Genomic DNA, 72,089 nt, shown 5'->3' with positions numbered 1-72,089 from the left:
GGTCGTGAACTCGGCAATGACATGTCGAGTCTCTTTCTTATTCCTCCCTTCTTCCCCACTCGGCTGCCCGTACCCTCTTCTCTTTTTTCCTTCTTTTGTCTTTTCTGTAGCTAAGGTGGAGCTCGGTACAACTGACACCACTCCCCTCGGCTTTATATAAGATTATGACATATGGATACCATTAATTCTCTTTTTTAATCCATTTTATTGATTTTGACATTTGTCTTGATATAGTGAGTAGGAGGATTAATACGAAGAAAATGCAGGAAGATATTAAATATTTGAAATTTACATAAATTGTCATCCGATAGCTTATGAATATATGTTCTTGTAAGTGGTTCTTTCAATTTAAGAAATATCTAAAATATAGTATCAACCATATTCTAAAAATGACGTTTCAGGTTCCCTCAAACATTTCAGTCTGGTGATACGATGTATAGATTCATAGTCAGAAAAAATTACAGTAAACTGCGTCATTTCTACATTATTAATCCGATGCTTTATAGTTAAAAAACAACGTCTGGAATGATATCCCCAAGTTCGAAATGAGATGAACATTTTCGAAGGTTCTTTTTTTTTTAATTAAAATAGGTGTTTCGTATGTCTTTTTTGTAGTATATAGTTTATAAGAATCGTGGTTGATTTTGTAATGAGGTTGAATATCATAAAAAGCAATGCATGAAATGTAAACCTCACTCCAAAATCCAAAAATATTTTTGAAATTGTTCAATTGTTTGGTATTTGATATGTCGCTAAAAAAACGATTGCGCAAATAAGGATATATATGCTCTGTTAATGAATTATCGTAATTAACTATGTTAAAACTACTAGATATGTTATATTCATTTACTATCTCTAGTATTAACGGCCTCTTAGGTGTTGTTTGGTTCGCAGAATGTTGCTGAAAGAATTGCAATTGGAATTGGAAAATGAATATGTCAGGAATTTGAATCCAATTCCATATCATGTTTGGTTGGCAGGAAATAGAATTGGAATTAATTCCAAATCCTGTTTGTGTAACAACCCAAATTTCCAATAAAATTTTTTCATTTTAATAACAAAATCATTTTCATAAAGTATAGCATTCCAAACACATTTGTTTCCAAAAACCCATGACATCAGATAAATTATTCAAAACATCAGAGTGTCCAAACTAAAATGTCGGAGAGTGCACGCCACGCCATCATGTCGGGTCCTTGCCCTTAGATCCTGAAGTACCTAAAACAACCAACAAATTGTAAGCTAATTCTTAGTGAGTTCCCCATAGCATACCCCACATAACTACATAATCACATAACCATATAATCACATATATACTACATAAGCCATGCATATAACATGTAAGGATGTCGTAGACTCCCTACAGGGTCTTACTCCAGGATGTCGTGGGCTCCCCCAAGGTCTTATACATATGTGTCATGAGCTCCCCACATGGTCTTTAACTGGAATGTCATGGGCTCCCCCACATGGTCGGATATCCAGCTGTCACGGGCTCCCCCGGGGTCTTCGCATATCTAACCAATAAGGTACTAACACATTCACATGCACACATGCTAGACATATCCATAATGATTCCATAATGATCATCACAACAAATTGAATGGGCCGACCTTGGTGCCTTCGATCCAATGGTATGGTGAGTAGACTCACCTCTCAAGAAATGTTGAACCGGTAAAAGTCAAATCTCAACTCACAACTCCGAACTCAACCGCTAACAACCACCATGTGACTAACTTCATCAAAATCCCGAAATGCTAAAGATACCCTTAAAGTCAAACTTGGTCAACCATGGTCAAATTCAAGGTCAACAGTCAGGGTCAATAATCCATGTTGACCCAACTCGTCGACTGCATCTAGCAACTCGTCGAGTTCCTTCAGTGTTCAGCAAACTGGGAAAAACCCTAGCCAACTCGTCGAGTTATATTATCAACTCTCCGAGTTCGCTCTATATTCAGAAGGCGGGAAAACCCAATCCAACTCATTGAGTTGTCAGGGAAACTCGTCGAGTTTTCCCTGTCTTAACATATTCGGCCCCTTCCAGTCGAATCTAAAGCCCCAAACTACAGATCCAGTCCCCTATGGTTAAGATATCACATAAAGTTGCTAACTTTACATCCATGCAAGGCATCAAAAGAGCTAAAACACTCGAACAAAGCTTATCAAGGGACTTAGAGCATGAAAGAGGGCCAACACTTGATAAAGTTGGCAACTTTAAGTCTACAAGGCCCTGAGATGTACAGATCTGAAGCTATATCTTCATAACATGCTTAAATCTAAGAATGGTCCCCAAACTAGGCTAATAATGGCCATATGTAACACCCAGTTTTTGAAGTACTCGGTTGTGGTCTCGGAGGCCAAAGGGTAGGGGCGATTTGGTATTTTATGGGTCTAGGGTTTATTCGGAAGGTTTTAGGCTTGGGAGTATGACTAAGAGCATAGGGTTTCCCGCCACCTTTTCGCAGATATAAAGTTCGTCGGAAACGGACTTAGAACGAAGAAGTTATAATATTTGAAGTTGTTGGCAAAAGTGGTCCCTGAATGGAAAAAGCTTGCATTTCAGCCCATGCATGCAAGGTGGCAACTAGGTGAGTACGCCCAACGTACACTTAGGTGCTGTTTGTTTTTTCTGAGGCAAAATGTCTGCAGTCTGCGGACCACATCTGTAGACCTCTGCAGTAGAAGATGTGGATCAAACGTCTGCAGTCTGAAGAAAGAAGACTGTTTGTTTTTTTAACATCTGCGGGCTACTAAAATAAACTGAAATCTAAATAAACTTATTTTTTTAAACTTCAAAGTGATTTTTTAATATTTTTATGACTTTGTTATAAATAATTAATGAATCTAGATCAACTTTTATGTATTATTGTATAAAAAATAAAAATAAAAATTGTATGAATTAACATATATATTTGATAAAAATCAACAACTTTGGTTGCAAAGTTATAACTAAACATTATAATTAGTGATAAAAGAATTTCATACATAAATGGATGGAAATAAACTTCGATTTTTTCAATTAAATCCATTAAAAACGTACCATAAATATTTTCTCGAGAAATTGATGATACTGTATTAAATAATGTTTTACAAAAGTTGGCAAAAAAAATATAAGAATATATTATGATTTTTTTTCATATTTATATAAACAACTACAACGACTATTATTGTAATAAATCTTTATTTATAAATTTGTTTAAAATATCATGTTTGTATCGTCGAACGTTTTTTTTTAAGTTTTCTAATTTTTTTTTCAAATTGTTTATCATTAATAAAGTTGGAAAAAATATAAATTAAAAAAAAAACTTAAAAAAAATAAAGATATATATGTTTTTTTAGGCTAGAAGATGTCTGAAGACTCTGGTCCACATCTGCGCCAAGAAGAGGGCGCGCAGACATTTTAGGTCTGCAGTCTTCAAAAAAACAAACAGTCTGCGAAAGCTAATGTCTGCGCGTGGTCTGCGCGGCGCAGACAAAAGAGGCCACGCAGATCTGCAGACAAAAAACAAACACTACCTTAGAGATCCTAAACCCTAATTTTGGGGGCTAAGCACTATATAAAGAACATAATGCCCTAGATATCAGCCTCCCTCTCATCCTTAGACATCCATCACGAAACCCTAACCCTTCCTTGATTGTTCTTGGAGCTTAGGAGGCCATTAGAGAGCATTTTGGTGTTGTGAAGCCATTTTCAAAGCAAGAGAAGAGCATAGCAAGGTGGTGGATCAAAGAAGAAGCAGTAGATCCAAGATTGTGGTTCCATTTTAGATCACCTTGAGGTATAAATCCATAAAATTTCCTAATGTATGCTTAGATCTAGTGTAGTTAGGTTTTGGACCATTTTGGGTCCCCAAGTATAGAGCTTTATGGTTCAAATCTGATTCCTAGACTTAGAGTTGCCACTCTCAGTTCTAAATGAGTCCCTAAGGCAGAAAGTTGCCATCTTGAAGGTCTTAATGGATTCATGCAAGAGTTATGGCCATTTTCATGGAAGTAGATTGTTATACTTTGAGTTTAGGTTCATGTGGGTCATATAAAGTCACCAAGTCAATGACTTTATGGATTAAGACGTTGAAGAAAACTTGGATCTGTAATTATAGCCTTTAGAATAGGGTATTAAGTGCTTAATGGTGGTAGTGTCTTAACAGAGCAGTATGTTGCGCATACAAGCACGTACGCGCAGCGTACAAGCCATACAGCCTGTACGCTTATCGTACAGAGGAGTACACCCCGCGTACTCATCAGATGTGGGCTTTGCGTGTTTTGGGCCATACATTGGACTCATTTTCTTTGGGCCTTAGTGGGCCATCAGGAGTCAGATATTTTGGGCTAAGAATATATTTGGGCTTTAGGGTAAGGCCCATTAGAGGGGTTGGGCCCAATTTAGAAAATTAGGCCATTAGTGGGCCACTAATGGGCTCGGGAAGTCCACCTAGTATTGGGCCTTTCATATTATGGTTTTGGGCCTTAGATATGGACCAAGTTGAATTAGGGTAAAATGGTCATTTTACCCTAAGGAGGATTATTAGTTTCTGGACTAAGTGTCATTTTGTTACTAATAGCTCGGGGAACAGAAAGAGCAGCAGTTCGGTGAATTGACAGTAAGCAGCCAGAGGAGTATCAGCTTGACTTCAGTAGTGCGAGGTGAGTCTCCTCACTGTGTGCATGGGTCTACGACCATAATGTCGGCCCATTATGTTTGTGTATAGTAGGAAGACCCGGGCGTTAGCCCTAGGCATTTTTATGATATATGTTCTGGATTACGATCCGATTCCGGGCGAGGCCCGAGGAATGTTAGTATGCTAGAGGTCTTTGTGATTCTTGCATGTGTCGGTAGTATGTTTCCGGACTAGGGTCCGATGACTGGGTAAGCCCGAGGAATGTTATATGTTACATAGTAGATTATACTTGTTGTCTTTGTGATACATGTATGTGATGGGTTTTTAGCATTCTAACACTCCTATGGTGTACATGCAACCCTATAAACCTTGGATCTATTTTTTCTCTATTATACATGCAAATATTCAATATTCCAAGGTTTTATCCTAACTAGCATAATATGAAGTATATACAATACAAAAATCTAGTAGAATGACATACCTCTTTGTTGTAGCTTGATTCCATGGAGCTTAAGAGCCTAATGCCCCAAGTGTGACACCTCAAATGGCTCACACAACACCACCAACAACTTGGAATAACTTGAGAGAAAAGTTCTTATGCTCAAAATCGGCTAGCCCTCTCATTTGAATCCTTTTGGGCCGATTTCTTGAGCTATGGGGTCTTTATATATTGTGGATATTAGGGTTACACCATGTAACTCATAACTTTCCATATTACTCATGATCCATGGGTTTTAACCTCCATGGAGTATCCATGGGTTACCCTGTGCGTTTAGCCCAACATGAAGAACTATGGATCATAAGCCCACACATATAAGAATGAATGATTTACATAATCAATCCCCATATATTTAGTAAGTCTCTTTTGATCACATAATTAATTCCAAATTAATTCTTGATCAATACTAATTAAATAATATGATTTCATATTAATATATTAGAACTTATAATATATTAATAAAACATAAATATCCTTTTCTCACAAAAGTCTATCCAAATTGTTCTGATGCCATGTAACCCAAATGGACCATGCCAAATCGGGTCAAGTACATACCAATTATAGTTATGGACTTAGACACTAATCCAACAGTCTCCCACTTGGATAAGTCTATTAACTATTATTGCAAGTATGACTCTGCAACCTGACTAGCAATCGTAGCTCTTAAAAGGCGTTGTCGAATTCTGAACAAATCAATGACGCGTCCATTAGATAAGGGATCATATATTTCTCCATTCTAGATATCATATGGACTGAGACATGGATTATAATCATTCTCTCTATCCATCTGTTGTTTCCCGATTTCTGATTTATGCGACTAATTGAACAAATCAAATCAGTCCAGGCCCAGCCGAGCACTTACGTTTGTCATCACTAAATCATCGAGGGGCCCACAGATATCGTTTTTATCCCTCCAAGGGTAAAAGGAATGGATAAACTTCGACCTAAATGCTTGCTTGCACTTACTTATCAAATCACACACAACAATATGTTTTATAACACCGAGTTACCAGAGTGTTTTCATATTATCAATGTGCAACCGACTTGCAGTTACAACTTACATGTCTAGGTTTCAAGAATATAGGATATTATCGTCTCATTAATCACCCGTGATAAAATCCATGAAGTGATTAGATAAGCGTGGGTTGAATCCAATACTCGAATCTCATTCCAAGAGCACTCATGAACATTGCAGCTATGTCTATAAACAAACTACAGACCCATTCATGACAGTCTAGCCTCAATACCTACTTCCAAAGTATGATCAACTGTGGACGGTTTGAATAACCTAGTTATTCGGGAAGTCAAAACATGCAAAGTGAAACACAAGAATAATACTAATCCTATATGGCCCCAATGCTAGTGAGAGTAAATAAAACACCTTTTATTTAATCACCGTATTGATTACTTATTATTCATTGTATAATGTTTCGAATAATAAACTTAATGCTTGAACTGAAACAATAGTCATGCCATGCTCCAAGCATGCACACTATGTTTGTCCAAGCAATAATTATGCCATACTCCAAGTATTCACACTATGTTTGTCTATGATCCTTACTTTGTGAAATAGATCAATTGAACATGATTCCAATGATGCTCAATTCACAATCCCAAATCCTTACCGCAAATGTAAGAATACAAGATTCTTTGCCATTTACTGAAATCTGTTAGATTCTAAACTTATATGCATTGATCCTCTTGTAATAACTATGCACAAAAGTCACAAAGGTTTGGCAACAGACATTTACAAAGTATTCCAATGGAAAGCAATTCCATGGAAACGAAGTCTCACATTCAAAGTACATTCTTTTGAACATCCTTCTTGCATTAAGTTTCCTAATCTTACATAGATTTAAAGAATAACTTCCACTTATGGACACATTTCCATATTCCCATTTTTAACTATCACTTCTAAACAAGAGTTGCCTCTTTTCAGAATATGTCAATAAGGTCCTTCCAAAATTAACACTATACTTCCAACTGTCCATGAGCAACCAATCTTTGGTAAACCTCAGATTGTCCTTCACAATTGCTTAATCATTTTAGTCATATCCAGTTCTATTCCTTTTTCCCTCTTAATGCCCTAGGCATTTGGAAAATTTAGAACGGATAAATATTATAGCACATAAAATCGATCCTATATCCGAAGCATATGGGACACGATTCATGATGTCTCACATAAAGACATGATACTAGACCAGTCTTTCGCTATAATATTTTTCTATTTGCCATGTTCTCATAATTCGAATTATGAAAAGGGATGCCGTAATCATAATCGAATTTTAGAACGCAATTAATGTTCTCATATATAGAATTTCTTTATGTTGAACCATTCCAACATAACATTCATATATATACTTGACTAAATTTGATTAAAATCTCAATCTAAGCTTTTAGAATTGGGATGAAGTAGAATTTCCTCACCCTTAATTATAGCAAAATAACTTTCCAAACCCTGCAAAGTACATTTTGCAAATTGAAACTTTTGTTTTCTATAATTAACATTGCTAACTTGCAACACCTAACATAATAATCATGCTCCCACTAACATGATAATTATTAGCATAACACTTATGCTCCCACTAGCTTTGACATGTATCCAGAAATCAGCTGGACTTCTAGAAATCAATACTTTATTGACTTTCTTACCAAAGTTCAGATTTATGATACGAGATGCTTTGATAAGACTTTATCAATATCATACACCTTTCCTTAGATAGCTCACATGTGTATCTAAACAATTTTTAGAACTATGAAAATGGATGCCGTAATCATAGTCTCAATTGTTTAGACCTTTGCCATTTCTCACAAGTCCATGTTGGTGTGCCGGTTAACCACACACGCTCCACTAACGACTTTGAGAATGAAAATATCACAATTACTTACTTAAAATCTACTTAGTGAAAGCGTTTCCTCACCATCATTTTCATGAATCGGAGAGAAACCTTATGACACTTAGATTTTTATGGTGTATGTGTTCCTATCCATGTAAATTTGTCATAACCATAATCACAAGACAATGTTAGTGACAAATCCAAACTCATATGGACTGAAATTGTTTAATCTTAGTTTTCTTGCCACCCGGCAGCACAAGGGCCTACCATTGCTTCCAGGTTGTTATGCAAACAATTGAGAACTCACATGCATAGTCAACTTTAATTGGAATGGGCACAGAAACAAGAATATGTCAACACGATAGGTTATAAACCTGAAGTTGTGTACTAGTGATTAACAGCAGGTTTTTATTCTTGATTAGTTCTTGAAACTTTTCCAAGATCTTTAAGACTCCCACTGACCTCTTGACATATAAGATTCTCTTGTCAAGAACCATTCCTTGACAAAACAAATATTCAAGAGTTAGTGCGGATACTTATCAAGATAAACACTTCACACAATTGGCCTTAGTTGGTCTTTGTTTTATCCAAAACATCACAACATACCAATTTCAAATGTACAAGAGTAAGAAACATTTTACTCTACATTTGACAAGTGTTATAAACCTTCTTAAGATTATGTCACTCGAGTTACAATCTTGGAGTATTACTCTAAGACTCAATTTTGGAATGAAGTATGATTCATCTTTTTGATTTAACCATTCCAACAATTCGCGATTCCTCTTCTTAGTCATACGAATGCACTAAGATGTCCTTAGATGATCAAATGTAATATGGTTTCATAATCACTAAGATAATCACAAAATACGATACTAAAGTACTCTCCCATCTTTTCAGATTGGAGAAACTTTTATCTTTCTGCCTAATTTGATTCTTTTTATTTGTTCTGACTTACATTGAAACTTTTCCAATGTTTCAGAATTATACTCAACCTTGTAAGCACAACCACATTTACTAAACTTTAGTAAATCATGACGAATAGCCTTATAGCTCTTTGTGGTGGACCTGACCAGCACATAACCAAGTGTACCCGATCTCCTAGTCCTTCACTTGACTCACATATACATGTGAACAAGGATTTAGTCTTAATTTTCCAAAGATGAAAAATTCTCATTCATCATACAATACAAGTTGCATGATTCCAAGTTTCTATCCAACTGAAACTTGGGTGATGAGAATCTTTCCTTATTTGGTAAATTATGACACTACCACAAACGAAAGAATCAAATCCATTTTCCAATATTGCTAGCAATGGAATCATATAAACAATAATTTTTCACAAATGCCATTGTAAGGATATTTAAAAATAAATAAAATTAAAACATTTTCTTATATTTTAAAACTTGCGGAAAAACTTATCCTTACAATGCAAATCCATATGAAAACTATGTTGTTATCTATTCCTAAGCAATATATCATAACTCTTAAGTAGCATCTCAAGATTCTGATCTTCAGATCATGCGATTTAAATCCATCTCTTCACGATCAGAATTAGCTTACTCTTCCTTTAAGCTTCCTTTCTTCGATTCTACAAAACATCAAAATGTGACCTAGTCACATCATGTAATAAGAATCTCCAAATAGGAACTTAATAGAGTTAGATAGTGGACTTACCTGAAGTAGAGTCATACATTCTGACTTTACAATCCTTATGATTCTTCAGGTAAATGGGCAGCTTCGTAACCAATACCCCTTCTTATGGCATATGGACTCTTTAGTAATGGTACATGGGACTATCTCAGACTTATCCTTTCTCTTTACCATTTGGTCAACCGGGTTGACTATGGCCGATCCCTTTCCATTGGGAAGAGAAGACTTTTTTGGACTTCCAATGTTTCCATTGTCAATGTCCATGAAGGTTGGGAAGTAGATCTTCCAATCAAATTTGCTTTACCAGTGCCCTAAATCATTGCTGATTCCGCAGCATCAAGCAAATAGGTAAGATCATTAAGGGTCATGTCATGGTCTGTCATATAGTAGTCCCAAAGGAACTCACTATGTGACTTAGGAAGTGATTGAAGAACCTAGTCAAAAACCAACTTCCTCAAGACTTTGACACCCAACTCTCCCGGCCTGTCTATATATGACTTCATCTCCAAGATGTGAGCACACACAGGCTTTGCTTGCCAATAGGGCTTGAGTGACCTTGAACTTGTGGGTTAGGGAGAATAATTGGAGGAGGTGGAGGAAGAGAAGTATGATTTCCGTGATCCAATCGCGAGACATCATCTTCATTAGGAAAGCTTGTTCCAAGAGATTTGGGAAGATCATAGTTGTCTGAACCAGACATCTACAATGGGAGAAATTCAAGTTAGTTGATTTAAGTCCTTAATATAACACCTAATATGAGATATTAAGGCTAGGACCCAACACAATATTTTATAATTTGGAAGACGGATGCCGTAATCCAAGCTATAAAATATTTGAAGGTAGGTGAATGACGATTCACCAATTTCCACCATGAAAACCTAATAGGGTATTGGGTTTTAATTGGATTGAAACTCCTAGATCTTTTGAGATTCATTGAACTTTTCAATGGCATGTTTAAATCTCGGTTGTGCCCTCTCAAGTTTGCGACTGGGATGCCGAGGATCACAAACAAGGTGTGAATAACCATGCAAATTAACTTGGTACCCTTACCTTTATCACCCAATCGAAGTGCCGGTTAACCACACGCGCTCCACCGATCTATGCTAAACATTAAGTTACCCTTTGCCACACTTACTAGTCCATGTTAGCGTGTCGGTTAACCACACACGGTTTAGCACCAAATTCACATTTTCCTAAGTAACTAAGATTGGGAATTTATAAGGTTTAGTTACTTTATATTTATCATTATACTTTTAATGAAAATTATAGTCCTTTTCCTACCCGTTTGGCTAACGACCCTCCACCAGTCAAGGAAGCGGTGGGTGAGAGTGGACACCCATTAAACTGTCATTTTATAGGCAGTAACCTTATACCCCCCTTATAAACCGGCTTCGTGAATGAGGCCTACTAACGGTAAGACTGACTTACTCTTATACATATATATAAATATTAAACCTATAATATTATAATAGTATAAGGGTTGAATTTTAAACTATTAAAATTCTAAGGGTCTAACTTTGAATTAAAGTATTCATGGGGGGGGGGAACTTTACAAATTGCAAAAGTTGAGGGCAAGTTTTGAACAATTCAAAAACTTTTGGTTTCTATAACATATGAGTTTAATATAGGTTTAAAGAAAAGACTTTTGACATTCCATAACTTGAGGACAAGTTATGGAGTTCATAAAACCATTTATGGGAAAAGACTCTTCAAGTATCTATAACCTATGACTTTAATAACTCTTTTAAAGAAAAACTTTTGGTTTTCCAAAACTTGAGGACAAGTTATGGAATCCATTAAAAAAACACCAAGATCATCAATTCAACTAACAAGCATGTCAAGAAAAACTATGATCCAGATTAAAATCATATGAACAAGACAATTCAAATCAAACAATTTTCATGTAATTAGCCTAACCATCAAACTAATACAAAACATGAAACTTTTGACAATTATCTTTTGAATTGGATTAGAATGATCATTACCACACCAAAAACAGGTTTATAAGTTCAAAAACAGCTTAGGGTAATGATTCTAGTCCAATTCCAGCCTTAAAAGTCGAAAAACTGTACTTAGGGCCTCCTACTCGCCGAGTGTATGAACCTACTCGATGAGAAGGATGATTTTGTTCATGGACTCGGTGTGTCCCTCAGTGGACTCGGTGAGTCCACAGTCCAGACAGCCCGAAAATCGATTTTTTCAGCAATTTGCATCAAGTATAATTGAAAACAAGCCTTGGCTCTGATACCACTGATGGGTTTTTAGCATTCTAACACTCCTATGGTGTACATGCAACCCTATAAACCTTGGATCTATGTTTTCTCTTTATACATGCAAATATTCAATATTCCAAGGTTTTATCCTAACTAGCATAATATGAAGTATATACAATACAAGAATCTAGTAGAATGCCATACCTCTTTGTTGTAGCTTGATTCCATGGAGCTTAAGAGCCTAGTGCCCCAAGTGTGACACCTCAAATGGCTCACACAACACCACCAACAACTTGGAATAACTTGAGAGAAAGTTCTTATGCTCAAAATCAGCTAGCCCTCTCATATGAATCCTTTTGGGCCGATTTCTTGAGCTATGGGGTCTTTATATATTGTGGCTATTAGGGTTACACCATGTTACTCATGACTTTCCATATTCCTCATGATTCATGGGTTTTAACCTCCATGGAGTATCCACGGGTTACCGCATGGGTTTAGCCCAACATGAAGAACTATGGATCATAAGCCCACATATATAAGAATGAATGATTTACATAATCAATCCCCATATATTTAGTAAGTCTCTTTTAATCACATAATGAATTCCAAATTAATTCTTTATCAATACTAACTAAATAGTATGATTTCATATTAATATATTAGAACTTATAATATATTAATAAATCATAAATATCCTTTTCTCACAAAAGTCTATCCAAATTGTTCCGATGCCAAATCGGGTCAAGTACATATCAATTATAGTTATGGACTTAGACACTAATCCAACAGTATGTGCCTGGTAGGGAGGTGAGTGTGGGCGAGGTCCCGTATCTCATCACTAGCCGAGTGTAGACGGGGTTCAATATCTCATCATTTAGCAGAGTAGGGGCGAGGCTCGTGATAGGAGGGAAATAAGTGTGGGCGGGGGCCCGTATCTCACTATCAGCAGGAGTGTGGACGGGGTTCCACGACTCATCAGTAGCAGGACAGGGGCGAGACCCAAGTTACGCGAGGCCTTAGCACAGGAATACATTAGAGTGTGCTTCTTTATGTGCTAGTATGTCATATGATTGTATGTGTTTAGCGGGCGGGGCCTAGAGACAGGCGGGGCCTAAGAGAAACAGATATGTATACCGATCGGGGCTCGATGCCAGGTGGGGCCCAATGCCGGAGCGAGTCTAATGTCGGGTAAGTCTCGATACAGCGGGCGGGGGCCCAGTATGTGATTATGTGTATGGTATGTGGTAGATTGGGGAACTCACTAAGCTTCATGCTTACGGTTTTCAGTTTTGATTTCAGGTACTTCCAGTAGTGGAGGGAAGAGCTCGGGATGACTGCATCACACACACCATGATGTTTTAGCCTGGGATGTTTTACTCTGATAAAATGAACAAGTGTTTTGAAATGATACTCTGATTTGATACAATGATTTGTGTTTTAGTTAAATGGAATTGATAATTATGGTTTATTAATGATTTAAAAACAAAAATTTTGGTCATGATTTTTGGGATGTTTCACCATAAACTTTCATAGGAGAAAATCTAAGTAATAAAAGGCCAAGGTATCAACTTTATTCCTTAGAATGGTTGCCTCAGCAGAGTAAACACCAGATCTACAGTCTTTTCTCTAGACAAACTAGGGTTTCTATAGACAAAGGGGAGAACAAGTACAAACTAGGGTTTCTCTAGACAAAGGGGCGGTAAGGGAGGCTAACAATGAGGCTTAAGGCCTTTAAATAGGGTGCAAACCCTAAAAATTAGGGTCTTCCTTTCCAGCTTCAACTCGTCGAGTTGGGGCCTTCCAAATCGTCGAGTAGACCCTTAATCCCGCGTCCAAAACGATCCCTACTCGACGAGTCAAAGCTCCCTAACTCGTCGAGTTCCAGTCCAAAACCCTAAAATGTTGAGAAATAACTGATACCTGAATCAAGCGTCACAGTTTGGTTTGCAGGAATTGAAATTGGAATCCATGTAAAATGACAGAATTTCCCTTTTGTCTATTTTACTTAATTTTACTTTGTTTTTTTAACATATATGTAAAGATGCATTATATAAATCATAAAAATAGTAAAATTTATATAAGGGATTGTTAGGTTCGATTTCAATATCAAGATGGTATAATTTGATTACAACATATTTCTGAAATATACTTCTATAATGAGCAACAAGTATTTTCACATAAGCAAAATGGAAAACGTTTACCACAACAACTTTTATGTTCTATCACAGCAGCGATTTAAGAGAAAGAAAATGATTTTTTCTAGATTCTCATAACAGCAACGATGTCACAGTAGCAAGATTGATAGCAACGATTTTAGAAAAATGTTATTAGCATCGATTGAAGAAAAAGAAAGGTTTTTTTTTTTAGATTCTCAGCAGCAACGATTGTCACAATAGCCCTGTTTGCGGTCGACTTCCAGGGGCTGTTTGGTTCGATTAAAGAGAGAGAGAGAGAGAGAGAGAGAGAGAAATCACCTGCGATGAAGGTTGTCGGACGTCCCCTGTGACGAAGTGGGGAAGATGCCCAAAAGAGGTTGACGGTTGAATGAATGAGAAGAATACGATGTTAGGTTTACTGATGAAACATTGAAGCGTATGGTTTACTGATGAAGTGAGGGCAATATCGTAATCTGCTACTTTCCATGTTGTGAAGGAATTAATTCCATTGAGATTGTGAAGGAATGAACTTTCCTTCATTTGAAGGAAAAATATTTTATTTAGGATTCCTTTTCCTTCCCTTAAAGGTGAACCAAACACAGGAATTTGAGGGAATTGGAATCCTTTTCCCTCAAAATCCATTCCATTCTCGCCAAACAAACAGCCCCTTATTATATTATAATAACTATCTTTTTATTTACAAGGAGAAATAACGATTGTGGAAAAACACAACAAAATCCATAACTACCAAAGGCAAAGTTGTAATTAAGGAAGTGAGAGATGGTGCTAAAACTCAAAATGAAAGTAGATAGAATCATGAAGACAGGTTTTTGTAAACATCAAAAAGGCTATTATTTTATATTAGCATAGTGTAATGTTCAATGTATAGAACTCCATGAACTACGAATTACCTATTTAACACTTAAAAATTAATTTTTTTTAATCAAAATGGTTACTTTTGTTGAGTTAAAATTGGAATTTTAACCCTATATTGGTTAAAGTTGTAGTTGTTTTTTATAGTCACAATTGTTGCGATATAGTGTCCAGTGCCCACAGGCACAACCAATTGATAATATTACATTATTACTATTAATGGCAGTGTCCTTTTGGGTTACACGCAATAACAAATATAACTTCCCAATTTTCATAATAACTTTTTTAATTTTTAAATAAGATAAAAAACCATTTTCATAAAATCAAACATCAATAAAACCATTTGTTCCATAAGTCATAATCCCCAAAAATCATACTATTATAAAACAACATGGAATCTCAAACAAGAAAGTTGTTGATGAGTGTGTATAGTGAGTGTGTATAGTAATGCCTTCTGTAACACCCGGTTCCTGAATTTAGTATTTGACTGATGCGCTTACCGAATTGTTTATTGGAAGGTTTCATGTTTTGGGGGGTTTTAATTGTAATACCCGAGGCTGGATGATGTTTTCCCATGACCATATTGGGAGTTTTATAGTCCATAAGAAAGTAGAAGGATGAGGTGAAATAGGAAGCCATTATCGCATTTGCTGAAAAATCTGAAACTCTCGAATTAACCGCAAGAAGCATGGGGAGCCTCTTAATGGACGCGACGCGCCTCTGGCCCAGTGGGCTGTCCGTGTTATTAGGGATATTGAGTATTTAAGGGTCATTAACCCCTAGGGTTTGACCATTTTTATCCTCCAACTGTAACACCCGGTTACCTAAGGTACTAAATTATTCTTTCATTTTGCATATTGAGGGTCTTCACGACGTGAAGTCTTTGGAATCACGTCGTACTGACCGTTAACATGTTGACCCGCGTTTCTAGGAACTCACGACGTGAGGCATGGGTCTCACGACGTGGGATCGGCTTAATGACCCAAAACCCTAATTTTTCGGGTATTTAAGTAAATGAGAGGCTTGGGTTGTCCATCCTCAGCATCTCTCACCCTCTAAGCCTCTGGAAAACCCTAATCTCGACTCTCTTGAAGTATATTATCATTTTTGAGATCCTTGAAGCATTCTTGGGTGGTTTTTGGTTACTTGAAGTGGAAGAAGATCTTGGTTGAGCAACTTCTTGGCGTTTTGGCTTTCATATTGCAATCTCCTGGAGCTTTTGGACCATTGTAAGTCATAAAGCTTGGACCTTTCCATCTATTTCTTTATAGATCTAAGTTATGAGCTCCTTTTTGCATGTTTGGTGGGATTTCTTGCATGGGGCCCATAAAGTTGGCAACTTTATGGATAAGTGGCATATTCTCTTCATTATTGTCTTTAGATCTGAGTTTTGGTGAAGTTTGGGACTCCAAGTTTGAGTCTAGATGAAACATCCCAAAAATACATACCAAAAATTTCGTTTTAAAATCATTTAAGAAAAACCACAATTCATCAAACATCACAATAAAGATCATAAACCATGTATCTCAAGTAATCTTAACAAAATATTGTATCAAAATCATGTGTCAAAATATCAGAGTGAAAACATCCCAGGCTAAACGAATGGTGTGTGCACTGCAATCATCTCGAGCTCCTCTTTTGAAAACCAAGGTACCTGAAATCAAAACTGAAAACTGTAAGCATGAAGCTTAGTGAGTCTCCCCAATCTACCACATACCATACACATGTCACACAAACACATCGTGGGCCCCGCCCGGAATCGAGCGAAGCTCGGTATACACATGATTAGTCAACAATTACATAAACATAATCACATAATCAGAAACATATAAACATCACATTGGGCCTCGCCCTCTACATCGGGCCCCGCCCGGCATCGGCTTGCCCGACATCGTCCCCACCCGGCATCCGTTCGCATCGGGCATCGGGCCCCGCCCGAAATCGAACCAAAGTCCAGTATACATATAACATATCATCAAGCATATAACATACACGTAACATAAACATAACTTGGGCCTAACCCACTACATCGGGCCCCGCCCGACATCGAATCGAAGTCCGGCATCGGGCCCCGCCCGGCATCGAGCAAAGCTCGGTATACATAAGCATATCAACATATACATATAAACATAAACACATAACATAAACATATAAACATTCCTCGGGCCCCGCCCAGCATCGGACCGAAGTCCAAAAACATACAACAAACACATGCAAGAATCACGAAGAAATCAAGCATACAAACATTCATCGGGCTTAATCCGGCATTGGATCGAAAGCCGGAAAAGCATATGAACCTGCATCGGTCCCGCCCGTCATCGGACCGTAGTCCGGAACTACTACTAACTAAATGGGCCGGCCTTGGTGCCTTAGACTCGTTCCTACTGGAAGAGGACTAACCTCGCACTGTTGAAGTCCCGCAGACAAAACCCTAGCTGTTGGATGACAGATTCCTGAATCTGTCAACATCAAAATAACACCCAATTTATAATTGGGTCCCCGACACATATCCATAAATCAATGCTTGGGATAAAAGACTACTTTACCCCTAACTTAGCTCGACTCAATCCCAAGGCCCAATCCAAAGGCCTAAAAGTTTAATAATGAACCAAGGCCCAACTATGGCCCAATTTTCCAAATTGGGCCCAAACTCTACATGGTCTTGCCCTAAGGCCCAACCATTTATTCTTGGTCCAACACTTGACATTCTGATGGCCTAATATCTCATAATCATCAAGGCCTAGACTATGGCCCATCTATGGCCCAATTTTCCAAATTGGGCCAAAACCTTTCCAATGGGCCTTATCCTAAAGCCCAATTCAAATATTCTAGTCCATTTACTTGTTAATAGTTGGCCCATCAAGAGTCCAGACATCTAGGCCCAACTCTAAACCCAACACAATTAGGGTTTTCACATGAAATGACAACTAGGGTTAAGTGTTTCCCACTTAAACCATTAAGGACTTAATCCATTAAGTCCTTCACTCTACGAGGTCAACATACAATATGGTCGGGATTAATTCATGATTCCAATCCAATGGTCCAAACTCGTGGGTCCCGACAAATTCCAAATTAACATATACATAATTAGGGTTTTCTAAACCCTAATTTGGGTTTCCAATCCCATCACATCCCAATTAGTCCATTTGTGAAGCTTCTAGATTAATTAACTATTAATTAATCGGGCACCACCCACTACCACCTCGGGCAGTGGTGGTCGGCGGCGGCCCATGGCGGCAGCCACCACCTCACGGTGGTGGTGGTTACGATTTTTAGGCCAAAACAATGAAAAATATTCCAAACACACGTCCAAACACACCCACATATACACACAGCCACCAAAAGTGGCAGCTGGTGGAGGTAAAACGGCAGCATGATGTGGCAGCCACCACCTCACGGTGGTGGTGGGGGTTTTCTTCAGTTTTTTCCGGGCTAACAATACCCACACACGCCGATATACACTGAAACACGTACACCAATCGTGTAGAATCACACACACACACAACGCAGCCACCCATTCACGGTGGCATGCGACTGTCGGACGTGAGTGGTGATGGGATAGCCGTCGGAGCGGCGACAGCAACTGGTGTGGGGGGTAGAAATGGCAGAAACGAAGAGGGAAGAAGAATGGCGGGTTGCGTCGCTACCGGAGGGAGGCGGCGACGTTCACAGCTTCAACTCATTGGCGACTCATTGGCGGCCCTCCGGCGATCCATGTGACTTTTCAACGTTGCTCCCAACGTCCAGCAACCGTGGTGGCGTTCCGATGGCGAGTTAGCGGCAGCAGCGGGCTCGGTAGTGCAGCGGCGACTAGGGAGCTCCTTGAGGGTGGTGGCTGCAATAAGATATTTAGGGTTAGGGTTTCATGTCTCCAAAGAGATGGGAGGGAGGGGTGACGGGTTAAAGTCCCGATTCCATCAACTTTTGCACCATTAACAAGATTGGTCCCGCCCCATTGGATCTTTCCCAAATTATGCCCAATATTTACCATTTAAACCCCACCTTCTGAAATCCCTTACAAATCAAGTCCTTATGTTACCAAATGGCCCCTCCTCTACAAAAACCTTTTCAAGTTAGGTCCAGAATTTACTCTTTAGCCCTTGCCTTCAAAAATCCTTTCATAATAAGCCCTATACTTACCAAACACCCCCTGTCTTCTAAAAATATTTACAAATTAATATCGGAACTTACACTTTTAACCCCCAACTTCTAAAAATGTCAATTAACTCCTCGAAACCAACACCTTGCTAAATTATTATTGATTTTAGGGCTACTATTCATTCATTAATTTGTTTATTTATTTATTTAATAAACGGGGTGTTACACTAGATCTCATTTTCCCCACTTTTGGTCTAATAAGAGTTTGAGTCATGCATTGGACATGCATGACTGAAAAGATTTGATTTTTATCATCTTTTGGGTAAACGAAGACCCCCTGGAAAGGTCCAAGTTATGACTGAATGGATTAAGAGCTTAGTGTCTTAAGTTGATCTGTTTAGATCTCACGACGTGGGATTTGGACCTTCACGTTGTGAGGATGTTGGTCGCCCCGTCTGTTTTGTTCGGTCTTGGTCACAACGTGACTCAAGGTTGGGTCACGACGTAAAGGAGTCTGGAATATTCGATGGATTGAGTTGACTCGCTGAGTCGGGTCTGGGTCGAGTTGGCCCACACGACGTGACCATGGCCTGGTCACGACGTGAGAACCCGTTGTTGGAGTTTGGACCTTAGATTTTGGACCATAATAGGCTTTGGGATTATATGTTGGGCTAATTGTGATTATTGGACTTTTGGTTGAGGGCTCTTGAAGGAAATTGGAGCAAAATTTGGAAAATTGGGCCATATTTGGGCTTGAGTAATCATTGAGGACTTGGGCCTTCTAGTGTAGTTAGTTGGACCTTGGTCTTGGACCAAGCTAGATAAAAGGGTAAATGGTCTTTTTACCTTATTGATGGTTATAAGTTGGACTCCAATTATTAATTGGATGATATTTCATTGATAGCGCGGGGATTTCAGCGGATCAGCAGCTTGAGTTTTATCTGTGAGGTTCAACAGTCTGAGGTGAGTTTCCTCACTGGGTTTAGCGAGTCGAAAACACCAATGTCGGCCCATGGTTTATATGTTGGGATGCTAGATGCTGATGGGTTTTATGTAAAACAAATAAACTAGAAAACAATTCCTAAGTTCACATGCAACCTACTTTGGATCTATGTTTTAACTATTGAACATACAACTTTGAATTGCAAAATAAGAACCCTAGAGGAGAGAGGCTAATTTCGAAATTAACAAACTAGGGTTTAGGAGTTACATACCTTTCAATTGTTATAGCAAACAATTGATAATCCTCTTGATCTTGATCTTGATCTTCTTGGAAGCTTAGCACCACAAATGTAATGCCTCTAATGGAATCACACCCAAGAACTAGCAAGAAGGAAACTTGGAGGAGAGAGGATGGAGAGAGTATGCAATTTCGGCCTTAGGGTTTCTTCCAAAGAAATCAGTGTCCTCAAACGTGAGCCAGGAGGCTCCTTAAATAGCTGAGGGATCTAGGGTTTAGGGAAAACCCTAGGTATCCTTTGCTTAGGGCCTAAGCAAGACCCAAGGCCTTATCTTGGACCCCTTGGACGAATTCTCTAGGGTTTCCCCTAGGGTTTTCGTCCACCCCCTTCCAAGGGAGTTCTGGATCCTTCCATTCAACTATCAGTTAATTGCAAACTAGTCCCTGCACTTTATAATTAATTCTTTTAACCCCAAAATCAATTCTGATTAATTTCTGGCTAACAATTAATTAAACATAATGATTTCTAATTAATATATTAATCTTTTAACATATTAATAAATCATTTATATTAATTTATTAATCTTATAAATCAATATCTCTCCTTTCATAATTTCCTTGTCCAGTTGCTAGGTTGAGGGCAACCCAAAAGGACTGTGCTGCTATCAATTCAAGTACATACCAATTATAGTTATGGGCTTAGACACCTAATCCAACAGTCTCCCACTTGGATAAGTCTGTAACTATAATTGCTAGTATGCCTTCTAAATTTGACCAGCAAATTGTAGCTTCCAAAAGCTGCTGCCGAACTCTGACCCAGTCAGTTACGTGTCCTAAGATAAGTGATCATATAATCCTTCGTTCTGCTAGATATCCCTAGACATAAGACATGGAATGTAATCAATCTCTTTGTCCAGAATCTATGTTTCCCGATTCCTGATTTGTGATGATGTAGGATTTCTAATTGAACACATCAATTTAGTCCTGGCTGGGCCCAGCACATAAGTCAACACCAAATCATCGAGGGGCCCACAGATATCGCTTTTCCGGTTAGGGCAAAAGGAACGTATAAACGTTGACTCATATGCTTGTATCTTTTACTCATCAAATTATACATGACAATACGTTTTATAACACCAAGTTACTGATGCGTTTTCGTATCACCAATGTATAACCGACTTTGTAAATTACAACTCATATATCTTCGTTTCAAGATTATAAGATGTTATCATCTCAGTATTACTCGTGATGAATTCCATGAAGTGATACTCTGAGCGAAGGTTTATCCAATACTCAAATCTCAATTTCTGAGTACTCATGAACATTGCAGCAATTCTATTGCCATGTCTATCCTCAGACAATCTACAATCTAGTTCATGACAGTCTTAATTCACTACTTACTTCCAAAAGTACGAGCGACTGTGGAGTTTGAATAATCTTATTATTCGGGAAGTAAAACATGCAAAAATGAAACACAATAATAAACAATTGACAAAAGGCAGAAACCAAACTTATAAATAATACTTTATTATTTAATCACCAAAAGTCAATTACATTTACTTTGTTACAAGTTTCAGAATAAAACTAATCTAACTACTAAAACTAATATCATCTTTCAGTCCTATGCTCCGAGCATGCTGAATATGCTTAGCCCTACTCAGACCCTTTGTGAGGGGATCTGCTGGGTTATCTTCAGATGACACCCTCTTTACTATAAGATGGCCTTCTTCAACTCTATGTCTGATGAAATGGTACTTTCTGTCGATATGTCTGGTCATACCATGATCTCTCGGTTCCTTTGTCAAGGCAACCGCTCCTTCATTATCGCAGAACAGTTCCATAGGCTCCTGGATGGTTGGAACAACTCTGAGATCCCCGATGAAGTTCCTCAACCAAGCTGCTTCTTTCGACGCTTCACTTGCTGCTATGTACTCTGATTCACAAGTAGAATCAGCCACCGTATTTTGCTTGGAACTCTTCCAAGTAACTGCTCCTCCATTCAGTAAAAACACCCAGCCCGACTGAGAACGGAAGTTATCTCTATCCGTCTGAAAGCTGGCATCACTGTAACCATCTACTCTCAAAGTATCACTGCCACCAAGCACAAGGACCCAGTCCTTTGTCCTTCGCAAATACTTGAGTATATTCTTAACTGCTATCCAATGAGCTCTACCTGGGTTTCCCTGATAGCGACTGACCATGCTCAAAGCAAATGCCACATCAGGACGAGTACATGTCATAGCGTACATGATCGATCCGACAGCGGAAGCATAAGGTACACGACTCATGTCATCTATTTCAACATCTGTACTCGGGCATTGAGTCTTACTCAATTTGGTATTGCTATGGATAGGTAGCTCTCCCTTCTTGGAATTTTCCATACTAAACCTCTTTAGTACCTTATCCAAGTATGTGCTCTGACTAAGTCCAATTAGTCTCTTCTTTCTATCTCTCAATATTCTAATCCCAAGAATATAGGCAGCTTCTCCAAGGTCTTTCATGGCAAAACACTTTCCAAGCCAAGACTTAACTTCTTTCAAGGTTGGAACGTCGTTACCAATGAGTAATATGTCATCGACATACAACACCAGAAAAGTTACTATACTCCCACTAGCCTTGATATACACACAGAACTCATCTTCACTTCTAGAGAAACCAAACTCTTTGACTTTCTCATGGAAGCAAAGTTTCCAACTGCGAGATGCTTGTTTCAATCCATAAATGGATTTCTCAAGCTTGCACACTCTATTGGGGAACTTTGCATCAACAAAACCCTCTGGCTGACTCATGTAAACATCTTCAGCCAACTTCCCATTAAGGAAAGCAGTTTTGACATCCATCTGCCAGATTTCATAATCATGAAAGGCAGCTATGGCGAGCAATATCCTAATAGATTTAATCTTAGCTACTGGTGAGAAGGTCTCATCATAGTCAACCCCTGGGGTTTGAGTGAAACCTTTTGCAACCAGTCGAGCCTTGAATGTGTGCACATTTCCATCCATGTCTGTCTTCTTCTTGAAGATCCATTTGCACCCAACTGTCTTACGACCTGGTGCACTATCAACCAAATTCCAAACTTGGTTGTCATACATGGACTTAATCTCGCTGTCCATTGCCTCTTTCCACTTGGAAGCCTCTGGGCCTGCCATTGCTTCCTTATAAGTGACTGGTTCATCTAAGTTTACCAGTGTTCTGTCACTTATGAATGTGTCACCATCTGAAGTAATATGAAAACCATACAACTCAGGTGGCACACTCACCCTAGTGGATCTTCTAAGAGGTAATGAGTTATCAATTGGTTCAACAGGAACTGTTTCCTCTGGTTGAGTGCTAGTGTCATCTAAGGTTCCTTCATTGGCTGACTCTTGAATTTCTTCAAGGTCAATAATGCTCCCACTGTCCTCTTTGAATATGAGCTCTCTTTCAAGAAAGACTCCTCTTCGTGCTACAAAGACCACGTTCTCACTAGGCCTGTAGAACAAATATCCAAAAGACTGCTTTGGGTAACCAATAAAAACACATTTCTCACTTCTAGCTGCTAGCTTGTCGTGAGTCTCTCGTCTTACGAAAGCTTCACAACCCCAGACTTTAATATGTGCTAACGAGGGAACTTTCCCTGTCCACATTTCGTGAGGTGTTTTGGCAACCTTCTTTGTAGGGACAAGATTGAGGATGTGGGCGGCTGTCTCTAAGGCATACCCCCAGAAGTGAATAGGAAGAGAAGCCCGACTCATCATAGAACGAACCATGTCTAACAAGGTTTGATTGCGCCTCTCAGCTACACCATTTAACTGTGGTGTCCTAGGAGGAGTCAATTGTGAGACTATCCCACATTCTTTCAGATAGTCGTTAAACTCGATACTAAGATACTCCCCGCCTCTATCGGATCTAAGTATCTTTATCTTTCTGCCCAATTGATTTTCAACTTCATGCTTAAACTCTTTGAACTTTCAAAAGTTTCTGACTTATGCTTGATCAAGTAGATATATCCATATCTGCTATAATCGTCAGTGAAAGTCACATAGAATCGATTAGCATCTCTTGTAGTTGATCTGAAGGGCCCACACACATATGTGTGTATGAGATCCAACAGACCTTCACCTCTTTCACAAGACCCTGTGAATGGTGATTTTGTCATCTTTCCCAAAAGACAAGATTCACACATATCATCTGATTTTAGGTCCAATGATTCCAATACTCCATCCTTTTGGAGTTGGGCTATGCGTTTCTTGTTAATGTGTCCAAGACGACAATGCCACAAGCATGCCTTTTCTACACTATTAGACAAGTCAATATTAAGTACACTATTTCCTAGGCTATCAACACAAGTCACTGTTTCATACACACCATTACAAGGCAAAGCTTCAAACATAAAAACACCATTCTTATAAACAGAAATTGAACCATTCAAATCATTAAAAGAATATGTAAAACCTTGTCTGAACAATGCATGAAATGAAATAATGTTTCTCGTCATCTCAGACGAATAGCAACAATTTATTAAATCTAATATAACATCATTACTAAGCAGAAGCTGATAAACTCCGATCTTGGTTACTGGTGAAGACTTTCTGTTTCCCATGATCAGGTTTATCCTTCCTCGCTCTATCTCCTCACTTTCCTTTAGACCCCACGAACGAGAAGATAATGAGTTATTAGCAGAAATAGTGTAAATACCTGCCGAAGATGGCTTCACTTTGCCATCCTTGATATCTTGCAGATATTGTGGGCAAGATCTCTTCCAATGCCCCTTTTGGTTGCAGTAAAAGCAAACTGCCTCTTTTGGATCAGAAACATGGGGAGTGGAACCATTGGGCTTAGCCTTTGGGCCATTACTAGATGACCCAGCTTGAGCATTGCTCTTCCAGTTTTGTTTGGGAGGACCTTTCCTCTTTTTCCCCTTTCCCTGTCCAATAGCCAAAACAGGGGCACTCGTAGGTGTGGAGGGTATACTTTTACCCTTCATCCCTGCCTCAGCTGTCTGCAACAAGTTGTGCAATTGGGCCAAGGTCTGCTCAGTATTGTTCAAATGGTAAGTTAGAATAAACTGACCATAACATTCAGGAAGTGAGTTCAAGACCATGTCAATGGCCAATTCCTCATCAAAGTGAATATTGAGCTTGACCAAACGCTCTATGTAGCGTTGCATTCTTTGCACATGTGACACAACCGACTCCCCATCTTTCATCTTGCAAGCCATGAGTGACTTGACTACTTCGAACTTTTCTTGACGAGCTCGCTTATGGTACTTTTCCATAAGGTCCTTGTTCATCTCGAAAGGCCAGTAGTCCTCATAGTACCTCTGCAGTTCTGGGGACATAGTTGCCACCATGATGCATGCCACTTTGGTAGCATCATCGTAATGTTTCTTGTAGGCAGCAAGATCTTCAGGAGTAGCTTCATTCTCATCAAGCTCTTTGAGCTCCTTTTCAAGAACATATTCTTTGTTCTCGAAACGAAGAGCCATCTTGATGTTGCGCATCCAATCGTTATAGTTTGAGCCATCCATAACGACTTTGGAGCATATATTGAGCAAAGAGAAGTTTTGGTTGGAGGAGGACGAAGCAGAAGTGTTTCCAGGAGTAGACATCTGAAAAGAAAGAAAGTTTTAGTTAGATTTCAAGATACCTTAATAGAATAACCCAAAGATATAATATCAAGGTTAGGATCCAACTATGAAGATTCACAGCTTAGAAATAGGATGCCGAGATCCAAGTGCAAATTTCATAAAGGTAGGTGAATGACGATTCACCAATTCCACCATTAGACGAAACAAACGAAGTGAAATTCCTAATTCTTTTGAGATACATTGAAACTATTCAATGGCATGTTTTAATCTCAAATTATGCTCTTCTATTTGTGACTGGGATGCCGAGGATCACAAACAAGATGTGAATAACCATGCAAATGTGCTTGGTAACCTCATTGTCTTTATCATTAACTATTGATGTGATGGTAAACCACACACGCTCCATCAAAATGACAATTATGAGATACCCATTACTACTCTTTATTAGTGCCTTTTAGTGTGCTGGTTAACCACACACGCTCCACTAACGACCAATAAAGCATAATGTGCAATTTCATGGATTAGCATACTTTTCACATTTTTCCTAAAGTAACTAGAGTTGGGATTTTGAAAATAATGTTCTAGTACTTTCTTTAATATCATTATACTTTTAATGAGAAGTAGTTGTCCTATCAAATCCGTTCTGCTAACGACCCTCCATTAATCAAGGAAGCGGTGGGTGAGAGTGGACACCCATTCAACTACCATTTTATAGGCAGTTTCCTTATATCCCCCTTATAGATTAGCTTCGTGAATGAGGCATACTAGCGATTTGACTGACCATATTCTTATACATATATAATATTAAACTTTTAATCATAATATATATATAAGGTGTGTTTTAAAACATTTTAAAACTTCAAGGGTTTATAAATTTCGAAATTTAAGCTATTAAATTTAAATTTAAATAAACCAATTAACTAGATTTAATATTTATCTTTTAATTAACTATTAATCAAATTATTAAATCTTGTAAGGATTATCTAATTAAATTAATCAATTAATTTAATCCTAATCCTTATCCCTCTAAATTTCGAAAAATAGGGTAAGGATAATTATCCAATTAATCTAATTAAGTAACAATTATCCAAAACAAGAAACCCTAGTTATCCTCTAGCATATTTCGAAATTCACAAGGGAGTAGGCTAGGGTTTTCAAAACCCTAACCCTAATTTCGATTAGGGTTCTTTGGAGGCTAGGGTTTTCGAAAAAACCTTTGATCCAAAACCCTAGAAATCGCAAATTATGGCCTTTAGGGTTTAATAGCTATAAACCCTAATTTGCAATTCAACAGTTGTAGCAATTCAATTTAAAACAACAATGGCTCTGATACCAGTGATGGGTTTTATGTAAAACAAATAAACTAGAAAACAATTCCTAAGTTCACATGCAACCTACTTTGGATCTATGTTTTAACTATTGAACATACAACTTTGAATTGCAAAATAAGAACCCTAGAGGAGAGAGGCTAATTTCGAAATTAACAAACTAGGGTTTAGGAGTTACATACCTTTCAATTGTTATAGCAAACAATTGATAATCCTCTTGATCTTGATCTTGATCTTCTTGGAAGCTTAGCACCACAAATGTAATGCCTCTAATGGAATCACACCCAAGAACTAGCAAGAAGGAAACTTGGAGGAGAGAGGATGGAGAGAGTATGCAATTTCGGCCTTAGGGTTTCTTCCAAAGAAATCAGTGTCCTCAAATGTGAGCCAGGAGGCTCCTTAAATAGCTGAGGGATCTAGGGTTTAGGGAAAACCCTAGGTATCCTTTGCTTAGGGCCTAAGCAAGACCCAAGGCCTTATCTTGGACCCCTTGGACGAATTCTCTAGGGTTTCCCCTAGGTTTTTCGTCCACCCCCTTCCAAGGGAGTTCTGGATCCTTCCATTCAACTATCAGTTAATTGCAAACTAGTCCCTGCACTTTGTAATTAATTCTTTTAACCCCAAAATCAATTCTGATTAATTTCTGGCTAACAATTAATTAAACATAATGATTTCTAATTAATATATTAATCTTTTAACATATTAATAAATCATTTATATTAATTTATTAATCTTATAAATTAATATCTCTCCTTTCATAATTTCCTTGTCCAGTTGCTAGGTTGAGGGCAACCCAAAAGGACTGTGCTGCTATCAATTCAAGTACATACCAATTATAGTTATGGGCTTAGACACCTAATCCAACAGATGCCTACATGACTCTTGCATGTGTTGGTATGCTTATCGGGCAAGGACTGATGCCAGGCGGGGCTTGATGAGTAGATTGTATGCTAGTCATTAGTATCTGTTTATGCTTACCGGGCGAGGCCCGATGTCGGGCAGGGCTCGATGTATGTATGGTATGATATAGTCTTTGTGATTATTGCATGTGCTAGTAAAGTTATATGTTTATTTTAGTATGTGGTTATATGATTATGAGTGTATCGGGCGGGGCCCAATGTCAAGCGGGGGCTGATGATGGACAGATTTGTAATCTGAGCGGGGCTCGATGTCGGGTGGGACTCGATACCGTGCGAGGCCTGATGGAGGGCGGGGGCCCAGTATTGATTTACGTATGACTGGTATGTGGTATCTTGGGGAACTCACTGAGCTTTGTGCTTACGGTTTTCAGTTTATGTTTCAGGTACTTGGGTTTTCAAATGGAAGAACTTTGGAGGATTGCAGGGCACACACCACATGTTTCCGCGTTCTGTGAATTACTTTGATTTGATGATATTTTGCTAAATCTTGTCTACCTTGGTTGTATGGGAAAAATATGTATTAGCGATTTATTAATCTAAAAACAAAAATTTTATGTCATTAAGTTTGGGACGTTACACCAACACCCATTAGATCATTCCTTAAGTGAAATTCTATCCTCCTTTGAGTAAAGTAAGCTTATCCTCTCTCTCATTGAACCATTTTTCGGTGGTGATTTGGTGAAGATTAAATATCAATAAAGTTTATTTGGTTGCAATGAACGTTGTTTTAATTTTGGATCCAGTAAATTCACTCAATTTCTAGACTATTGTGAGTATAAAGTTCATATCTTGCTCTTTAGTTCTTTAGATCTAGTCATTTGTGGTTTTTTCTACTTTTGGCCATTTTTTGGGTGATCTTGGAGTTGAGAGGACCCCAACACCTTTTTATTAGTCTGGAATGCTTCTTGAACCTCATGAAACAGGAAACTTATGATCTTTTATTTTTCCTTTAAGCCATGAAAGTTATGTTGGTCCTTTAGGTCATTTTGGTGTATTAAAGTTTAGATCTTGATGGGTTGGAGTGTCTTAATGGATAAAGTTGTAAACTTTATCCATTAGTACAATGTTAAGGACTAGATCTAAAAGTTTGGGGGATTAACTTGATGGAATAAGTCATTTCACCTTATGAATGTGGCCTGGACGCGACGCGTCTTTCCCACGCGTGGCGTTCTTTTGAAGAAATCCTAAATCGCGCCTGTTTAGCCTTGAAAGCCCAAATTTTTTGTCCTGTAATGGGCGTGGGGCGCCCATGAGAAGGCATGGTGCTTCTGGTTGACCAAGGGTTGAGTTTTAATCGTTGACTTTGACTATTGGTAGTTGACTTCTTGACCAATTTGACTTTTGGGTCAAACTTGAGGGTTTTGAACTATAGACTATGAACTTCGTATAGTTGATTCATTGGACTTCACGTAGTGGATTTCAACTTTTTGATCAAGTGAGTCTTCTCACTATACTGTAGGACACTATGTGTCAGGATATGTTGTTTTTCTTCGTGGCTTGAATGGAAGACCATGATTTGGCCCATGTAACTTGTATGAAAGACCATGTTTTGTCTCATGACACTTGTATGAAATACTATGTTTTGGCGTATAGCAGGAAAGACCGTGTTTGGACCATGACAAAAGTAATTATAAGACTATGATCTGGCTCATAGCATTCACAAGAGTTAAAACATGCCCATTACGGTTATGTATTGTTGTAGTATGATATGTGGTATATTTGGGAACTCACTAAACTTTGTACTTATGGTTTTAAGTTTAAATTATTTTAGGTTTTCTGGTAACAAAGGAAGGGCACGACTTGATTGTATCGCATCCATTGAAGATTTATGCACTTAATAACTTTTATGTTTACATTCCGATTATTGTTTTGAAACAAATTGTTTTATTTTGATGTTTGAAGTTGGGATTGGAACAAATGCTTTTAATAATAAATGAAAAAATTGTTGTGAAATTTGGGACGCTACACCTTCACATTCCCACAATCATTTGAAGTACCTGAAACATTTAATCACAACTGTAAGCCAAAGCTTAGTCAGTTCCCCAAAATACCATATACAATAATACACATACAAGCATACAATTAAGGCTCTCGACACCAAGATGTTGGAAATAGGTGTCAAATGTCATAACTAATTGGTGTAACTTTGAGAATAATAGCAAAATCCTGTTTGGGTTGCCCTCAAGAGCAGTAATAGTTAGAAATAGTTTTAAGAGATTGAGAAAATAGTTTATTAATATATTATATGATTAATAAATTAATTAGAAACTAGCTAAAATTAATTAGAATTAATTTGGGATTAATTTGGAGTGCATAGACTGAATGTTAATTGTTCAATAGTTGAACAAAATGAACACATTCGGGAACACCATAGGTGGTGGATGGTTTTGGAGCTTCCTTGGAGGGTTCCTGAATTAATCCAGGTAACAGATAAAGCAGTGATTTGAATCAGGATTAAATATGATTATTTAATTATTGGCATCTTATAAATTATGATTTTGATCATTTATTACATTTTAAAGTTACGCTTTTGGTCACTTACATAATTTGTTTTTATAGCTTTCATTTATAATAATATTACTTTTTATTATAATAATTTTTTTAAATAAGCATAATTTGTATATTGTACGAATCAAGATATACTTTCAAACCTTATTGTTGTCTGTCTCTTTTATACATAATTGTTTGGATCGAAACTTTATTTTATACGTTTGTGGTCGACTAGTTTTGTTATAAGAAGCAAAAAAAAGTAAAAAAATAAAAATAAAAATAAGTATGTTGTTATTATGAGAAAAAATAATTATGTTGCATATAATAGTAACGAAAATAAAATACATTGTTCCTCCTAATGGTTTATCTTATAAAGATATTAACAATTCTAACCACTATTGAAGTATTGATATCTTGTATTAGTTGATATAAAAACTAAAACGAAAAACATTATAAAAAAATCGATTCCTAGCCGTCCACTACAACTCACTACTTTTGCAATGGTCGGGGAAAGGGCTCGCCTTTTTGGAGGATATGCTAAGAAACTGAAATATGTCGCATACTCTCTTTTGACCAACTCCTAAATGAAACCCTAAGACTTATCCGATAGGCCTCTAGGTAGTTGGTTAAAATACGAAAATGTTATGTTTCATACAACTGTGAAGGTGTAAGAATATGATTTATGTGTATTGTATTATACCTCCACCCTTATTAGTTAAAAAAAATGTTATATTCTTTAAAAAAAGTGTAATAATTTCTTTCTAGTAAAAATGTAATTTAAATTCAAGTTTTATACTTCTAACTAGATTATGACCCGCGTAAAACGCAAGGAACATATGAAAATGTACATATAAAGGTATAAAAAAATTGGCACTATAAAAAAATAAAGTAACAATCCTATCAATGAATATTTTTGAAACTACGATGCTATTAATGAAATTTTTTGCAAAGTTTAATGTTATTAATGAATTTTTTTTTCCAGAAAACAATCCTTTAAATGATCTTCAATATACAAAAAATATAACTTTCCATATCACTAAAAATAATCCAAAAAAGTCATTTTTTTAAGAGTACGATGCTATATATGAACTTTTTTTTCTTTCAAAGTTCAATACTAAAATCAATTTTTTTCAGAAAATGTCTTAATATAAGGTTAAAAGAGCATATTGTAAAATACTTATCGATCTACATGAGCAAGAATTAAACATTTCCATCAATACCCAATAAGGCATATAAATCATGCATCATTCTGTAATGAATTCCAACGCCCCACAATGTGGAATCCTCTCAGTGACAACATTCCAGAAGTCAGACCACATTGGATAATCAATATGAAGAGAATCTGCAATAAAAAATAATAATTGTCACCATCTTATACAAATATTATAGATTATTGGGGTGTTAGATATCGTAATAATTTGCCAACAAAAAAAAAATACCAACACCCTGTAGACATTACCTGTACAACATTTAATAAAAATACAAAAAACGTTATAAAAAATAAACTATACTTATGATATCTCTTCTAAGGTACATATGATTATTGAAATTAATGTCAACAAAAATCTTAAATATTTAAGTGGCTCTAAATACAACTACCCTCTAGTTTTAGGGCCCTTGACTTCACCCCACTCTCAAGTAGAAACGGTCCTTCAAATACTCTAAAAACCTGAAAGATTAAAATATAAACACAAAAAGATGAAAATGGTAAAATGAACTTTCAAATATAACAACAATATTTTATAGACAATACTACAAACAAGCTAGAAACATGCAAATAGAGATGAAAGAACATCATAATTAGATTAACACCATACACTCATTTAGTCTTATCTTTCTTCTTCCTTTATAGGAGTTTATAAAACATTTTCTATTGTATGATGGATTTCTGAATTACTTTTTTGAGATATGTGAGGTTGCAAAGAATGGAACAACAAAGAAATGGAATGGATCGGTAATCGTAAAAGCAAGATAATAAAATAAGTAATTCCATTCCAGAAACATGTTTGTGAGGCATGGAATGGAACATAATGAAAATTTCATATGATTTTTTATGTTATATATTGCAATTTAAATTATAAAGATAATCATTCACATATCTTTGTTTAGTTATTATTATGTAATTAAAAATGATTTATATTGCAACTTTTATACTAATATCTTCTCTTATTGCTGAGAAAACCTTGATACTCACAATGTTCCCAACCCTATTTTCAAGAGTGTATGGTGTACTCATTTATCCTTGAGAAAGTAAACTCAATAAGAAGATTCAAACCAGTTAAACTAAAGAATAAGGTTGTGAAAGGTTCTTACTATGCTTCTCGACATGCCCAGACAACGCAAGTTAACTAAAAAAACCCTGCTAATTAACCAAAATTAATCAATCCCAAACATTTTCCAATAAGATTTATCGATGTAATCTATTTACATGGTATACTAAAACTTTATCTTTTCTTTGTTATTGAGTCGAAAAGATGTTTTTTTGTAATATTAAAAAAGGATAGGTGAATAACTTATTTCTGAGAGCTCAATTTGTATCTTTAAAAGATGTTTTTACAATAAATCAAAACACATATCACCACTGGGTTTTGCTGAGTTGTAGAAATGTGGATCACTCACTGGTATAAGGGTTTAAATTCCATCTCCAAATCCAGGAAGGGATTGAATGGGTAAAGCATTATAGATATTGACTCGAGTATTTATTCCATTCGTGACTTGGTAAGCCACAAAAAAATCATTGACTAAATGCATATACAAAAATGAAAAAATAAAAAAGATAATCGACATATACAAATTCACTACCTAGTGGACATATCTTCCAAATCGAAACAATGGATGAGAGGTAGCGGTGCTGCTGTGTCCATCCTTTTGCTCTCCAGATATCTATAACTTAAAAAATCAAAATCAACAATACAGATCATAAGAACAAAAATCGAAGCAGATTCAGAAAATGTAACCATTATGGATTTAAACTTAAATCGAAAGGTTTTATAGATTGGAACTTCGTAGTTGAAACAGACTAAAAGAAACATAATTTAAAACGTACCCAAAATCGATCTAAACTACGATCAAATTAAAGTAGAATCCAAAGAAATTTATCTCTATATCATTCCTCCTTCTTTCATGATGATCGAACACAAGACTGATCTGCACAAATCGAAGCCCACATATATTTTATTTCTTCTTTCCCCCATTTTCTTTCCCACTACAAAACTTAGGTTATATAAATTATGTAAAGAAAAAAAGGAGAGAGGGTAGGGGTACTGGAAATGAGGATGGGGCGGGACATTTTTTCATTTTATTTTTTATGAGATTCAATTGTCATTAATAAAATTCATAATTTAATTCATTTTATTTTTGGTGAGATTTAATTGTCATTAATAGAATTACTAATTTAATTCATTTTATTTTTGGTAAGATTTAATTGTCATTAATAGACTTCCTAATTTAAAACATAATATATGTTTTATAAAAATTATGGACAAAAATAAAGGGGTTGATAAAGATGATGTCAGCAAACAATCCAATGGTAGAAAATATAGAATTGAAATGCAATCAATGGCCCTGATTTCTTCAATTTAGAATTAAATTTTCTCTTTTAATAATATTTAGAGATTTGTAGTTCATGTAAAGGACAATTTACGATGAGCTTCCAAGATCTTTTACTTTGTTTCTTGCAATAAATGTTTTTGATCATTGAATAACGCATAAATTAAATACATCCATTTTAAAAGTAAAGAATATGTTTTTACTCTTTAGTTTAAAACCCCCAAAATAATATCATATCTAAGAAGACCAAAACTTTGCCACGTGCATTTGGGATGTGGTTCAAATTAAAACTTGAACTTTTGTTAACAAGAATTTTTAACCACGTAAACACGTTTAGTTATAGTCTTGATATCACATGTGTAGGCCAAAAACTGCCAAATTATAACTAACAAACAACAATGACAAGGATTGCATACATTACGTTAAGAATTAATTCCTTTATGCACTTTCAAAACTCAACAGAATGCATGAAAATTGTATCTCATGTACATTGTAAATATATTAAAACATTAATAACTACAACTTTAGTGTAAAAAAATGTTAGGACTCTACTCTTTTACTGTAATTCGGGTTATAACTTGCGTATTTCAAGAATTATAAACCAAAAAAAATTAAAACAACTGGAAAAACAAAGTCGTGGATCCATCCCCATATGAACGTATTTCTGCTGGTTTCACCACAGCTCTGCATAAAGGGCATGTTCTTTCTCTATCAAACCTGAGAAAAATAACAGTAATTCAAATTAGTCAAATACCTAAAATACCCCTGATAACCGTATTTGAGAGGGAATTAATTATTAATCTAACCATTCTGAAACACAATCTTCACAGAAAATGTGTTTACAACGTAATAAAACTGGAGCTTGCATCTTTTCCTGACAAATAGCACACATGTCCCCTGCTTCAATTACCTGAAAAACAAGATTAATATAAGTATTTGAATACTGATGAAATGACTAAAATAACCCTGAGCAAATTGCGACATTATACCTGGTCTGGTGTCGCGTAGGATCCATAATGGACTTCTTTTCTTGACAACGCCTTCAATGCAGTCCAGAAGGATCCAACCTGTGAGCAAGAGTGTGTACACTAGTTAACTCCTGATTAATATAAATTTAAAAGAAAAAAAAAAGGATAAATGCAAGAAATAACAATATTGATGATACCTTCTCAACTATTGATGTAAGCTTGAAAGTTAGATATAAGCCTGTTGTCAAAGAGGAAAAGAGGCTTCCATATTCTTTGTTTAAAAAGAATCGATACCAAACTGGAGCAGGTAAAAATGCACGGTATAACAGCAGTGCATACTCAATCACAGTCAGCATTTGACCCTATAATATCAAATTTCACTAAAGTTATAAAAAATTGAGGAATAATTTGTTGTGTATGTATTCTTTCTTTTTGGTGATTAATGTCACATTACCTGTCTACGAAAGTTATGACCCTTGCCATTTTTATAGTACATAAGCAATACAAGCTTAAAAGCCATTGCTGTCTGCCTCACCATTGTATCTGTACACAATAGATAAAACTTGTTAAAAAAAAATGTAATACTTTCTTTAATAACGTGTGAAATTTATATATATATAAAAAGAAATTTCATACCATTCACAAGGATGGTGAATATAGCATGCCAGAATGGTGGAATTGCTCTTGGTGGAACCATGAACAACGGATAACAAAGATCATCGTTTTGGTACCACCAGTATACTCCAATTACATGAAGGATAAAAACTATAAAATAACCACCAAGAACAGAGAGTCTTCTCTCCCCCTGCAAAATTTGTTGATTGTTAAGATTTAAGAGAAGATGATTAAGTGTGTTTAGAGTTACAAAGGTGATTTAAGAAGAAGATTATATAGTAGAAGTGGGATTGGGATTGGACCTTTAAAGCTGTCTGCTTTCGAAGAATATCATTAGACTTGTACATGAAAGCAGTTACATAGACTGTGACAAAGAAACCTACAGATATAGATGAAGTAAAGCAATTACTACAAGAAATTCCATTTGAAATGGTTTGAAAGGAGAAAAAGGTCAAATCTTGAGTACCTTGCAAATGCTGACGAATGAACACGATCAACAATAGCAAAGAAAATGGAAGAATCTGTTCAATCCACCTCGAAACCTGTTGCATATCATACCGCTGTTGATAAGATGAATCACTATGACTCCCACTCCTGCCATTTTCACCATCTACGTCGGTGGAATCAGCCATCTCTCTCTCTCCTCCATCATTATCGCCGCCATTCAAGGCCACCGGTTCTCCACCCTCCCCACCATGTTGTTCTTCTGGATCTACCGCACCGATTATCCGTATAGAAACCTCCCCATTATCGCCATTACTGCTCGTAGCCGTATCTGAATCACTCGAACTACGGGCATCATGATGATGATGATGATCATGAATCAAACTCTCCGATTCATGGTAATCGTTGTTTGACCTAGGTCGAAGAACACCAGAATATTCAAGTACAGTAGTTACAGGCGCTTGTAGAAATCGAATTACAGAAAACGAAGAAGACGGCAACATCCTCCTGGAAGAACTACTACGACTCGTAATCCTCGGTGTTAAAGAGTTTGATGAAGCTAAATTATCAGTCTCATACGCATCAGAATTGGTGGTATCAACGCTCAAACCTGTTGTTTCCATTAAAATTGGTGTAGAAAACACCTTTAATCCAGAAAAATCTCTGAAACCCTTGAAATGTTATGAAATTGAGAGAGAAAAACAGAAGGAAAATAAAGTCAAAGCAATGAGAGATAATGAAAGATTAGGTAGCGATATAGACGTTTGTGTGTGTATGAATGTGTGTATATGATATGCGTATATTGAATCAGTGATTCGAAGATTGTGGTGATGAGAATTTGGGGATGAATTATAGGGTTTGCGTAGTTGAAGGATTCAATTCAAATTTGGGATAGGCAATGAAAACACAATAAAGAATTGAATTGAATATGAAGAAGCGTGTAATGGCTGCAAAGTGGAGAAGATTGAAAGAAATTATTATAAAAGAAAATGGAAAACGGAAAATGGGGTGGATCTAGAACAAGTAGTCCAGTGGGGGCCGTGTCTCCAAGGGCGAATGCTAAACGACCAACCATGCCTTCCAAATTTATTTTTGGCAGAATTTCGTATATGCCCTTGCTAAACAACTAAATATCATATTTACTGAGCCTAAACTCTAAATATCGTATTTGTCATTTTTAATGTATTTTAATATCATATATACCCAAATCTATTTTTTTGTTAAATTTTATTGATTTATAATTGTTTTTCATAATCTAAAATCACCATAATTAAGAAAAACATTGTAAATTGACAATAATGTCCTTAGTCTAAATTCCAATACAACACGTTTTTTGCATCTTTTTCTTCCTTCCGATTGCATATACTTATTCGCCTATGTTCAACGCCGATCAACGTCGTATGCTACATCGATCGATTACCAGTTTTTATTCGAAGCTGCATATTATATCCGAGATTCAGGTATTCATCAGAAGGCATGCGAATTCCGTTTTTAGGGTTCCTAGTTTCAATTTTTCAAATTCTGTTATAGTTGCGATCAAGATGAATTAACATGAATATAGATTCAATTGTTCAACTTCTTTCATGTCTCTCTGGCGTATACTATCCCTAAATTTAATCACTAGTTTATTTCATTATGATTTTGTTCAAAGATATACATGCTTGAAATCGAAAGAACCAGGCCTTCAAAAAATTTCTCAACGAGCTGCAAGTGGACTAAATTAGAATATATGATATGTGAATTGAACTCCATGGGTTTTAGGGTGGAATTGGATTCCAATTCCGACCATTTTCCATGGTATCCGACTCACACTGTTCGACATATGATTTTCCTCCAAAAATTAGTGAAAAGCTTAATTTTAAATGGAGTTCTGACTAGAGAGTTTTATGATTCTATTTCTATATCTAAAAGAGACTTTCAGTTGTTGCATCTAAAGAAGTTTACCACTGATACCATTGTTGACTTTAACATCAAGTTGAGTTTTATTGTTTTAGTTTTTTTTACCTGAAGAAGATCAAACCTGCTGATGAAAGTATCCATTTCTTCAATAGCTCTTTCTTTAGAAAGCTGGCAGATTTTGATGAAAATCAACTACAAATGTTTGAGGCTAAGGAATCTTTTGAACGAGTTCGGAAATGGACAAAGAAGGTGAACATTTTTCAAAAGGATTATATTTTTATTCACACTTTAGGTGAGTGTTTATTATTCAAAAGGATTACATGATCATGCTTTCTTATTTGTCCTATATTTGGTATGTGGCAGGTTGCATTGGAGTTTGATTATTGTATTGCAATTTAGAACTGCGATCGTGAGGAATTACATGAATTAAATTTGTTTGAATTTGAAAGCCAATGAATTAAACGTGTGATTTGTAAAGGAAGGGCAATATTGTCCATTCGATTGTTGTTTTTAGTTTTAGTGATTTTAAAATGGTAAAAAAGGATTATAAATCAATAAAAATTAACAAAAAAATATATTTGGGTATATATGATATTATAAAACATTAAGAATGGCAAATACGATATTTGGAATTTAGGCTGGGTAAATATGATATTTAGTTGTTTAGCAATGGCATATACGAAATTTTGCCTTTATTTTTTGTCCATATCTATAAAAGGTTTTGTGTTATATACTCTATATGATTAATTTCTTTAAAATAATAATAATAATAATAATTGAATGTATTTTGTATTCTTGTTGTTTATTTTAAAACTAATATGAATGTACAAATATATATTTATCACGTTAGAATTCATATGTATATTATATGACATAAGAATCTTCATAATTCTTGAAGAACATTTGATTATCTTGAGTGTGTTCTTAATTTTCATTCTCGCAACCAACAAATGCACACCTGTTTGTATTTTATACATCATTTGGTATGAGAACCAATTGAGATGTTCAACACTTGAAGATCCCATGCATTGGTCATAGTGATAACTTGGTTAATATATGGGGCCAACATGGTATCAAACTTGAGAGACGATGTATCTAGATCAAGATGCAAGGTATGGAGATGGAGATGCGACTATAATAGGTCTTAACTCAAGATCCAACTATGGAGATTGGTTTTGATCCAAAATCTTCAATGTGATTAGTTTACAATTGTATCGATCGTACAATGATCTTTATCAGCTAGCACTAAAGTTTGAGAAACTATAAATGACTAAGGAAATATATGTTGTAATAGGGACCAACTTATTTACACCTTCTCAAGTCCTATCCCACCACAAACATTCCATCATCAATGAATTTTCTAGCCGATTTTACTGTAAAAATACCTTAATTCTCAAAATCTAAAACTCATCTACCCTCTTGATACATATGTTATCTTAATATTATACACTTTTTTAACGTTAAAGAGGACAACTACGTCAACACTTTTTCTTGAGGTCGAAAGATGGTGGTATTAGTTGAAGTAGTGGTTTTCAAAAACAAAGTTAAGTTGCTAGTACGTCAGAAATAATAATTTGATAGTCTATGCATATTATATAATTCTTTGATAACCTTCATATATATTATTCTGAGTTTGTATTCACCCTATGTCTCAATCACAACGAAACTTCAATTTCGTTGTCGATGTATCAAGATAACTATGAAAAATAACTATTAATCGACTTATCCATCATAAATCGTCCTTTATACATTTGATTAATAATCACATATATTAAAATTAATTGACCTTCCATGGTTAATAATTTAGCCTAAATTTCAGCCATGCAATTTTTTTTTTTTTGGAAGGGATTCTCAACATGTAATGCTTGTTGTTCACAACCAAAGGGAACCAAACAAAACAAAAAGAAAGCAATTATAAGCATATTTCACCCTTTTCAGTCTACCCCAAGTTAGGTATCAAACCAACAACAAACTTCTCGAGGGCTAGTAAGGTCATTTCAGTTTTCTAAAAGTAGAATGAAAAGAGTCTGGTACGATATTATAGCAATACACTTTCACATGCAACTTGACAGTTTGTGTCTATAAGTCTATCTAACTCATAATAATATATTTATATTTAAATCTTGAAATCTAGTTGTGAGAGTGATGATCCCGCAACCCAAAATACAACCTATGTGACTGATAGCATATAGAAGTAAGCCTAGTGGTGAAGAAACAAGTATGCACTCATACAAACAGTAAACTATTCGTAACATGGATAAATATCTTTAGAATATTGTAACAATTATGCGACTTTCTGAATCAAATCAGATCAAACCAACTAAAATCTTGGAAAAAAAAAATGAGAGAAACAAGGCAACAACCCAATTGTTTTATATATGTATATTTAGTCTATTAAATGAACCAACTCCTACTCCTACTCTTTTGTTTATTTGCTAGTTGATAATGATGCGTATTATTGTTAGGCTAATGCTAATTGACCCTTAAATCGGGTTGCTCATTTGACTTCACATATTCAATTTTGGCACAATATTTTATTAAAATAGTGTACTACACAATTTATGCATGTAAACTATTTGCTCAATTTTTGACTTTTTTTTGCCCTTTAAATAAACGGTTCCATATCAAGTCTGTAACAATTTAACAACCCCCCACACACTTTTTTAAGATGACGATGTTTTTTTGGATTATACAAAACCAAGGGTATATCACAAATTTACAAAATAAATTATCTAGTTACAAATAAAGAGAGTAACACAGAACACCTACACTTGTGCATCAAGTCGGAACTTCTCATCATGTTAAGTCTCACTTGTAGTTCCAATACTCCCAAAAACTCTCTACATGTCAAAAACTACACAGAAATACAACAATGTTTTTTTTTTATAATTACATCAAAAGATGCGACAAATATTACAAAATATATTATGGACACCAACTATTACCATTATGCTGTCCAAGTACGCATACAATAACATTTCTAAATTTACACTAAAGGTTTAACTGGACAAACTTTATTTAATTATTATTTATTTTTTTGTAAAAGGGATTGGATATTTAGTAGAATTAAATGATGGGTGACTTGAACAAGAAAATGGTCATAGTTGGTGGCTATAAAGTGAGTGACATTAATAACCCTGAAGTAAAAGAATGCCAATAATTTTGTGGTAATACTTTGAAAATCAGTGATCAATAAATACCTTGTAGCCTTCAATTATTTGGTTGTTGACATTGCTTTATAGCCTTCTTTCTCAAGAATGTTAGCTATGGAGATGTCACCCGTCTTTGTAATTCTTCCATCATCCTACAAACACACACATTCATAAATCATAATAACATAACACCAACATTGCATATACATACATACATACATACATACATAGAAACAGGAGATGATAGTATACATACCATGATGTGGATATAGGTGGGCTTGATAAATTCCAACAGTCTTCTGTAATGAGTGATCATCAAAACAGAGTTTGTGGGAGTCATTAAAGCATTTACTGCTTTTGCAACATCTCTTAATGCATCAACATCTAATCCCGAATCAATTTCATCCAATATGGCCAATTCAGCTCCAAGAACCTTTTTAAAAAAAAAATAAGATAAATTAAATAAGACCAATAAAAAGTTTTTTTTTTTTTTTTTTTAATAAAAATGGTATAGCTATGAGAATATACATACTGCAAGTTGTAAAATCTCGTTTCGCTTCTTTTCACCACCACTAAATCCTTCATTAACGTTTCTATTCAGAAAGTCTGCCTTTATATTCACCATTTCCAGCTTGGGCATGATGTAACCATAAAACTAAACCAAAAAATGTCAAACTACTTGTAAATATTTAGAAAAGTATAAGGGAGTGATGAAGTATATGTATACCTGAAGTGGATCAAGCTCTGGCAGATTGAGTTTTCTTCTTCTGGCATTGTAGGCCATTTGAAGAAAGTCACTGTTGCTTACTCCTGGAATTTCAACTGGAGATTGAAAGCTTAGAAAAAGTCCAGCAAGTGATCTGTCTTCTGCTTCCATTTCAAGCAAATTCTCTCCCTTGAAAATAACAGATCCTCCAGTAACTTCATAATCTCGGTGCCCAACAAGAACCTACAAAATCATAAACAAACTCACTGAAATGATCAATTATATTTTCATCACTAATTAAATGGTGTGATATGGGATGTTTGTATGATGTTAGACTAGTATCTATAATGGATTAGTCATGAAGTAAATGACTTAGAAATGGAAATTATATTTTGAATACTAAGCTTTAATTTTATTACCAGGAGAATCTGTTTCTAGGACCATTTTCTCAATTCCCTTTCATTTGCCTATCTTAATAATGACAAATACAATTTAAGTGTAAATTTTTATCCCACCTATTGTTAAGCTTTTCAACAACAAATACACAGTTAAAGATGCAACAAATAAATGAAGAAGCATACTAACCTTGGCAAAAGTACTCTTCCCAGAACCATTTTTGCCCATAATAGCATGAATCTAGTCAAATAAACAATCAACACATCATTAGAGATGGGTACAAATACCAGTAACTTATGATTAATACATCAGAAAAACACAGGATTTTACAGAGATGGCATTATGCACTTTAGCTTTCAAAGTCAAACAGCCGATAATTTAAGTTCAAGTATGAATTAAATTCTTCTGATTGCTGACAATAAAAAATCATTACACTAAACAGTATAACAATTACAAAAACAGGAAAAATACTGAATTCGAGTGCATAAAAATCTCCATATTAATTTGGAAATTCAAAGATACTGCGTTTGAAGTCAGAAAACAAATCAATAATACTTCAATTATAAAATCACAGAACAGTATAATTTGAAAAAAAAAAAAAAAAAAAAAGTAGAAGAGACCTCGCCCTCGTAGATTGAGAGGTTAACACCGTTGAGAATTTTCTTTCCCGATTCAGCGATGACGGCAGTGAGGTCCTTGACTTCCATAAGAAGCTTCGGCGGTCCACCTCCTCCGTCCGACACAGAACCAGCCGGTGATTCAGCAGCGAGGGTTGCGGTTAATCTAAACGATGAAAATCTCCGCGGAAAACGGCGGCGGCTGGGAAGGGAAGAGACCGTAAACAAAACGGAACCGGAGGTTGGCTTTTGGAATGAGAGAAGAGGAGGAGGAGAAGGTGGGGAACAGCATCCAAATCGGTGGAGCAGAGCCATTGCCGATCCTTTTGGAAGCCGGAGGAGGAAGAAGAGGGGTTCGATAAAATAAGCAGGGATTTCACGTGCACCGCACGCGATAACATCTTCTTGTAATGTCCATTCACAATTTGGGCTTCGGGTCACGTACATATTAAACAGTATGGCCTTTAATGAAACCCAATCCAAGTCCCAAACCCATTCCAATATTCCATTATCATTTAGAATTTTTAAATTCAGTTTTTAATAATATACTTTAAATTTAATATTACTAAACTTATATATAAGATGTTATAATATTAATTTATATAAGTTATTTGAGATGATCTAATTTTTTTGTTTTTTTATTTTTTTATAATATATTTATTTCTTATGAACTTTTGATATTATTTTGCGGGATATATACACTAAAGTCCCAATATTTTCATCGATTTGACAAAAAAAGTCTTAAACTTTATTTTTTTGACATTAAAGTCCAAATTACCAGCAGTTTTTGACACATTTACCCTTTTTTTCCGGTTAGCCGATAATTAGGACTTTTTTGTCAAAAAAATAAAGTTTAAGACTTTCTTGTCAAATCGTCAATTAGAACTTTCCTGTCAAAAAAATAAAGTTTAACACATTCTTGTCAAATCGTTGAAAATTTTAGGACTTTAGTGTATTTTCGTATCCCAAGAACTTTTAATTGTGACTTTTGTTGCAACACCATTGTTTTTCTTACCATCATCATCTTTACTTAGACACAATCACGATGAGGAGAAACATATGCAAAAGAGAGAGCGAAAAATGGTGAAAAGACTAGTAAAACTTTCTTCTTGCTTCGCCGCCAAATCTTGAACTAAAAAGTGGGGACAGATTATACAAACACAAACAACACATGCCTAGTTAAAAAGCTGTGAATGTGGAGAAGGGAAAGAAAGGCAATTTCGTTTTTTTTTTCGGTTTCATATTTCTCCATTTTTTGAAATGCAAAAAGCCAACACAACACTGGTTCTTTCTTTCTTGATTATCACCATTTTTTTCAATGTCGGTTTGTTGAGATTAAAAAAAGGATTTAACAAAAAACAAATGTTAAGGATTTCAATAGAATCTAGCTGACTAGAGAAGGTTTCAATAACTCTTATACTTAAAGAGTATCATACCATTAAATTTCTAACAAAAAAAGGGATATATACACTAAAGTCCCAATATTTTCAACGATTTGACAAGAAAGTCCTAAACTTTATTTTTTTGACAGTGAAGTCCTAATTGACGATTTGACAAGAAAATCCTAAATTTTATTTTTTGACAAAAAAGTCATAATTTCCGGTTAACCGGAAAAAATGGTAAAAGTGTCAAAGACTGCCGGTAATTTGGATTTTACTGTAAAAAAAATAAAGTTTAGGACTTTCTTGTCAAATCGATGAAAATATTGGGACTTTAGTGTATATATCTCTTATTTTGCTAATGTATATTAACATTTAATTGAATTTTATAAACTAGTAAAATTCAATATAATTCTTAAAATATACTAACTGATGTGTATCGAGAATTAGGGGTCTTAGCGGATGGTTAACAGAACTGGAATTATTTATCAAAATATTAATCATGATTTATATATTGCTATTTCTTGATCTTAAACCAAAAACTTGTTAACCAATGGTTAGTTAGGTTCTTTTTCTGTGTGGGTTGTCGATTAACCTCAACCGTTAATATAACAATAAGTATATTTCAAAATTTAAAATTCCATAAATAAATTACAAAATAAGTATAATCCTTTAACATAATTTTTTCAAAAATCAAAAATATTAATCAAGATGAACGATAACCAGATAGGTAAGTTGATAATGATTATCAACTAAAAATTTGGGATGAATAAGATGGACACATGGTACATAGCTTCAATTGTTAAATACTCCATATGTGGGAATGAAAGCAAAATGTGTTCGAATTTAGTGTTTTTCCTATATATATTTATCTTTATCACTAATTAAACCTTCATTTTGCTTATTCATAGAGTTCTATTAGTACGTTTAAGAAATATGATTATTCATTGTTTGTCATTAATGTGGGTTGGTTTGGATTACTTAGTGTTGCACGTCTATAAGGACAATGTAATTTGGGATGCAGATGCATCGGCTATTTTAATTAGTCAATTTCAAAATGATTTTTAAATATAGTTTAATTGACTAAAATATCCATGTATCTATTGTTAAGAAGTGTAGTTAAATAACCCATGAACTATATCAAAATCTGAATCATCAATATCAAGCCAGGATAAAATAACATTCCAAGTTTTAGCTGTCACTTCACGCCTAATAAAAAGATGATTGAGTTGCTCCACCTCAAGTTGACAGATCATACACAAAATTCAAGGAACATCCATGTTTATGTTTGCTAAGTTACTCCGGGTTGGAAGTCTATCCAACAAAACACGTCATATCAAAATATTTATCTTTCTTGGGACAAAAGGATTCTAACTAGTTTTCATTCCCAAGGAAGGTAAAACCGCATCATCAATCTACCTCATAGTATCTCCAATTGTGAAACACCCATCAGAACCAATTTCTCATACCCATCTATCCACTTAACCAGACAAAATAACATTCTAAATACATTCCATCATATCCGAAAATTGAACCATTTCTTCACCCCTATGTAAATGATGTCACCAAGACCAAGACCACTCTTCACTAACCCTTCAATCTGCAATGGTACAATCCTTATCCAACTCTAGCTCAAACAATCTTGGGAATCTAGTCGGCAAAATGTCATTGTGCCATCTATCTTTCGAGAATTTTGTAGTTATCCAATTACGAACTTCTCTCTTGATGAAAGAATCAAACACACACCCATCAGTTTTGAAGTTTAGAAAAAGAAGTCAAAACTCAAGCCCACGACACACACCCAATACTTCTAGTTCGATTAAAACCCCCACTAGACCCATACAACTCCTTAACAACGTTCGCCCAAATCAAGTTACATTATTCAAGAATCTCCACCACCATTTCTAAAGAATAGTTAAGTTAAAGGCACTTAGACTCCCAATATCAAGACCACCGTTTTTTTGTCAGCAAGCACCACATCCCATTTGACCCATGACATTTTACGAGTATCCTCATCCCCTCCTCAAAAAAACAAAGCACACAATGCTTCTGAAACCGATCAATAACGACTTTCCATCCTACCACCCTAGTCATATTTTGTCTCACCGAAAGACCTATATAAGTAAATGTTAGTTTATCTGCCCTACATCCCATAACATAAGCAAAATTATCCATCTATTCAACCAAAACACACACTCCATAAAGATTGGATTTATGTAAATTAATTTTTAGACCATAAACCATGTAAAAACAATGAAGAACTCGAACAATGTTAACAATATTAGAACGCTTCCACTCACCAAGGAATACACATCATCCGCATAGAATAAGTGTGGCATCCTCAAATTACCTTTACCAACCTACAGACCAAAAAAAGATTAGCCTCCTTTGCATCATCAATAGTCACATGTAACAATTCCATAACGAGAATGAAAAGGAAATGAGATAAAGGATCTCCCTGTCTCAAACCCATGTGTAATTGAAACTCATTTATGGGACTTCCATTGAGCAAAACAGAAGCCGTAACAGAGATTAAACATGCTTGAATCAAGACCTCCATTTACGTCCGAAACTCATGAAGTGTATCATGCGATCTAGAAAAGGACCAAGAAACCATATCATAAGCTTTATCAAAATGGATTTAAAGTTGGTTTTTATTGTATTTGATATTTATATATCAAACCATAAAAAATTGAAATCACATTGTCCTCATTTAATTTTTTTTAATTATAGTTAAATATTATATCTCCAACATAACCTAACTAAGACGAAACAAAAAATACATGCCTACACACTCCTCAATGTTATATCTGATATAACATAAAGAAAGTGTTGTCAATCACCAATAAGGATTATAAAATTTGATTAAGGAGGTTGAAGAATATGATAATTCTCCCTAGCCCCCATAAGGAGAACCAAGTTACTATTTTTCATTCCATCAGATAAAAATTTATTCCACATACGAGGTCTACAATTTAAATCATAACACATCCAAATGTCTCTAAGGTTCCACAATTAACCTTCCATATGGGCCTTAAGGTGGTTGATGTGGACATTTTAGATGGTATGGTTCACATTTTTTTATGCTAACTATTGATAAGTGTAACTACTATGGGATGATTCTCCCAAGTCTATAAGAAATACAAAGTACTTTATAAATCTGTCTTACATAGCGGGAATTAACGTGGTAATGTATCAGTGTGCAAACTTGGATAATTCAGATCTAAAAAAAAAGCTTTTAGTGGGCATAGCAATAAAGATCAACGGACAACAAAGGAATGAGTGGATAAATTCTTGAATTAGAATCAAAGATGATATTTCATGATTAATCCCAATGTTCGTAGATGTTGATAGGTTTTCCATAAGGAGAACAAATCATATCAGGAAATCGTAATGGATTTTCTTTCATTTGTTGATTATAACAATATACTTTATTTTTTTCTTATTAATCCGTTGTGCATTGAAAATCTAGCCATTTATAGCATTGTACTTTCACATTTTTCGGTTATTAGCACAATATTCTTTAGATAACGGTAAAATAAAATACCAAATTACCCTCTATGGGTCGTACTTAGCACGGGCCTCAAACTTTTCAGGTATATATATATATATATATATATATATATATATATATATATATATATATATAGGGAAGAGTTATTTGGAAAACAAAAAAACCCTAAAAATCATAAAAATGCATAAAAAAAATACCTAGAGATCACAACACTTTTTTTTGACTTTTTTATGAAAAAATCGTAGGATTTTAAAAAAATTCGCTGAAAAAAAATTTTGAAATTTTTTTTTTTATAAAAAAAAAAAAACTTGATTTTTTATTTTTTTTTTCAGAGAATTTTAATAAAAAGCTGCGATTTTTTATAAAAAAAATTCAAAAAAAAGTTTTGTGATCTCTAAATATTTTTTTTATGCATTTTTTTGATTTTTAGGGTTTTTTGTTTTCCATAGAACCTAAACCTATATATATATATATATATATATATATATATATATATATATGGAAGGGTTCTATGGAAAATGTATAAACCCAAAAAAAAACCCTAGAAACCAAAAAAAATCAATAGAAATACATAAAAAATACTTTGAGATATTTAATCTTTTTTTAGACTTTAGAAACATCAAAATCTCATATATATATATATATATATATATATATATATATATATATATATATATATATATATACTGATTCGCTATTTTTTTTAAATAATAATTTTTTTTCAACGAATTTATAAATATATGTGATTTTAATGTTTATATATACTATATGCGAATTTAATGTTTATAGAGTAAAAATAATAATAATAATAATAATAATAATAATAATAATAGATATCTCAAAATATTTTTATGTATTTTTAGGGTTTATGCGTTTTCCATTGAATCCATATCTCTCTATATATATATGTATCAGTTATTGTATACTTAATATATTCAAAGAAGAATTGAAGTACCGTTAGTTGAAAATATTATGATAATCTATCATTGACTAAATTACCATAAAAGTCTATACTAATTCTTTCTATTTGGAAAAAAGTATTAAATTTCCATTAATTAAAATTTCAATTGTTGCCTATAAATTTAAACGACCAAGTCATTCTTTCTCATAATACAAAGGCAGTCTAGAAAAAAAATCAGAAGATATGGCCAATGTTTTCTTTAAAGTTGTTTTTTTCTTTATGATATTGGTGTTTAGTACTTGCGGTTATTATCTCCCTTTTCCTTGATGCTATTTTTTTTATTTATATTTTTTTATATGTTTCAATACTTAAAAAGAATGCGCAATATATATATATATATATATATATATATATATATATATATATATATATATATATATATATATATATATATATATATATATATAGAGAGGTTAGTTCAATTGAGAAAATAAAAAGGTTGAGAATGGGGGAATCGTTCTCAGTCATTCATTTATTTTTGCCGCAAAAGCCTTTGTTGTACCAGCGGAAATGGATAAGCAATACACATGTGTTTCCAACAAAACATGTTTCCTTAAACTATGCTAATCATTACCTTAATATATACAAAAACATAGTTTTTTTTTTGTTTTTTTAATTTTTAAGAAGCTATTTATATCGAAAAATGATTTTAAATAAACCAAAATTTATGATTTTTTATTCTCTACAAATAGACATCCATATTGATATACTTTTAAGATAAAATAATTTTTTTTTATATTTTCAGCTATCGTTATTCATAAGTGAATAAAAATGCATCAGATTTTTGCTGCAGTACATTCGTTATTCACTTATGAATAAAAATATATAATTAATTTTTTTTACAGTTTAAATATCATTTATACTACTTATTCATATATGAATAACAAATTAACTGTAACAAAAATCTGATAAATGTTTTATTCATATATGAATATAAAATATGACGACAACTAATACACGTTTTATTCATGTATAAATATAATATATGATGAAAGATGATGTAAAAAAATATATTTTAAGTAAGAAAACTTTATTGCGTGTCATATTCATATATGAACGGTACTTAAACTATAAAAAAAAAGTTACGTATACGTTTTATTCATAAGTGAATAACGAATATACTGTAATAAAAATCTGATAGATTTTTTTATTCACTTATGAATAACGAGAGCTGAAACTCTAAAAAAAAAAAAAATTATTTTATCTTAAAAGTATATCAATATGGATATCTATTTATAGAGAATAAAAAATTATGAATTTTGATATATTTAAAATAATTTTTCGATAATAATGGCTTTCTAAAAATAAAAAATACGAAAAAAAAATATTTTTTTTATATTAAGGTAATGATTAGCATAGTTTAAGGAAACATGTTTGGTTGGAAAACACATGTTTATCCGTTATCCATTTCCGACGGTACGCTTAAGTGTTTTGCGGCAAAATAAATGTGTGGCTGAGAATGATTCCCCCATTCTCAACCTTTTTTTTTCTCAATTGAACCCTATATATATATATATATATATATATATATATATATATATTTGTGTGTTATTACAGTGTGTGGAGTTGAAGTTGATAAATCGGTTAAAATGGTTGGTGTTGGAAAAGAAATTACTGGCGGAACTTCAACTCCAAATAACGCATGCACATGTATGTGGACGGAAGATTGTGTGAAGTCTTATCCTATCGACAAAATTGCAAAAATGTCATTGTCGTATATATTTTTTTGGGGTTTTAGTCCAAACCACGACTTTTTTTGATTGGTGGTCCTTTTGAGTTAGTTTTTTTTGTGTTTTTGGTCCCTCAGTAAACTGAAAAGACTATTATGCCATTATTATATTTATTTTCTATTTTTCTTTTTTCCTATATATATATATATATATATATATATATATATATATATATATATAATAATAAAAATAGGGGCCACATACCTCTCTCTCTCTCTCCAACACAAATAAGGGGAAAGAATTTTATCCATGGCAGATCGAAGAAGACGAACAGAAGCAGGTAGAAAAAAAAAATGCTCCGCTGATGTTTGATCGAATCGCAAGGAGGGGTCGAGAGATCGATCTACGGCGACCCTCTAAGGGTTTAATTTATGTTTCCGGCGGCAGCAACCAAGGCGAAAAAGAATTGGTTCGAAGGCAGATCAAAAACACACCCCACTCTCGCTTCTTCTTCCCCAACCATAAACACACACAAAAATCGAAGACTGTAAATCGATTTTGGAGAAGAAGATTGGCTCTCAATTCGAACAGGCCACACTCGATGAGGTGTTTGGGTTTCTGACTGAGAAGAAGAAAGATAAAAGGAGAGACGTCGGAGGTTATGTGTGTGTTTGTGTGTCTTCTTCTTATACGATCCAAATCTCTCACCCTTATTTTCCTCGAGCAACCTAACATTTGGGTGTGTATGTGTCTATCGGTGTGTGTTTGCAGCCTTGGATTCGTTTTTTTGATCGATTTATGAAATGGTTTTTTGAATTTGGGTTTTGATTTTTGATTTCTGTAATGATGGATTTCTTAAAAATGAAGAACATAAACTCAGAGATGAACACTTGGATATTTGATTCCTGGGTTGAAGAACAAACAGAAAAATGGTTTCCTAAAGAACACACATTTGATTTCTGTTTTTTTTGTTATTATTTTTGGAAAAATATATCTTTTTGAAATTGGGTTTCGGTTTTTGATTTTTGGAATGGTAGGTTTCCTAGAAATCATGAACATGAACTCATATATGAATTTTGAATGGTGGGTTTTTGATTTTTGGAATGGAGAGAGAGAGAGAGAGAGAGAGAGAGAGAGAGAGAGAGAGAGAGAGAGAGAGAGAGAGAGAGAGAGAGAGAGAGAGAGAGAGAGAGAGAGAGAGAGAGAGATGTGGGCCCCAAATTAGTTAATTATTTTATTTTTCATTTAAATTAAATAGAAAAGACATAAAAAAAATATATGAGAAGGGCATAATATTCTTTTCAGTTTAATGAGGGACCAAAAACACAAAGCAACTAACTCAAAAGGACCATCAATCAAAAAAAAATCGTGTTTGGACTAAAATCTCAAAAAAATGCATATCACAGGGACCATTTTTGCAATTATATATATATATATATATATATATATATATATATATATATATATATATATATATATATATATATATATATATATATATATATATATATTGTGTGTGTTATTACAGTGTGTGGAGGTGAACTTGATAAATCAGTTAAAATGGTTGGTGTTGGAAAAGAAATTACCGGCGGAACTTCAACTCCAAATAACGCATGCACATGTATGTGGACGGAAGATTGTGTGAAGTGTTGTCCTATCGACAAAAATCCATGTTGTGGTCTCAAAAAGTGTTTGTGCTTGGACGATAAATTAATAGGTTAGATAAAAAAAAAATATAATAGTATTTCCTTTAAGAAATGGTGATGTAAAAATATTATGCACTCTCTTTGAAAAGAAAGTTTTTATGCAGTCTTTAGGGGTGTTTGGCTTAGCTTTTCACACCCAAAAGTCTTTTTTGGAAAAGAAAAAAAAACAAAAGATGTTTGGCAAAACTAGTTTTAAAAGCTACTTTTGAAGTTTTGATACAAGGAAAATGAACTTTTTGGAAAAATCAGGAAAACCTAACTTTTTGTAACTTTTCCAAAAAGAACTTTTGGGCTGTGAAAAGCTAAACCAAACACCCCAGTCTTTAGTAACCTTAATTTTTATGATAAATGATGTTCGTTGGATTTTCATCATTTATGAAAAACTCTTGACGTAATTTTCAAAAAACTACTTAAAATCTAACAATAAAATATTTAAAAAACATAATGCTTTTTCATAACAGCAGATTGATAAATGTTTGATAACAACTAGAAGTAATAAGAACATTTGTAACCTTATGAAATATTATATTAACTTCATCGTAAATTGAATAAAAATAAAGTTTACATCTTGAATATGTTTACAATAAGGAAACAAGATGACTATATGTTTCCACTCAAAATTAAGAATATGGGGAGTAGGGCTAGTTTGCTTGTTGATCTTAAACTCTACCTAAAATCCTACAAAATAGTTATGTATTTTATATGCTATTTAGAATATATGATACGTGTATTATTTTAATGTTTATATATATACTAGGTCACTAGGTGTAAAACTTATGTATTATATGGGTTAATTAAAAAATATAAATATAAAAGTCTAAATATTTAAAAACTTTGGATTTATAAGAAATTAAAAAAAACAGTGAATTATTAAAATTGAATTTTCTTTTAAATTTAAATAAATAAACAAAACAAACTAATAAGCATTAATTTAGGAATTTTGAAATAAAAATGTAAGTTTATAATTATTACATTAAAATATTATGCATAATTTATTAAAATAGAAAAAACCATAAAATGACATGTAGAAAAGAAAACTAATTCAAAATAACTATAAAATGACATTTGCCAATTTAAATGAGAGTGTGACATGTGGCAAAAAAAACATTCATTTATTAGAATAATAGGTGTAAGACCTATGTATTACATGAGTTAATTAAAAATATATATATGAAGGTCTAAATATTTAAAAACTTTGGATTTATAAGAAAATAAGAAAAAATAATAATTATTAAAATTGATTTTTTTATCTTTTAAATTTAAATAAATAAATAAAATAAACTAATGGCTTTAATTTGAGAATTTTGAAATAAGAATATAAGTTCATTAATGAAATTGATATTCATTTATTACTACATTTATTGTAATTATTACATTAAAGTATTATGTGAAATTTATAAAATAGGAAAACTCATAAAATGACATGTGGAAAAAAATTAATTCAAAATAACCACAAAATAACATTTAGCAAATTAAATGAAAGTATGACATGTGGTAAAAAAACTTTCATTTATTAGAGTATATATATATATATATATATATATATATATATATATATATATATATATATATCCGGTAAGAAAATTTTTTTGGTAGGAAGGTAAGAAGTTTTTTTTCTACATATTTTTTTGACGAACAAAATAAATGAATCACTAGATGATTCATTTGTAAGATGATTCACAAGAAAAAATTCTCAAAAAAACATATTTATGATTCATTTTTAAGTAAATTATGAAAAAATTCACTTTTATGACAATTTTAGTGAATAACAACAAAATCATTGTATAAATGAATCATCAAGATGTTTTTTTAAGAATTTTTTCTTGTGAATCATCTTACAATTGAATCATCTAATGATTCATTTTGTTTGTTCGCGAAAAAAATATGTAGAAAAAAAACTTTTTACCTTTCTACCAAAAATTTCTTTCTTATTTGATCTTGACTATATATATATATATATATATATATATATATATATATATATATATCATTATTATATATAAAAGCCCTTTTTATTTGGTGTCGTATACATCAGATTCACAGGGCTTCCTGGATGCCACGTATCCTATGTTCTAAACGACACTATGACACCAACGTCGATTCAAATTGCCTCGTGTGCGGATGTGTCGTATCCATTTATTTTTCTAACGACGCAATGACATCAAACTCGATTCACACCACCGTCTCACATTTCAGTCTGTCGTATCCGCTTGAATTCCTTAATCAAACGCTATTACCCTCCTCCGGATGTATTGTCCATGTTCTTGACAATCTTGATTCTCATCAACGCTGATCTAAGAAGTTGAGTTAGGTAATCGATTTATATTTCGTTTCAGCACATACCCTATGTGATTTTCAATTCCTCAAAAAAAAGGGTTAGGGTTCGCCAACGGTTTAATTGAAGGACGATGAATTTTTAAAAAGTATGTGTTTCTTCTGTTCATCGCATAAAGGGTCTTAAAATTGGAAGGGGATTATTGGATGAGAAAATCAAAGGACGATTCAATAAAGAGGTCTTTTCATCTATAAAAGGGCACACGCACACCAAATTGGATCGGTTCTTTCTATCTTTTCTTGAGGAATTGTGTTGGATTAGTGTCTAAGCCCGTAACCATATTTGGTAAGTACTTGACCCGGTTGTGCATGGTCCTTTTGGGTTGCCTTCACCAAAGCAACTTGACTGGAGAAATAATAGAGAAATAGGTTATTATGGTTTATTAATATATTATATGAATAATATATTAAGAGAGAAATCATATTTGTTTAGCCAACATTGGTCAAGAATTAATTAAGAATTAATTTTGTAATCAAAAGAAATTAACTAAACTAGGGGGACTGAACTGCAATTGTGTGATAGTTGCAAAGTAGGGCAAAGGATGCCCTATAGGATAGGGTGGACGAATTCAAGAGGATAAGGACTTAGAATTCGTCCATGATGAGGTTTCTATAATTGTGACATCCCCAATTTCACGGCCAGAAAAGACCGATTTCGTTTATGCTTATTAAAATAAAATCAGAGTAATCCTTTTAAAAGATGTTGCGGAATTTGTTTCCAAAACAAAACATGATAAAAATTTATCAAAACCTTTCTTTAAGAAATATATATTTTCATTTCATATCAAAACCTCGGGATGTCATGTTCCGATACAGATCAAAAGCATAAACAAGACAGTATAAGCCTTACAACAGTTATTTACAACTACTGGCCTATAATCCAAAAATCACTCATCATCATCTGACTATGCTCAGGGTCTACTACCTGTAACATAAAAAGCTGAGTGGGTCAGGCTTGGAAGCCTGGTGAGCATATAGGGTTTTCAATCCCACAATAAATAATAAACTCTTTAAGTTTATCAATCAACAAATAATTTATTAATTTCATCAACCAAAAACAACCCTAATTACTCATTCCCGTTATCCTCACCTTACGTCCCTAAAACAACTATCATAAGGGATCTAGCCTAAGGATTTTCATTAGGGGTGACAACATTGCTTCGGGAGTTCCTCAGCAATTTATGTCAAATAAGGCAACCAATGGGGTGACAACACTGCTTTCCTCAACAATTTATGTCAAATAAGACAACCTAACATAAATCAACCAATAAGGTGACAACATTGCTTTCCTCAACAATTTATGTCAAATAAAACAAACCTCGGGGTGACAACATTGCTTTCCCTCAGCAATTTATGTCAAAGAGGCACGAAGTCACATCGTCGCCAAGGTTTATACAACAGGCACTAAGTCCATAGCTGCCAACGTACTAAATCCATAACTACCAACGTACATCTATACTGTACTAAATTCATAGCTACCAACGTACATCTATACTGTACTTTATCCTTCATTCTTTATCTACCCATGTTTTACCCAACATATTTGAAGATAAAATATATATACATTTTAAATCATTTTAAACATGTATAAAACATTCATTCAACATCCATCTTAAATAAACAAACAACATATATACACATAGCACGTATTTTATATAAAATACTTCATATTTATGTGTAAGATGAAAGTGACTACACACTCACCTGATTTAATTAAAATCGGGCAACAATTCGTTTCCTAAAACGATCGTTTCTAATAAAACCGGGAGTTTTATTGAGAAACCGGGCTCTGCGAAGGGTCGGGCTTCGAAACCGAAAAGATAAATTTTCCGGGTCTTCGGGCACTTCGGGATGTGTTTCGGGTGCTATAATCGATATCGGGGCTTCGGGGGATGTGAAAATAGCCAAAATATTGAAAAAGGGGCCAAAATTGCCAATTCTTAAATTCTAGCCGGGAGGGTTCGCACCCTACTATTTATAGGCTGCGAGACAGAGGATCGGACGGCTGAGAAGCCTCCACGCGTCAGCAGATCCAGAGCAAGAAGCACATGGGTTGCGCATGCGAAGGGCTCGGTGGCAGCTCCTGATTGGACCGAAGTCCGGGTCCGAGGTGGGGGAACGTGGCTCCTGCGAAGCTCGGATGAATGAGTCACTACACACGCGTCGGATGCGAGGCTCGGCACCGAGGCACACGCGTCGGACTCTCGGCTGCACACGTGTCACTCCTCGGATGCTTCCACGGCTTCGGATGACTCAGCATATTTCGGACACGTGGCACACATGCAGCGAAGGTGACGTGGCATTTCCGGATGAAGCTTATCTATGCGAAATTTCTTGAATTTTGTGCCAAAATCTTCTAAAATTCATAATTTTCGCATACGACCTCCGTTTTTAACGTTCTTTATATGCACGCGTAGGTAAAATTACGCTCTACAACTTTCGTTTAGACGTCGTCGGCTAATTTTGACTTTAATTTTTATATTATTATTTTTAACAGGTCGGGACAGGAAATCTGTTAAAAATTCATAACTTCTTCATCGACGTCCGTTTTCGTCTGTCTTTTTACTGTTGTGCTACTATTGACGAGACATTCGATTCTCGTTTAGGTCGTGTCGGCTAAAAATCACTCGATCTAAAATTCGAGTTTTTAGTTGTCTACTGCTAAGCTGAAACTTCGAAAAATCATAACTTCCTCATACGAAGTCAGATTTGGACGTTCTTTTTATACATACTCTCGGTTTAACGAACACTACGAATTTCGTTTAGATAACTAGGGCTAAAAAGTAGTTTATCAAAAACTCACTTTTTACGACATTCAACACCGTGCCGGTTTTGTCGTGAAACTTCGACAGCTCATAACTTTTTCGTTATAACTCGGATTTCGGCATTCTTTATATATCCGTAATCCTTTTCACGACCACTACAACTTTCTTTATAGATATCGGCTTTATCTAATATTTATTTTTGACGCTCATTTTTATTCTTAATTAATTAAACCCTAATAATTAAGCATAAAACACATAATTTTCACATAATTCCTTTTCATTCCTTCTAAATGAGTTACAAAGGTTAACCTAGACTATTATATCAATATTAATGCCTAGGCTAGAAATACGGGCGTTACAATTCTCTCCCCCTTAGAATGATTCTGTCCCCGGAATCACACATCAGCAAACAAATACGGGTAGCGACTCATCATGTCACTCTCCGTTTCCCAGGTGAGATTTGGCCCATTCGTATGTTTCCATTGCACAAGCACTAAATTGACCATCTTGTGTCGCAACTTCTTAGTCTTACGGTCAACGATTGCCTCAGGTTCTTCAATTAACCTCTTGTTCTCATCCAACCTTAATTCAGAAATGGGAATTATGTCGGGCACACCTCCTGTGAACTTTCTCAAATAAAACACATGAAAGGTGTTATGAATACCCCCTAGTTCTTCCGGTAATTCTAGCTTGTAAGCTTGATTCCCGATCCTCTAAAGAATTTTAAATGGTCCAATAAACCTTGGACTCAACTTTCCCGTTTTACCAAATCTTATAAGTCCCTTCCACGGCGAGACTTTAAGTAAAACCTGAATCTCCAACTTTGAATGATATCGGTTGTCTTTTCTTGTCAGCATAGCTCTTTTGTCGATCTTGATCTGCTAACATCCTTTCTCTAATCACTTTCAACTTTTCAACAGTCTGATGGACTATTTCAGGTCCCACAAACCGCTTTTCCCCAGCTTCCAGCCAGCATGACGACGTTCTACACTTTTCTCCATATAAAGCGTGATAAGGTGCCATCTTGATGTTCGAGTGGAAACTATTAACATAGGAAAATTCTACTATAGGTAAATGTTCATCCCAGTTACCTTGGAATTCCAGGGTACACGTTCTTTCGATTACCTCGATGCATACACTATCACTTTATCCCTTTGGGTCAGAACACAACATAACCCAAATTCTTTAACAACGAATGCGATACTTCTATTGATCGCTTTGATTATCCTTTACTTCAATTTGTCTTAAGTCAACTGCTACATCGAACTTGGTTCTCTGAACCACGTAACAAACTCATCGTAGTCGGACTCAATTTGATATGCCCACTAGGGTCGGAATAACAATCATCTTCTTAGTCATTACCGAAACGATGGTAACGACAGACTAGAATAAGACGGAATCAATTACTAGTTCCTTGGTAACCTTGTGACTTTCCCTGATCCAAGTGTGAGTCCTGTGTGCTTCCAGTAGTATAGATCTCTACTACTATTCACACCTACTCATACTCGTCCCAAGTACTGTCTCGCAGTCCCCAATTCCTAAAATCACAAAACAATTTAACACACACGAATGTGTCCAATTAATCATAAAATTTTCCTAGACTCTACTAGGACTTCTTCCATGCGTATCTTCAATCATCAATTCTACTTCAACTTGGTTGGTGATGGAAATCCCAGACGATGGGACAACTTCAAGAATTACACCAATCATTCCATCATCCTGCCAATCTAAGGTGTACTTCAGACGTACCGTTCCCCTCTAAACGTTCTGTTATTTTAACAGACATATTCTAAAGGTAAGATACCACTCTTACGATATCTTCTGATAGGTATCATTCACTATCATAAGCTTTTCATTTCCTCCATCTACTCAATTCTCTACGAGTCTTCACCATAACGTTTTGTACACCCAAACAAACGTTCGGTGTACCGGGCGAGAATTTAAGATATGAAAGCTTTATTTACGATAGACGTATAAATCTCCTTATCACTTCGAAACGTTTATATGCTAGTTCTAATATCGTAGTCATACGCTTAGAATCCTAAACACATAAAGTTTCCAGATCCGGTCGGCAACAGACCATAGATCCGAACAAATAATAGCATATATGGCAAACATATAGCATTTAGCACATAAAAGCATTTTAGGCATCTTTCCTAAAATAAACTAGTGCTTGTGTCTAAAATTCTGGTAGACACTCATCTCACAATCATCACTTAGCATTCTAAGTTTAAGTCTAGAAATCCTACAATTTCTTAGTTCGCTTAAACTAATGCTCTGATACCAACTGTGACATCCCCAATTTCACGGCCAGAAAAGACCGATTTCGTTTATGCTTATTAAAATAAAATCAGAGTAATCCTTTTAAAAGATGTTGCGGAATTTGTTCCCAAAACAAAACATGATAAAAATTTATCAAAACCTTTCTTTAAGAAATATATATTTTCATTTCATATCAAAACCTCGGGATGTCATGTTCCGATACAGATCAAAAGCATAAACAAGACAGTATAAGCCTTACAACAGTTATTTACAACTACTGGCTTATAATCCAAAAATCACTCATCATCATCTGACTATGCTCAGGGTCTACTACCTGTAACATAAAAAGCTGAGTGGGTCAGGCTTGGAAGCCTGGTGATCATATAGGGTTTTCAATCCCACAATGAATAATAAACTCTTTAAGTTTATCAATCAACAAATGATTTATTAATTTCATCAACCAAAAACAACCCTAATTACCCATTCCCGTTATCCTCACCTTACGTTCCTAAAACAACTATCATAAGGGACCTAGCCTAAGGATTTTCATTAGGGGTGACAACATTGCTTCGTGGGTTCCTCAGCAATTTATGTCAAATAAGGCAACAATGGGGTGACAACACTGCTTTCCTCAACAATTTATGTCAAATAAGACAACCTAACATAAATCAACCAATAAGGTGACAACATTGCTTTCCTCAGCAATTTATGTCAAATAAACAACCAATAGGGTGACAACATTGCTTTCCTCCGCAATTTATGTCAAATAAGGCAAATATCGGGGTGACAACATTGCTTTTCCCTCAGAAATTTATGTCAAATAAAACAAACATTGGGGGTGACAACATTGCTTTTCCCTCAGCAATTTATGTCAAATAAAACAACCAATGTGGTGACAACACTGTTTTCCTCATCAATTTATGTCAAATAAAACAAACCTCGGGGTGACAACATTGCTTTCCCTCAGCAAATTATGTCAAATAGGCACGAAGTCACATCGTCGCCAAGGTTTATACAACAGGCACTAAGTCCATAGCTGCCAACGTACTAAATCCATAACTACCAACGTACATCTATACTGTACTAAATTCATAGCTACCAACGTACATCTATACTGTACTTTATCCTTCATTCTTTATCTACCCATGTTTTACCCAACATATTTGACGATAAAATATATATACATTTTAAATCATTTTAAACATGTATAAAACATTCATTCAACATCAATCTCAAATAAACAAACAACATATATACACATAGCACGTATTTTATATAAAATACTTCATATTTATGTGTAAGATGAAAGTGACTACACACTCACCTGATTTAATTAAAATCGGGCAGCAATTCGTTTCCTAAAACGATCGTTTCTAATAAAACCGGGAGTTTTATTGAGAAACCGGGCTCTGCGAAGGGTCGGGCTTCGAAACCAAAAAGATAAATTTTCCGGGTCTTCGGGCACTTCGGGATGTGTTTCGGGTGCTATAATCGATACCGGGGCTTCGGGGGATGTGAAAATAGCCAAAATATTGAAAAAGGGGCCAAAATTGCCAATTCTTAAATTCTAGCCGGGAGGGTTCGCACCCTACTATTTATAGGCTGCGAGACAGAGGATCGGACGGCTGAGAAGCCTCCACGCGTCAGCAGATCCAGAGCAAGAAGCACATGGGTTGCGCATGCGAAGGGCTCGGTGGCAGCTCCTGATTGGACCGAAGTCCGGGTCCGAGGTGGGGGGCACATGGCTCCTGCGAAACTCGGATGGATGAGTCACTACACACGCGTCGGATGCGAGGCTCGCCACCGAGGCACACGCGTCGGACTCTCGGCTGCACACGTGTCACTCCTCGGATGCTTCCATGGCTTCGGATGACTCAGCATATTTCGGACACGTGGCACACATGCAGCGAAGGTGACGTGGCATTTCCGGATGAAGCTTATTTATGCGAAATTTCTTGAATTTTGTGCCAAAATCTTCTAAAATTCATAACTTTCGCATACGAGCTCCGTTTTTAACGTTCTTTATATGCACGCGTAGGTAAAATTACGCTCTACAACTTTCGTTTAGTAGTCGTCGGCTAATTTTGACTTTAATTTTTATATTATTATTTTTAACAGACCGGGACAGGAAATCCGTTAAAAATTCATAACTTCTTCATCCGACGTCCGTTTTTCTCTGTCTTTTTACCGTTGTGCTACTATTGACGAGACCTTCGATTCTCGTTTAGGTTGTGTCGGCTAAAAATCACTCGATCTAAAATTCTATTTTTTAGTTGTCGACTGCTAAGCTGAAACTTCGAAAAATCATAACTTCCTCATACGAAGTCAGACTTGGACGTTCTTTTTATACATACTCTCGGTTTAACGAAGACTACGACTTTCGTTTATATCACTAGGGCTAAAAAGTAGTTTATCAAAAACTCACTTTTTACGACATTCAGCACCGTGCCGGTTTTGTCGTGAAACTTCGACAGGTCATAACTTCTTCGTTATAACTCGGATTTCTGCATTCTTTATATATCCGTAATCCTTGTCACGACCACTACAAATTTCTTAATAGATATCGGCTTTATCTAATATTTATTTTTTATGCTCATTTTTATTCTTAATTAATTAAACCCTAATAATTAAGCATAAAACACATAATTTTCACATAATTCTTTTTCATTCCTTCTAAATGAGTTACAAAGGTTAACCTAGAATATTATGTCAATATTAATGTCTAGGCTAGAAACACGGGCGTTACAAGAATTATCCTTGGGCTGCTTGGTGGCTAAGCAACCAGATAAGGATAAGGACTGAAACCCAAATCCCTACACCTATATAAGGACCCTATGGCTTAGGAAAATCGTCCACTTGATCCTAGAAGTTCCTAGAGCCGATTTTCTGCCTCTCCCCTCTCTCTCTCTTGCCTCTCCATTTGCTCTTGGTGTTTGTGAGCCATTAGAGGTACTACACTTGTGGTACTTGCTTTCAAAGACAAGAAGATTGAAGATACAAGTTGTTATTATAACATAACAACAAGAGGTATGTAATCCTTTCTCCTTTATGAATTTCGAAATTATTATGAGCATGATAGGGTTCTTCATGTGTTCATAATGTTGTGTAACTAATAGCAAAACATAGATCCATATCTTGGGTTACATTCACACATAGGATTGTTTGTATAAAACCCATCAGTGGTATCAGAGCCTTTGGTTTTTGTTTTCAATTAGCATTATACAAATGTATGAATTTGATACTTTAGGGTTTATGGCCAATAAACCCTAGGAGGAATGGTTTTCGAAATTAGGGTTCTTGAACCCTAAATTTCGAAATTTGATAAGGGTTTCCCAAACCCTTTCCTTAGCTCCCAAGATTTCGAATTCTAGGGTTTGCCAACCCTAGGGTTTCGAATTTAGCCTCCTCCCCAAGATAAGATCCTAAATTTTAGGGATTAGGACAATGCATTATCTTATAATTATTTTTTAATTGTTTAAAATGTGGAAATTAAAGATTTTGAATTATCCTATCCCATATTTTCGAATTTTAGGGGATTTAAGGGATTAGGTTAAATTAATTGTTTTATTTAAAAGATAATCCTTCAAGATTTGATAATTAAAATAAATTGTTTATATTTGGGATAATTATTAAATCAAGAGTTTTAATATTTAAAATTTTAAATTAAAAGGTTTTAAATTTCAAAATTTTTAAATTGAATTAAAACCCTAGTGTTTTAAAATGTTTAAAATACACCCTATACTATTATAATATTACAAGATTAATATATATATATATATATATATATATATATATGTATAACTTAAAATGCTAGTCTTACCGTTAGTAGGCCTCATTCATAAAGCCAATCTAAGGGGGGTATAAGGTTATGGCCTATAAAATGGTCGTTTAATGGGTGTCCACTCTCACCCACTGCTTCCTTGATTGGTGGAGGGTCGTTAGCCGAATGGGTAAGATAGGGCAAACCCTTCCTCATTAAAAGTATAATGAATTATAAAAGTAACTAAATGTTTTTACAACAATTCCCAATCTTAGTTACTTTAGGAAAAGTGAATTGGTGCAATTCCATGAAATTACACTTTGCACCCTTGCTAAGACGTTAGTGGAGCGTGTGTGGTTAACCGGCACACTAATTGGACTCTAAGCATAGGTGGCAAAGGGTGACTCATTGTTTGTCATAGTTCGATGGAGCGTGTGTGGCTACCCGGCACATCGAATAGGTGACTGTAACAATGAGGGCACCATGTACATTTGCATGGTTATTCACACCCGCTTTGTGATCCTCGGCATCCCAATCACAAACTCGAGGGGCACATCGAGATTCAAACATGCCATTGAAAAGTTCAATGAATCTCAAAGGAATCTAGGAGTTTTCAATACATTTAAAACTTAATCTCTTTTTCTTTTTTCATGGTGGAGAATTAGTGAATCGACATTCGCTTACCTTCAAATTATTTGCATGTTAGATTACGGCATCCCTCTTCTAATTTGTAAATAATGTTGTTGGATCCTAGCCCTAATTTCTCATTTGGGTGTTTAATTGGGGAGTCATTTCTAATCAAACTTTGTCTTTTTCTATTTCAGATGTCGAACGTCAACAACAATGCTTCCAGCTCAAACTCCTCCGGCTCGTTCTCACTCACGAATTTGTGTGGGAGAGTGATCTTTGACGGATCCAATTTCAATGATTGGATCCACAACATTCGAATGGTCACTTGTTACGAGGACAAAGAGTATGTCCTCGATGAGAAGCTAAAGGAGATTGACATCAACACTGCCTCTGCTGAAGAGATCGCGGCCTTTGAGGCCCACGAGTGTGATGCCATGAAAGTCCATTGCATCATGCTGGCGACTATGACTGCAGAACTCCAGAAGTCCTATGAGGACATGTACCCCTATGAGATGCATCAAGATTTGTTGGACCGCTACCACTAGAGCGCTAGGCAAGAAAGGTACAAGATCATCACTTTGATGATCACTACCAAAATGGGTAATGGAGAGTCCCTTACCGCTCATCTGCAAAAGATGCAGAGATATGTCGATCGCCTGCTAAAGTTGAATGTGAACTTTGATGAAGAGCTGTAATTGGTATCATCCTTCACTCCTTGCCTCCCTGCTATAGCCAGTTCTGCATGACCTACCACATGAACAAGGAGGAGGTCTCTTTGAGCAAGCTTCAGGGCTTGTTAAGGACTGCTGAGAGCAACCTCAAGGACAAATCTGTTGCATCAACTCCAACTCCCACTGCTGCCCCTATCTTGGCAATAGGACAAGGGAAGGGTAAAAAGAGGAAGGCTCCCTCAAAGAGCCACCACAAGGGAAAGTCCCAAGATGGTACCTCTTCTAGTGGAACCAAAGTTGGTTCTGCTAAACCCAAATCTAACCCTAAGGAGGCAGAGTGTCACCACTGCCACAAGATAGGGCATTGGAAAAGAAGTTGTCCATAATATCTGCAGGCCATCAAGGATGGGAAGATCAAGCCATCCTTCGCAGGTATTTACACTATTAAATCTAATGATTCATCACATGCTATTTCTTGGGTTCTTGATACAGGATGTGGTTTTCACATATGTTCTGATTTGCAGGGACTAAAAGGAAATAGGGATGTGGAGCGTGGAAGGATAAACCTAATCATGGGAAACAGAAGAACGTCGCCTGTCACAAAGATTGGAGTATATTCCTTAGTGCTTAGTAATGGATTAGGTTTAGATTTAAATAATTGTTGCTATTCGCCAGATATGGCAAGAAACATCATTTCATTTCATGGTATATATAGACAAGGTTTTAGATATTCATTTGATAATGAAAAAGGTTCTATTTATGCTTATCTTAATAATGTTTTATATTTTGAAGCATTGCCTTGTAATGGAATATATGAGACTGTGATGGTTGTAGATAACTTAGGAAATGATGTGTTGTGTGTGGATTCTTCCAATAGTATGGATAAAGCATGCTTGTGGCATTGTCGTCTTGGACATGTCAACAAGAAACGTATAGCCCAACTCCAAAAGGATGGAGTGTTGGAGTCATTCGACCTTAGGGACGATGACGTGTGCGAGTCTTGTTTACTTGGAAAGATGACCAAGTCACCCTTCACTGGCACTTGTGCGAGGGGTGAGGGTTTATTGGATCTCATACATACAGATGTATGTGGACCCTTTAGATCCACCACAAGGGATACGAGCCGCTTCTACGTGACTTTTACCGATGATTATAGCAGATATGGTTATATCTACTTAATCAGGCATAAGTCAGAAACCTTTGAAAAGTTCAAAGAGTTCAAGCAAGAAGTGGAGAATCATTTGGGCAGGAAAATCAAGATGCTTCGATCTGATCGAGGAGGAGAGTACCTAAGTCTTGAATTCCACGACTACCTCAAGGAATGCAGAATTGTTTCGCAATTGACGCCACCTAGGACACCGCAGTTGAATGGTGTAGCTGAGAGGCGTAATCGAACCTTGCTAGACATGGTTCGTTCCATGATGAGTCGTGCTTCACTACCTATCTCATTATGGGGGTATGCCTTAGAGACTGCCGCCCATATCCTTAACTTGGTCCCTACGAAAAAGGTTGCCAAAACACCTCACGAAATATGGACAGGGAAGGCTCCCTCGTTGGCACATATCAAGGTTTGGGGTTGTGAGGCTTTCGTAAGACGAGAGACTCACGACAAGCTCGAACCTCGTAGTGGCGATGTATTTTCATCGGCTACCCGCATAAATCCTTTGGATATCTATTCTATAGATCGAGTGACAATGTTGTCTTCGTTGCGAGGAGAGGGGTTTTCCGAGAGTGAGAACTCATAAGCCAAGGAGACAGTGGGAGGAAAATCGATCTTGAAGAGCTTCAAGAGTCGAGCGATGAAGGAACCTCTAACACTGGCGCTCAACCAGAGGAGGAGACTCCGGTTGAACCGATTGACGAGTCCTTACCTCTTAGACGTTGCGAAAGGGTTAGTGTTCCACCCCAGTTTTATGGTTTTCATATTACTACAGAAGGGGATACGTTCATTAGTGATAGTACACTAGTGAATCTGGACGAACCTAACAGCTATAAGGAAGCCATGGTAGGCCCAGAGTCTGCGAAATGGAAAGAGGCTATGGACAGTGAGATTCAGTCCATGTATGACAACCAAGTTTGGAATTTGGTTGACAATGTACCAGGTCGTAAGACGGTCGGGTGCAAATGGATCTTCAAGAAGAAGACTGACATTGATGGAAATGTTCACACTTATAAGGCGCGATTGGTTGCGAAGGGTTTCACTCAAACTCCTGGAGTTGACTATGATGAAACCTTCTCACCAGTTGCGAAGATAAAGTTTATTAGGGTGATGCTGGCCATTGCTGCATTTCATGACTATGAAATATGGCAAATGGATGTCAAAACTGTTTTCCTTAATGGGAAGTTGGCTGAGGATGTTTACATGGCTCAGCCGGAGGGTTTTGTCAATGCGAAGCATCCCAATAGAGTATGTAAGCTTGAGAAGTCCATTTATGGACTTAAGCAAGCGTCTCGCAGATGGAATCTTTGTTTTGATGAGAAGGTCAAAGAGTTTGGTTTTCTGCGAAGCGAGGATGAATCATGTGTATATGTCAAAGCCAGTGGGAGTATAGTTAGCTTCCTCGTATTGTATGTAGATGACATACTACTCATAGGAAACGACATCCCGACACTGCAGGAAGTTAAGTCCTGGCTCGGGAAGTGCTTCGCTATGAAGGACCTCGGAGAAGCTGCCTATATTTTGGGAATAAGGATAGTGAGAAATAGAAGTAAGAGACTAATAAGACTTAGTCAGAATACTTACTTGGACAAGGTACTAAAACGTTTTAGTATGGAGAATTCAAAGAAAGGGGAATTACCAATCCAAAGTAATGCCAAGTTGAGTAAGACTCAAAGTCCGAGTACTGAAGTCGAGATAGCAGAAATGAGCCGAGTACCTTACGCTTCTGTAGTTGTCTCGATCATGTATGCTATGAATTGTACTCGCCCTGATGTGGCCTTCGCTTTGAGCATGGTCAACAGATATCAAGGGAACCCTTGCAAAGAAAATTGGACCGCAGTCAAGAATATTCTTAAGTACCTTCGGAGGACCAATGAATGGTTTCTAGTCCTCGTTGGGAGTGATGACTTAAAAGTGTGAGGGTATAGTGACTCCAGTTTTCAGACCGACAAGGACAACTACCGTTCGCAGTTGGGTTAGGTCTTTACCCTTAATGGAGGAGCAGTGACTTGGAAAAGTTCCAAACAGGAAAACGTAGCTGATTCAATGTGTGAATCAGAGTATATAGCGGCGAGCGAAGCGTCAAAGGAGGCGATATGGTTGAAGAACTTCATCGGAGACCTTGGTGTTGTGCCAGCCGTACAAGAGCCTATGGAAATTTTATGTGATAATAAAGGAGCGGTTGCCTTGACCAAGGAACCGAGGGATCATGGTAGATCTCGACATATCGACAAAAAATATCATTTTATTCGACATCGGGTGGAAGAAGGACTCCTCGTAGTAAAGAGGGTATCGTCGGAGGATAACCCAGCAGATCCCCTTACGAAGGGACTGAGTAGGGTTAAACACTTGCAGCACGCTAGGAGTATCGGGCTGAAGGACGATATTAGTTTAGATTAGATAGTTTAGAAACGTGTAATAGATAAATGTAATTGACATTTGATGATTAAATAAAAGGGTATTATTTATTAGTAATGTTATTGTCTTATGTTAATTGTTTACCTATTGTTTCATTTTGCATGTTTTGACTTCCTGAATAAAAGGATTATTCAAACAATCCACAGTCATTCATATGTTGGAAGTAGGTATGAGCGAAGACTGTCATGAATTGGTGTGTAAGTTCTTTAAAGAGTATTAGACATAGAAAAAGTTTGCTACAACGTTCATAAGTGCTTAGGAACAAGTTTTGAGCATTGGAATAAACCCACGCTTGCTAGAATCGCTTCATGGAATTCATCACGAGTGATCGCAAGACGATAATATCATATGGTCTTAAAACCTAGATATATGGTTTATTGTTTGCTAGTTGGTTGTGCATTGATAATGCGTAAACACATCAGTAACTTGATGTTATAAAACGCATTGTTGTGTATGATTTGATTAGTGAATAGTAAATGCATATAAGTCGAAGTTTATATGTTCCTTTTATCCTAAGAGGATAAAAGCGATATCAGGGCCCCTCGATGATTTGGTTTGACTTATGTGTCGGGCCCGGTCAGGACTGAATTGATGTGTTCAATTAAGTTCTATGTCAAACGAATCTGAGATCGAGAAACAAACTGTTGGACAATAAGTATGACTATGTTCCATGTGATTGTCCATACGATATCTAGAACAGAGGATCATACGATCCCTTATCTAAAGGACAGGTTACTGATAAGATCAGGGTTCGACAGCGTCTTTGAGAGCTATGATTGCTAATCGGATTTTGCTTGTATTTATGGTTACTAGACTTATCCAAGTGGGAGAGTGTTGGATTAGTGTCTAAGCCCGTAACCATATTTGGTAAGTACTTGACCGTTTGTGCATGGTCCTTTTGGGTTGCCTTCACCAAAGCAACTTGACTGGAGAAATAATAGAGAAAGAGGTTATTATGGTTTATTAATATATTATAAGAATAATATATTAAGAGAGAAATCATATTTGTTTAGCTAACATTGGTCAAGAATTAATTAAGAATTAATTTTGTGATCAAAAGAAATTAACTAAACTAGGGGGACTGAACTGCAATTGTGTGATAGTTGCAAAGTAGGGCAAAGGATGCCCTATAGGATAGGGTGGACGAATTCAAGGGGATAAGGCCTTAGAATTCGTCCATGATGAGGTTTCTAGAATTATCCTTGGGCTGCTTGGTGGCTAAGCAACCAGATAAGGATAAGGACTGAAACTCTAATCCCTACACCTATATAAGGACCCTATGGCTTAGGAAAATCGGCCACTTGATCCTAGAAGTTCATAGAGCCGATTTTCTGCCTCTCCCCTCTCTCTCTCTTGCCTCTCCATTTGCTCTTGGTGTTTGTGAGCCATTAGAGGTACTACACTTGTGGTACTTGCTTTCAAAGACAAGAAGATTAAAGATACAAGTTTTTATTACAACATAACAACAAGAGGTATGTAATCCTTTCTCCTTTATGAATTTTGAAATTATTAGGAGCATGATAGGGTTCTTCATGTGTTCATAATGTTGTGTAACTAATAGCAAAACATAGATCCATATCTAGGGTTGCATTCACACATAGGATTGTTTGTATAAAACCCATCAAATTGTTGATACTTCTGGATTTTTAACAGAGGTTATAATTTATTTACTTTTCATTTGAATCTTCTGTTTTAACCAGTGAGACATTTTCTTCCATATTCCGATCTTTGACCTCAAATCCTTTTTCAAATGTGTTGATGTTCAATTGCTTGTAAGCCAATTTCTATTCATTTATGCTATTATTTTCCATCGATTTTAAGTTTTTGCTATGGAATAGTATAAATTAAAGTTATTTATTTCAAGATATTATTAAATGTTATATTAATAGAATGTCTTTTCTTATATTTTGTGTAGGTTTGATCCTTATTTCTGTCACCATGTGATTGTTGGCTTGGGAGATGAGGGGAGGCCATTTATTTTCATGGTGTACTCAATTGAAGTGACATAGGTCTACTTTTTATACTTTTATTGTTAGTTGTACGTTTTCTGAAACTATACTCTTCAAAAGTTATTTTCTTTTTCTTTGTAATGGTAAATTAGATTCATTAACCTTTCTTTTTGGAAATGAATCATACAGAACTTGCAAAAGATTTTATGGTGACAAGGTAGATTTCTATATTGTAATTCATTAGTTCTTTAATGGGAAAACTTCACTTCTTGACTTTTTAATTTAGTCATTTTTACAATAAGTAAAGGCAAGCACTCATGTATATATTAACAGAATAATGGGTTGTGTTTTTTCTGTTAAGTTGTATATTGGTATTAATAAATGTCTGGATAAAGTACATATATACTTTTTTTTTCTTTTCCGATTGAATACACTGTTGGCATGAGACTAAATGAGCATTTTGCCCTCAGCACAATCCAAACCAGTTTCACAAAATCTTCCACCTAAAGGGACAAAAACACAGCCAAATGGTCAGACACTTGATCACTTTGTGTCATCCCTCTAACCAAAGTCCTGCAATAATTCTTCTTCCATTTTTACGCATGTAAGAACATACTTACCACTTAAGTTATTTTACATGCCTAGATCAATAGATCAAGTTCATAACAGGTCTTAACTTACTTTTTTTTTATCACTGATTAGCAGTTATTGACTTTAACGAAGTCAATCAAGTAGATCACATTCATGCATCGTTGCAATGCAAGGTAAACCATGACTTTTTCCAATTGCTCTTTCTTTATTAAGTTTAAAAATAAATACTCATGTATAGCTTAGTCTATTAAGTCTTGTCCCAGTTGCCTAAAAAATAAAATCTTGCTTCCTTTTTTGGTAATCGGGTTTATGCTGATTTTGTAAGTATGGTCCCTAAAATATAAATTGACTAAAAGTACCTATTTTGGAAATATAGTACATGAAAATAAGTCTTTCCACATGATATAAAATGATTACTTAAGGTTTCAATCAAGAAGAAGGCGTTGATTACTTTGACACCTTTAGTCCAGTCATAAACCCTACAACTATACGCTTGGTTTTATATCTTGTTGTCTCCCAGGGATGGTACATTCGCCAATTAGATATCAATAATGCATTCATCAATGGTGACTTAAACAAAGATGTTTATATGATACAACATGTGGCTTTAAATATCATGGATAATCGACACATGTCTTCCGCCTCAATAAATCCCTCTATGACCCGAAACAAGCGTCAAGAGCCTGGTTCACCAAACTCAAGTCCTACCTTACCACTCAAGGCTTTGGTGCAGATGACTCTGACATGTACCTCTTTGTGTACAAATCGCGATCTGATGTTATTTACATTTTTGTGTATGTGGATGATCTCATTTTTACAGGTACAAATGCACCCCTGATTCAACGATTCATTCAGCAACTCCATTTCGTATTTACACTTAAAGACTTGTGAGCTCTATATTATTTTCTAGGTATCACAATCAAACACACTCCATTAGATCTCACACTTAGTCAAAAAGGGTATATTTGTGATATTCTTGAACACATCCATATGTCATCAGCTGCTCTAATATCCACACCCCTGATGCAAGCTCCAAAATCACTCTTCATGGTGAACCATTCTCCGATCCAAGGCTCTATTGACAAGTTGTCGGCTCTCTTGAATATGTCACTATTACACACCCTGACATTACATTTGCAGTCAATCGGGTTTGTCAATACATGCATGCTCCTACTACACTTTATTGGTAGGCTGTAAAAAGAAACTCGCATTCTCTTCAAGACACTCTCGCTCATTGTTTACACTTCTCTCCAACCAATAAAACTTTTATTCTTGCTTTTTTTAACGTTGGATGGGTCTTCGATGCCGATGACAGTTACTCTCAATATGCCTTCGCAATCTATTATGGCTCTAATCTCATAATTTGGACATCCCAAAAATAAAAGGTTGTTGCTAAATCGAGTACTGAGGCAAAATATCGAGCCTTGACATACACTGCAACTGAGCTAATCTGGATAAAACAATTGTTTTTCGAACTTTATGCACCAGTTACATGTGCTCCTTTACTATTGTGTGGCAATTTCGGATCCACCTTCATGACCAAAA

At 35.4% G+C, this 72,089-nt stretch overlaps 2 protein-coding genes and 1 long non-coding RNA gene across 3 annotated transcripts; 1 reads left to right on the top strand and 2 right to left on the bottom strand.

The window, feature by feature from the left end:
* Positions 1–34,391: 34,391 nt before the first annotated feature.
* Positions 34,392–37,027, bottom strand: LOC145133704 (uncharacterized). The gene is made up of 8 exons (XM_079068658.1): positions 36,028–37,027; positions 35,864–35,940; positions 35,583–35,751; positions 35,401–35,489; positions 35,144–35,308; positions 34,968–35,045; positions 34,785–34,888; positions 34,392–34,695 (listed from the first exon to the last, which is right to left on the bottom strand). The coding sequence occupies exons 1-8, from the start codon at positions 36,626–36,628 to the stop codon at positions 34,590–34,592; spliced, it is 1,389 nt and encodes a 462-aa protein (XP_078924784.1). The 5' UTR covers positions 36,629–37,027; the 3' UTR covers positions 34,392–34,589.
* A 3,516-nt stretch (positions 37,028–40,543) lies between these two features.
* NAP7 (non-intrinsic ABC protein 7) lies at positions 40,544–43,129 on the bottom strand. The gene is made up of 7 exons (XM_079068873.1): positions 42,779–43,129; positions 42,348–42,398; positions 41,784–42,005; positions 41,589–41,711; positions 41,313–41,489; positions 41,105–41,208; positions 40,544–40,758 (listed from the first exon to the last, which is right to left on the bottom strand). Exons 1-6 carry the CDS (start codon positions 43,088–43,090, stop codon positions 41,119–41,121), a joined length of 975 nt encoding a protein of 324 aa, XP_078924999.1. The 5' UTR covers positions 43,091–43,129; the 3' UTR covers positions 40,544–40,758; positions 41,105–41,118.
* Positions 43,130–48,787: 5,658 nt separating this feature from the next.
* Positions 48,788–52,013, top strand: LOC145129780 (uncharacterized). Its single transcript, XR_013717663.1, has 3 exons — positions 48,788–48,873; positions 50,187–50,279; positions 51,828–52,013. It is a non-coding gene; the product is annotated as an uncharacterized LOC145129780 (long non-coding RNA).
* The last annotated feature ends 20,076 nt before the right edge of the window (positions 52,014–72,089 follow it).

Source organism: Lactuca virosa, chromosome 8, assembly GCF_052849685.1.
Source record: "Lactuca virosa cultivar CGN04683 chromosome 8, Lactuca_virosa_CGN04683_v6, whole genome shotgun sequence".
In the NCBI taxonomy this organism is placed as follows: Eukaryota; Viridiplantae; Streptophyta; class Magnoliopsida; order Asterales; family Asteraceae; genus Lactuca; species Lactuca virosa.
This window is presented reverse-complemented; position numbering and strand designations above follow the sequence as displayed.

Excerpts from the sequence above, each read along its gene's own strand:
- LOC145133704 (XM_079068658.1), bottom strand. The coding sequence starts at position 36,628 with ATGGAAACAACAGGTTTGAGCGTTGATACCACCAATTCTGATGCGTAT. Across the intron at positions 35,941-36,027 it reads CATTCGTCAGCATTTGCAAG|GTTTCTTTGTCACAGTCTAT; the intron begins GTACTCAAGATT and ends CTATATCTGTAG. Across the intron at positions 35,490-35,582 it reads ATTCACCATCCTTGTGAATG|ATACAATGGTGAGGCAGACA; the intron begins GTATGAAATTTC and ends TATTGTGTACAG.
- NAP7 (XM_079068873.1), bottom strand. The coding sequence starts at position 43,090 with ATGGCTCTGCTCCACCGATTTGGATGCTGTTCCCCACCTTCTCCTCCT. Across the intron at positions 41,490-41,588 it reads ACGAGATTTTACAACTTGCA|GTTCTTGGAGCTGAATTGGC; the intron begins GTATGTATATTC and ends TTTTTTAAAAAG. Across the intron at positions 41,209-41,312 it reads CCACCTATATCCACATCATG|GATGATGGAAGAATTACAAA; the intron begins GTATGTATACTA and ends GTGTGTTTGTAG.